Here is a 72,089-nt window from a genome sequence, read left to right as displayed (position 1 = left end):
TTTTATGGTGTGGCTAGTGGTGCAATTATATAATATTTCAGCCTAACTTTAGGTCACCTGGTCAAGTCTAGCTATATCTTAATTGTTGGCTTTGTAGTCTTTACAGGCTTGGGTCATGACTTGTGGTGGAGTTAGGTAACATTTGAGCCTAACGTTGGGTCACATGGTCAAGTCTAACCTTATTGTAATTGTTGGACGTGTGGTCTATATAGGCTTGGCTTATAACGTTGTCACTATTTCTCATCTTAACAAAAGAGGTACATAATAGAGCAAATTGCGGTCTACAATGCATATAGTTGTTTCTTAAAAAAATCATGTTCATGGGCTTGAGGCTCTATTAAGCCAGACTTGGCTCAACTTAAAAAGTGATTGCTTGGTCAATGGGATTCATAGTTTTTAAAGTTGGGCTAGGCTAAGTCACAATTACAATGTTTGTTTTTTTGAATAATTTATTCACCTAGGCTAAGCTTAAGGAAATAAGTAGGTCTTACCATACAGATACTTGGAAGAATAAGAGTATCGGAATGAGCTATAAGAAGAAAGGTGGAGTAATTGTTAGAAGGTTGTTAGTTTGTTGCAAGGGCTTTTAGTTAGTAATTACAACTGTAACAACTCATTAGAGTTTAGTGAGGAGAATATAAAGCATCTAAAATGTACATACGAGTCTTGTGCATAGAATAACAAGATTCTTAGCTCCTCTATCTCATTCTTCTAGTACTCTTATTCTTCAATGTATGGCTTTGCATAATAAGTCATGACCTAGCTTGCCTAATCACAATGGCTAGTCATAGCTAATGGAGTTTTGTTTTGGGGTCAAATTTTCTTTTGTAACAATTTTATATCCAATTAGTTATACTTTTAGTTAATTGGTTAAAGAAAGAATGCTAGTAGTGGCTGGAGCAATTGATTTTATTTATCAATTGGTAATTTTTTTTTATTTAATTTACTTTTAAGAGGACTCCAAATGACTGCGAGAGGAGAGGGAGAAAGGAGACCAAAGGTTTTTTTTTGAAGATACAAATAGCTTCATCTTGACCCACTAGTTGATGATGTAGATTATAGAGGTGGCTTGAATGAGTTCTAAAAGTGTTTGTTAATAGCTTCTTATGGTGTGGGTGGTGGTGGAGTTAGATGTTGGTTGAGCCTAATCTTGGGTCTTATGGTCAAGTCTACCCACATCTTAATTTTTTTGGCCTTGTAGTCCATACGGGCTTGGATCATGACAAATAGTGGAGTTAGATATTGGTTGAGCTTAATTTGGGTCTCATGGTTATGTCTACCCGCATCATAATTTTATGGCCCTGTAGTCTTTATGGGCTTGAGTCATGACAAATGGTGGAGTTAGATATTGGTTGCTTTTAACTTTGGCTCCCATGGTCAAGTATAACCTCATCTTAATTGGTAGGGGTGTAGTTTATATGGGCTTAAGCCATAACATTGTCACTACTTTCCCATCTTAACAAGTGAGGTACATAATGGAGCACATTGTGATCTATAATGTATGTACTTGTTTCTTAAAAGAATCATGTTCATGGGCTAGAGGCTCAATTAAGTGTGGCTTGACTCAACTTTAAGAACAGGTGCTTTGTCAATGTTATTCATAGTTCATTAAAGTTAGGCTAGGCGAAGTCATGATTACATGCATTTTGTGTTTTTTTTTTTTTAAATAATTTATTAACATGGACTAAGCTTGGACAAATAATTAGGCCTTATCATACATGAAAGAATTGAGAATACTAAAAAGAGCTATGAGAAGAAAGGCAAGACAAATAGTTAGAAATAGGAGCGGAACTAGAAATTAAACTTTGGAGGGCAAAGAATAAATATTAAAAAGAAAATAATTGAAATTTTGATAAAAATATAGGCATAAAAATAAAAATATAAAATATTAAGAGATTAAAATTCGATATTATAAAAAATCTAAATGAAATTGAGTATATTGAAGGGGCAAACAATAATTTTTTTAAAAAAATTGCACTAAAATTTATAGGTAAAATTTAATTTTAAAATTTGGGAGGGGGAAGGGGGACAAAATTAAAAACTATACTAAAATTTATAGGTAAAATTATAATTTTAAAAATAGCCCCCACCATTGCACATATTTTTGCCCTTTGTTAGAAAGATGGTAGTAGGTTATTAGTTTGCTGGAAGTTTTTAATTAGCAAATGCAACTGTCACTTTTCATTCTTTTGGTACTCTTATTCTTCAATAAATGCCTTGACATAAAAGGTCATGACATGTCCCGCTTAATGACAAGGTCTACTAAAAGCTAATAGAGCGGTTTTGGGGTCAAATGTTGAAGTAGGTATTTTGAGAGAAAAAATCTTTATTTCTATGCATGAAAAAACTCTGAACACTTCCTCCTATTTATATAATAATTTTAGAACTAAAAAAAGAAACCTAGATACATTAGAAAACTAATTACAGAAGGAAGAAGGCAATTATAATTACATACAAACTCTACAATAATTGAGACACTCCTACAGGGAATAAAACACTGGATTCCAACACTCTCCCTTAAGTTGGTTCATATATGTTACACATGCTTAACTTGCAGATCAAAGTATGGAATGATTTGCTACTTAATCCTTTAGTAAACACATCAGCCACTTGTTCCTTTGAAGTAACATGAGAGACACATAAAGATCCATCCACTATTTTCTACTTTATAAAGTGTGGATCAATCTCTATATGCTTGGTCTGATCATGTTGAACTGGAATAGGAACTATACTGATAACAACTTTGTTGTCATAAAAAAAAGACAATCTGTTTATTTCTAATAATCTCATTTCTTTCATCAATTTCTGCAACCACAGTAACTCACAAATATCCTGTGTCATAGCTCTGTCTTCTGCTTCTGCACTGGATCTGGCTATTACATTCTGCTTCTTACTTCTCTAAGTGACTAAATTGCCACCAAGAAAGGTACAATACCCTAATATTAACCTCTTATCATAAAGAGATCCAACCCAATCTGCATCTGTAAAGGCTTTTATTTGGAGATGACCATGCTTTGAAAAAAGAAGTCCCTTTCCTGGTGTAGATTTTAAGTACCTTAAGATGCAAAAGATAGCCTATAAGTGAGGTTATCGAGGATCATGCATGTATTGGCTCACTAAGCTTACAGCATATGCTATGTCTGGTCTAGTATGAGAGAGATAAATCAATCTCCCAACTAACCTCTTATATCTCCCTGTGTCAACTGACTACCTAACTCCTGCTTGCAACTTATGATTAGCTTCAATAGAAGATTCTGCTGGTTTACATCTCAACATGCTGGTCTCATCTAAGAGATCCAATATGTACTTCATTTGAGAAATAAAAATCCCTTTGTCTGATTTGGCAACTTCTATTCCCTGGAAGTACCTTAATTTACCCAAGTATTTAATTTCAAATTCCTAGGCCAAGTGTTTCTTTAGATAAGCAATGTCTTCCTTATCATCTCCTGTTGCAACTATATCATCAATATAGACAATAAGTAGTGTGATCTTTCCTCTACGATGTTTCATAAATAGTGTGATTAGCATTGCTTTTATAGTACCCAAAGGAAATCATAGCCTTACTAAACCTGTCAAACCAAGCTCTTGGTGACTGCTTCAAGCCATATAAAGCCTTCTTCAATCTACATGCTTTTCTTTTAGTCTTTTCAACCTCAAATCTTCAAGGAATATCCATGTATACTTCCTCTTCTAAATTTCCCTGCAAAAAAGTATTTTTAACATCAAACTGCTGTAGGCCCCATTCAAGGTTTACGGCACATGACAGTAAGATCTTGACAGTATTCATCTTTGCAACAAGGGCAAAGGTTTCTTGATAATCTACCCCATATTTCTGAGTAAAGCCTTTTGCCACTAGTCTGGCTTTATATCCTTCAATGGAACCATCTGCTTTATGCATTACAGTAACCATTTGCATCTAACCAGTTTCTTTTCCAATGGAAGATCAACAAGATCCCATGTCTCATTTTTTGCTAAAGCCTTCATCTCATCTACCATGGCAGCCTTCCATTTTGGATTAAGGTATGCTTTTTTCCAATCCTGTGGGATAGAAACAGAAGAAACAGACAAGACAAAGGCTCTATAGAAAGGAGATAAAGAATCTTAAGAGACAAACTTGGATACAGGATGTTTGGTGCAAGCCCTAATCCATTTTCTGTGAGTAATGGGTATATCAAGATCATCAACAGAAGAATCAGATTGAGTATCAGAAAAAGGGGTCTTACCACATAATTCTTCAGGCTCAGGATGTGCAGGAGCTGAATCTAGGGATTCTGACTTATTAGGCGTATCATGCTCAATGACTTTATCTGTCTTATCACTACGAGTGTAAGTTCTTAAATCCATTCTATTCAGTCTCTCTGTAGGTTGAGGAGCAACTGGCCTATCCTCACTACTCGTCTTCTCACTACTTAAATTAGGTTTAAGTCTAAGAATGCCCCCCTGAAAAGGAGTAGGAGGGTGACATCTTCCTTATTATTCTCCTCCTGAAGAGGTAACTGGAAGTAGGGTTCAGATTCCCTAAAGGGGACATTCATGGTTACAAAATATTTTCTTAAAGAAGGATGATAACACTTATACCCTTTTTGAGCACTAGAATAACCTAAAAACACATTTTATTGCTCTGGGTTCTAATTTACGGACATGTGACCTATGAACAAAGCAAACACACCCAAACACTTTTGGAGGAACAGTATAAGAACTCTTACCTTTAAGAACTTTCAAAGGACTCTTAAAGTTTAGTGTGTGAAGGGAAGGGGTATTCGATTGATAAGATATGCTGCAGAAAGAATAGCATGCCCCCATTAACGCTTGGGAAGGTTCATTGTGAACATAAGGGGATCTAGCCACTTTAAGTAAATGCCTATTTTTTCTTTCAAATACGCCATTTTGTGCACTAGTATTCACACAACTAGTTTGATGTAGGATCCCATGTGAATCTAAATAAGATTGAAAAACTTTGTTCATATATTCTGTCCCATTATCAGTTCTTAAAATTTTAACCTATGCATTAAACTGAGTGCAAATCATTTTGTGAAAATTTTCAAAATATGAAAAGATTTCATTCTTAGTTCTCAACAAATAAACCCAAGTCAATCTAGTGCAACAATCAATGAAAGTAACAAATCATCTATAACCAGATAAAGAGACCGTTTGAGCAGGACTCCATACATTAGAATGAATAGTCATAAAAGGAATCAAAATTTTATTATTTATTGAAGGATAAGAATTCCTTATGTGTGTGGCAAGTTCACAAGTATCACAAACTAATAATTCTGATTTGCATTGTCTAAACAAAATGGGATATAACCTTTCTAAGGTTGAAAAAGAAGGATGTCCCAATCTTCTGTGCCATTGAATAATCTCCTGATCAGCTCCTGTTGAATTTCTTAGCAAAGCTTTAGGATTTGAGAAACTAACACTGTCATCCAGCAGATACAAGCCATCTTGCATTCTACCACTGCTAATCGTTCTCTCTATTATCAGTTCCTGAAGTATGCAATGGGTAGGAAAAAATTCAATTTTGCAATTAAGGGCTTTAGTAATAGAGCTAACAGATAAAAGGTTAATAGGAAAACTGAGTACATATAAAACTGAAGTGAGATTTATAGTGGGAGTACATTCAACAGAACTTGTTCTTAAGATATTGGCTAAGGATTCATCCGCTATGCGGACTTTATCTTCTGTGAACATGGGAAATAGGTTGTAAATTTATTTGAAGAGCATTTCATGTGCTTATTTGCTCCAGAATTTATAACCCAAGGAGATTTTTTAAAATTGGCAAGAAAAGCATTACCTGATTTAACAAAATTAGAAGAGGCAATTATGGCATTTTGAGATTTTAGCTGTGACAGCAAATGCCTTAGGAATTGTACTTCTTCATTGGGGAGGATCCCAGTGGTGACAGTAGGGGTAATGTCTTCAGAAAATTCTACTATCTCAGATATATTTGCTTGTGGTTTTGCTAAGCCTATCCATTTCCCTCCACGCCCTTTGGATGGGTGACCTGTAACTTTCAACAATGTTCCTTTGTATGCCGAGATTTCCCATAATAATCATAATGTAAATGATCCTTAGCTGATGGACCATTATGTGACCATTCACAAGAGGAAGTAGCTACTAACCCTGCCTTCTCAGTAGATATAGAGTGAATCATGACACTCCTTCGGCTTTCTTCCTATTGCACATATGAATAAGTCTACCTTAGGGAAGGCATAGGGTTCTTACCCAGCACTTGGACCTGAATCTGATCATATTCTATATTCAATCCAGCAAGAAAGTCATAGATTCGTTCCTTTTCAATCAACTTTTGGAATTTAACAGCATCAGCGGTACAGGTGGCTTAAAAATCTTGGTAATAGTCTAGTTTCTGCCACAGACCACTCAGTTCAACAAAGTATTGAGCAATGGTCATCTCTCCATGTTTTGTATTATGAATCTTGTTTCGTATCTCATAGATTTATGCGTCATTGCCCATTTGGGAACAAGTTTGAGACACAACATTCCAGATTGCAGTGGCACTATTCAAAAGCAAATATCTCCGGGCTATCTGTGATTGCATTATATTAATTAGCCAAGACATTACAAGGGAATTCTCTGATTCCCACTGGCTATGAGTAGAACCATCAGCTTCTGGTTTTGTATATTCCGGATAACAAATCCTAATAGTCCTCTAGTCTGAATAAATAACAAGTAGGATCTTGACCATGCAAGATAGTTAGTGCCATCAAGCTTTACAGGACTAATTTGTAGAGAAGGATTGCCACCAATTGGGCTCATCCTTATTTTAGTTAGGTCTTTTGTGACGCCCCTCACCCGTCTACAGTATAGCCGAGCGAGGAGTGCCATATTCAGTGCCGGAGCACCCTATCTTATCTTGTCATGTCTATTGTAAATTTTAATGTCATTTAAATCAGGTAATTTATGGGTAGAAATTTTTTTTATATATATCTTATTTTTGTGGAGACCCAGACAGAGCCTCCCCTGTTTTTTTAGCATATGGCGGGTTTCCACTAATCATCTGTTAACGTGTCTATATTCATTTCACACATTTTCATATCATATTCTCTTTTATCATATCATTCATAACTATTTATGAGATCTCAAAATGAAGTATAATCTATTGCATTCATATAGAAATTTATAGATAATAAATTACAAGTTTTCATTTTAATCTCAAAGTTTAATTACAAGTCCAAAATGAAATACATCATGACTAGACATAATGAATCAAAATACTAGTCTATACATAGGCCCTACCAAAATATAAAAGACCGGTGAGGTGACTCTGGTCGATGGCAGATTTGGTCGGAACTCTGTCCGAACACTACTATGGCGGCTGCTGCTGTGGCGACTGTTGATCTCCAGTACCTACGCGATGGAAAACTAACGCGCTAAGCATAACGCTTAATGGTGTATAATTTATAATAACAATAATTAAACAATTGAATTAATATCTGCAAATCATAATTTCTAGGTCTTTTACATTTTTATTGCACTTTGGAAACAATTAACATTATCGGGATCTTTTATGATTACTTATTGTATTTTAAATCTTAATTAATTTTTATCAGGGCCCAAGAAACCTATAACAAATTATAAAAGCTGGATGCACGGGAGTATATTGGTTAGACAGCCATATGTCAATCCAGTATACGTCTGTCGGGCACGAAGCCAGTTGTCGGGCACGAGACCCGCTGTCAGGCTTATAAAGCCAGAAATAAAGTAGTCACAATGGCCAGTAAGTAGTCATATAACCTGTAGAACAATCATACTAGACATATTGTCAGTTCATGATTTTCTCAGTAGGCAGTACTGCTATCTGTAGTCCCTAACTGGAATACTAATTTATCCAAACTAAATAAATAAGTCTAGGCATACTATGGGTAATTAAACATTTTTAATTATTTTAGTACTATTCACTGTTACTATTTTCTAGTACTATTCAGTGGTACCATTAATTTCATATTAATAGGACATTAGTCCCAATTTACATATTCATATTATTTTTAATATTTAATTAGCCTTATGAGTATTTTAATTACCATGTATAGCATTTTTCCCATGAACCTTTCTTTAGATTCATTTTAATGTGTTATCTTTATCTAGGAATTTGACTAGGTTAGAATGTCTATTTGATCACACTTCCTTCATAACAATTGCTCCTCTATTTTTAAACTTGAATTTCAGTTTTTGAATCACTGAATTTGGGGTTATAGAACTCAAGTTATGGTCAAAATACAATAACTGGTCCCTTTGCTCTAAGCTGTTTAGAATTTACAATTCCTGGTCAATAAACTTTGACCAGTCATTTGATCATTTTATGGTCATTTTTAGACTTAGGTTCTTTCAGAAGATATGTTCCTCTATGTCTTAGGGACTCCAAGGTACAATTTCATAATTTTTCAAGCTTGGTATAGTGAGTTATAGTCAATGTGTTAACTTGGACTTTCAATCCTATAAAGGCAATAACCAAACTTTAGGGCAGTATATTTGACCCTCTTTTTATGATCTTTACACTTAGAATTTGGCAAAGGTGTCTAAATCAATGTTGTAGCCCTAAGTATCATGTTTCCAGATCATACAGGCACATCTCAAATGGAATTTCCTAGTGGGATTTATGGCCAATTGAACACATGGGTATCAAATGGCATTCTGGGTTCAACTTAACATTTTCCAGATTTTAATTTCTAATTTTGGCTAATATTTTCCCTAGGATGCAATGGTTTCTAGAGTTTGGTCAAAACATAAAAATTGTTGTGCTATGTCTTATAAAACTTTTAGCACTAGTTTTACTCAATTTATAGCTTTAGAGATCAAGTTATGACATTTTTTCCAAAACTGGTCAAGCCTACCTAAGGAACAGTATTTTGGTCAATTTCTAGGTTGGCAGTTTTAGTGACCCAACTTGTGCTAACAATTTGACTTGGTTAAAAGCAAAACTGAGTCAAGTGGTCTTCATGAAAAGTGTAGCCCTATGTCTAAGCTTTCCATTTATGTAATTTTTAGGTCATTTGGACCAGTATAGAGAGAGTTATGACCAAATGAACACGTAGGTCATTTTTTGGGTTTCAGTGTTTAGTCATCCGGGTTTGGGCAGAGAATTGGTCATGATTTTGGCAAAATTTGGGCATGGTGTCAACACGAAAAATGAGCTATTTTGAGTCTATTTTCACCTCTAATTAGCCTCATACCAATTGGAGTCACACATTTTTAGTTATGGGTCAATAAACCCACTGGATTCATTGAGTCCAAACCTGCAGAAAATTGAGCACTCCCAATATCTCAATTCCTTCAACTTCCTTACTTCAATTTGCATGCAACACACTTTTATAAGCAACAATCTCCACTCAATATGTCAATTTCAACTTTTACACCAAGTCCTTAAGCATTTACACAAATTCTAGTTTTCAAAGTTTTAAATTTTCACAAACACTACACAATCAAACACCCAAACATTTCAACTCATCACACATTCTCATTGAACTATTTTTCATCACTTAAAAGCAACAAATTTCAAGTTTCATGGCTGCCAAATATTCAAGGGTTCTTTCCTCAAGATTTTCTTTTTATTTCATGCACATTTTCACTTGATTTAGCATGATATTCATGTTTAAAGAAGAGATTAAAAGTTTAAAGCACTAACCTTTTTGGGTGTCTTGTAAAACTTCAATTTTCTTGTTTCTTTTTTGTATCTATAGCTTCCTTAGGGTGTGAGGAGTATTTTTTGTGAAGCGGGTTATGGGTTTTGGTATGTGTAAGCTTGATAACAATGGAGGAAATGGGGAGGAGGTGTGTCGGCTCCAAGGGGAAAGAGAGAGAAGAAGTGGAGGTGAAAGATGGAAGTGGGTGGGAGCTTGTCTTGTAGTATGTATTTATATTTTTATATGTGTACTTCATTTGTTTTAAATTTTCATAAGCTGTTCTTTTCTTTTCTTTTCTTTTCTTTTCTTTTCTTTTTTAATTCAATTTATAAAGTTTTAATTCATACTAATTATTTTAATTCTCTAAATTTTTAATTTGACATTTAGGTCAAAATTCACCTTTGAGGGTGAAATGACAAAAATGCCCTTAGTAGTGCATATTGAGTTATTTTTATTATTTTTATACCAATTTATAAATTCTCTAAATTTTCATTTATTTTTCTCTACATTTTTTCTATATTTTCTTAACATTTATTTCTTCAATTTATGCCTCCTCACTATAGTCAGGTGTAGTTTCAGACATTTTGGCTGTCTGAACAGACATCATTCGTCGGAACAGTAAAATGTACGGACTACCTATGGTGAGGGCGTTACAATTCTTCCCCTCTAATAGAAATTTTATCCTCGAAATTTACCTGATGTGAAGAGCTGAGGGAACTGCTGCCTCATCTTCTCCTCACTCTCCCATGTCACTTTTTTCGTATTGTGGTGTCTCCACAAGACTTTCACCAGTGGGATCCTCTTGTTTCTGAGTTCTTTCACTTCCCGTGCCAAGATTCTGACTAGTTCTTCTTCATATGTCAAATCAGGTTGCACAATTATCTCCTCTGCTGAAATGACATGTGAAGGATCTGATCGGTATCTCCTGAGCATCGACACATGGAATACACTGTGAATCTTGTCCAGCTTAGGTGGTAAAGCTAGCTTGTAGGCTACTGGACCCACACGCTCAATGACATCGTATGGACCAATAAACCTAGGGCTCAACTTACCCTTCTTACCAAATCTCAGCACTTTCTTCCAAGGTGATACCTTAAGAAACACCTTATCGCTAATCTCATACTCTATATCCTTTCTCCTCAAATCGACATATGACTTCTGTCTGTCTGAGGTGACTTTCAAATTGTCTCTGATGAGTTTCACTTTTTTCTCAGTCTGTCTCACCAAATCTGGGCCCACTACTTTCTCTTTACCCATTTCTGTCCAGAGTAAGGGACTCTTACATCTCCTCCCATACAATGCTTCATATGGAGCCATTTTTATGCTGGCTTGGTAGCTGTTGTTGTAAGCAAACTCTACCAAAGGAAGGTACTTCTCCCAACTTCCTTCAAAATCAATGATGCAGCTTCTCAACATATCCTCCAATACCTATCATGTGATTCATGTCATTTTTAGTAGTCTTTTAACATCTATAATAATTTACTAGGTTCTAAGGGTTACCTGAATCATCCGTTCTAACTATCCATCCATCTGTGGATGAAAAGCCGTACTAAAGTGTAGTCGAGTGCTTAAAGATTCCTGTAGCCTCTTCCAAAACCTTGAAGTAAATCTCGGGTCTCGGTTAGATATGATCGATGTTGGCACTCCATGTAGCCAGACTATCTCATCTATGTAAATTTCTGCTAATATCTCTATTGAGTAGTCGGTTCTAACTGGTAGGAAATGAGCTGACTTGGTCAATCTATCCACAATCACCCATATAGTATCATGCTTCCTCTGTGTCAATGGTAGCCCAGTCACAAAATCCATGGTGACGCGGTCCCATTTCCATTCTGGTATGGATATAGGTTGCAACAACCCTGATGGAACCTGATGCTCAGCCTTAACTTGCTGGCATGTCAAACATCTAGTCACAAAATCACCAATCTCTTTCTTCATTCCAGGCCACCAATAATGTTTTTTCAAGTTTTGGTACATCTTGGTACTTCCTGGGTGCATAGCATGGAAACTACTGTGCGTGTCCTTCAAGATATTCTTCTTCAATTCCTCATCTGTTGGTACACATATTCTACCTTTATAGTACAAGCATCCATCTCCTTTCAACTTATAGTCAGTCTCCTTTCCCTCTTGAGTTCTGCCCATAACAGTTAGCAACTTTTCATCCCTTAACTGTGCTTCTTGTATTTGCTGTAGCAAGTTTGGCTTTACAAGCAACTCAACCACAAGTACCCCATCTTGTGCTAAAGATAACCGAGCATTCAATGCTCTCAAAGCCATCATGGATTTCCTGCTTAGGGCGTCAACCACTACATTTGCCTTCCCAGGATGGTAGTCGATCACACAGTCATAGTCTTTAAGGAATTCAATCCATCTCCTCTGTCTCAGATTGAGTTCCTTCTAAGTTGGCAAGTACTTTAGACTCTTGTGATTAGTGTAGATGTAACACTTCTCATCATATACGTAATGCCTCCATATCTTCAATGCAAATATTATTGCCGCCAATTCCAGATCATGAGTTGGGTAGTTCTTTTCATGTAGCCTTAGCTGTCTAGAAGCATAGGCAACTACTTTCCCTTCCTGCATCAGAACACACCCAAGCCCATTGTGAGAGGCATCACTATAGATCACATAGTCTTTCTCGGACTCTGGCTGTGTCAACACTGGAGCTTCTGTAAGCATAGCCTTCAGCTTCTCAAAGCTGGTTTGACATTTATCATTCCAGTCAAACTTTGCATTCTTATGCAGTAACTTAGTCAGTGGGACTGCTATAAGGGAAAATCTCTTCACAAATCTCTTGTAGTATCCAGCTAACATCAAAAGCTTCTGACTTTTGTTACATTTCTTGGAGGCTTCCATTCAACTATTGCTTCAATCTTCCTTGGATCTACCCTGATTCCATCTGTTGACACAATGTGTCCAAGGAAGGATATCTCATCCAACCAGAAGTCACACTTGGACAACTTGGCATATAACTGCTTTTCCTTCAGTGTCTGTAGTACTACTCTCAGGTGTTCATCATGCTCCTCCGGTTCTTAGAATACACCAAGATATCATCTATAAAGACCACAACAAACCGATCCAAGTAAGGATGAAGGATACGATTCATTAGGTCTATGAAAGCTGCTGGTGCATTTGTCAGCCCAAATGGCATCACTAGGAACTCATAGTGTCCATACCAAGTTCTGAAAGCAGTTTTAGGAACATCTGTCTTCTTCACTCTCAACTGGTGATAGCCTGATCTGAGATCTATCTTGGAGAATACTCTAGCTCCCCTCAACTGATCAAACAGGTCATCTACCCTAGGTAAAGGGTATTTGTTTTTCACAGTCACCTTATTTAGCTGCTGGTAGTCTAAACATATTCGAAGGGTACCGTCCTTCTTCTTCATAAATAGCACTGGTGCTCCCCAGGGTGATACACTAGGGTGTATGAAGCCCTTGTCTAGTAGCTCCTGTAACTGAACTTTCAACTCTCTCAGTTCAGTAGGTGCCATCCTATATGGAGTAATGGACATCGGTGCAGTACCCGGCATAACATCTATGGCAAACTCCACTTCTCTATCGGGTGATAAACCCGATAATTCTTCCGGAAACACATCCGGAAAATCACATACAGTGGGGATCTCCTGCATGCTTGGGCGAGTCTTCCTGATGTCAACCACATGTGCTAAGAAAGCCTGATAGCCCTTTCTTATCAATCTCCTGGCTGTTGTGGCTGATATGATGGTAGAAAGACAACCCGTTCCTTCACCCACAACTGTAATCTCATCCCCATCTACTGTCTATAGTGACATCCTCTTTAGCCAAAAATCTACCATCTACAGATGACGTGATAACCAGTCCATTCCCAATATAACATCGAACTCATGGAATGGTAGCTCAATCAAGTCAGCTGAAAACTCATACCCTTGTATTTTCAAAGGACAACCCTTGTAGATCTTTTCACTATGACTTTATGGCCTAAAGGGTTTGTAACTTGTATGTCCTCCTCTAGCTCCTCTACTTGTACCCCTCTATAAACTGGTGGTGTGATACACACATATGAATGTGTGGAACCCGGATCAATCAATACACATACTAACATATCATAAAAAGAAAATGTACCTCTAATGACATCAGTTGGTTCTAGCTCATCTCGAGCTCTCATAGCATAAGCACGTGGTGCTACCCTAATCTCCTGCCTCTGCACTGTCTCTGCAGTAGGCCTCTGTGATGTACCAGCTGTATTAGGCCTCGCAGGTCTCCTACCCCTCTGTGCTGCTGGGGCAGACCTCTCTATCTAAGGTGGAGCAGTGGGAGCACTAGTGTTCCTCTGTGGACAATCCTTCAGGAAGTGATCCATAGACCCACATCTGAAACATCCATCTGTCAACAATCTGCACTCTCCTCTGTGGGGTCTACCACAATGTACACAAGCAGGTGGTGGGGCTGATCCCCGTGTAGCTGCACCAGGTGAACTACCCACTGATGCACCAGACTGTCCTCCTCCTCTCCTTGGAGCAAACTGAGACTTCTGCTTCTTGCCCCAACCCTGAGTCTGACCTTGAAACTCCTTGGGCCTCTTACTACCTGTGTCTGCTGAACCGGACTGACTAGATCCATAACCCCTCTTGCGTTGCCTATCCTTTCTAGACTGCTCTTTATTTTTCACTCTCTCCACATTAAGGGCTGATGCTACCAACCGAGAGAAATCTGTGAAGTGGTGAGATGTCACTATTAACCTGATGTTGTCATTCAGTCCGTCCTCAAATCTTCTGTATTTATCAACCTCTGTCGGCATCAACTCCAATGCATATCCGCTAAATCTCATGAATTCCTGCTCATAGTTAGAGACTGTCAGCTGTCTCTGTCTCAGTGCTAGGAATTGTCTCCTTCTGGCCTCCAAGTACACATGACTGATGTATTTCTTTCTGAATTCAGCCAGAAAGAACTCCCAGGTGATCTGTGCAGGCTGTACCACTCTAAATACTGTCACTCACCATCTATATGCATTCTTCTGTAGCAGTGACAGAGAACACTCCAATTGCTGCTCTAGGGTGCAGTGCAACTGCTGCAATACCCTCTCTGTCCTCTCCAGCCAATACTCTGCTACGGCTGGATCATCATCCCTCTTACCTTTGAAGTCAACTTCCCCATACTTCCGTAGTCTCTCTAGTGGAGATTTGTGTACAGGTTGCGGCTGTGGGGGTGGAGGTGGCTGTACAGGTGGTGGTGGTGGTGGTGGTGACTGTGGCTGTGGAGGTGGAGGTGGAGGTGGCTGTGGCTGTGGAATGGCTCCGGTGACCTGACGAAATAGCTATGTCATCTATTCATAGAAGGCCTACTGTGCCCTACTCACAGTACCTCGAGATGACTCTGCTCTACTACCACTTCTACCCCGACTAGGAGCAGGTGCGTGACTCTCTACTTCCTCCCCTATCAGTCCTAGAGGTCCGTGCTCTGAAGGATCAGATGCCATCGATCCTATAAAACAGACAAAGAATAGATCTATATTAGTGTCATCTCAACTCTATTTAAAGGCCCAAGCATGTGATGCAATCTATTTATTTCTAACTATCTAGGTCTAGGACCACCTAAACCTCTGCTTTGATACCACTAAATGTGACGCCCTTCACCCATATACAATGTAGCTGAGCGAGGAGCGCCACATTCGGTGCCGGAGCACCTTATCTTGTCTTGTCATCTCTATTGTAAATTTTAATATCATTTAAATAAGGTAATTTACGTGTAGAATTTATTTTTATATCTTATTTCTGTGGAGACCCGGACAGAGCCTCCCCTATTTTATTAGCATCCGGCGGGTTTCCACTAATCATCTGTTAACATGTCCATATTCATTTTACACATTTTCATATCACATTCTCTTTTATCATATCATTCACAACTATTTATGAGATCTCAAAATGAAGTATAATCTATTGCATTCATATAGAAATTTATAGATAATAAATTTTAAGTTTTCATTTCAATCTCAAAGTTTAATTACAAGTCCAAAATGAAATACATCATGACTAGACATAATGAACCAAAATACTATTCTATACATGGGCCCTACCAAAATACAAAAGACTGGTGAAGTGACTCTGGTCGATGGCAGATCTGGTCGAAACTCTGTCCGAACACTACTATGGCGGCTGCTGCTGTGGCGACTGCTGATCTCCTATACCTATGCGATGGAAAACCAATGCGCTAAGCATAACGCTTAGTGGTGCATAATTTATAATAACAATAATTAAACAATTGAATTAATATCTGCAAATCATAATTTCTGGGTCTTTTACATTTTTATTGCACTTTGGAAACAATTAACATTATCGGGATCTTTTATGATTACTTATTGTATTTTAAGTTTTAATTAATTTTTATCAGTGCCCAAGAAACCTATAACAAATTATAAAAGCTGGATGCACAAGAGTATATTGGTTAGACAGCCATATATCTATCCAGTATACGTCTGTCAGGCACGAGGCCAGCTGTCGGGCACGAGACCCACTGTCAGGCTTGTAAAGCCAGAAATAAAGTAGGCACAATGGCCAGTGAGTAGCCATATAGCCTGTAGAACAATCATACCAGACATATATTGTCAGTTCATGATTTTCTCAGTAGGCAGTACTGCTATCTGTAGTCCCTAATTGGTATATCAATTTATCCAAACTAAATAAATAAGTCTAGGTATACTATGGGCAATTAAATATTTTTAATTATTTTAGTACTATTCACTATTACTATTTTCTGGTACTGTTCAGTGGTACCATTAATTTCATATTAATAGGACATTAGTCCTAATTTACATATTAATATCATTTTTAATATTTAATTAGCCTTATGAGTATTTTAATTATCATGTATAGTATTTTTTCTATGAACCTTTTTTTAGGTTCATTTTGATGTGTTATCTCTATCTAGGAATTTGACTAGGTTAGAATATCTATTTGGTCACACTTCCTACATAACAATTGCTCCTCTATGTTTAAACTTGAATTTCAGTTTTTGAATCACTGAATTTGGGGCTATAGAACTCAAGTTATGGTCAAAATACCATAACTGGTCCTTTTACCTCTAAGCTGTCCAGAATTTACAATTCCTGTCAATAAACTTTGACTAGTCATTTGATCATTTTATGGTCATTTTTAGACTTAGGTTCCTTCACAAGATATGTTCCTTTATGTCTTAGAGACTCCAAGGTACAATTTCATAATTTTTCAAGCTTGGTATAGTGAGTTATAGTCAATATATTAACCTGGACTTTCAATCCAATAAAGGCAATAACCAAACTTCAGGGCAGTATGTTTGACCCTCTTTTTAGGGTCTTTACACTTAGAATTTGGCAAAGGTGTCTAAATCAATATTGTAGCCCTAAGTATCATGTTTCCAGATCATATTGGCATATCTCAAATGGAATTTCCTAGTGGGATTTATGGCCAAATGAACACACGGGTATCAAATGGCATTCTGGGTTCAACTTAACATTTTTCAGATTTCAATTCCTAAATTTGGCTAATATTTTCCCTAGGATGCAATGGTTTCTAGAGCTTGGTCAAAACATAAAAATTGTTGTGCTATGTCTTATAAAACTTTTGGCACTAGTTTCACTCAATTTGCAGCTTTGGAGATCAAGTTATAGCATTTTTGCCAAAACTGGTCAAGCATACCAAACGAACAAAATTTTAGACAATTTCTGGGTTGGCAGTTTTAGTGACCGAACTTGTGCTAACAATTTGACTTGGTTAAAGGCAAAACTGGGTCAAGTGGTCTTCATGAAAAGTGTAGCCCTATGTCTAAGCTTTCCATTGATATAAATTTTAGGTCATTTGGACAGTATAGAGAGAGTTATGACCAATGAACACTGTTCATTCGGTCATTTTCTGGGTTTCAGTGTTTAGTCATCCGGGTTTGGGCAGAGAATTGGTCATGATTTTGGCAAAATTTGGGCATGATTTCTACATGAAAAATGGGCTATTTTGAGTCTATTTTTACCTCCAATTAGCCTCATACCAATTGGAGTCACACATTTTTCAGTTATGGGTCAATAAACCCACTGGACTCATTGAGTCTAAACCTGCAGAAAATTGAACACTCCCAATATCTCAATTCCTTCAACTTTCTTACTTCAATTTGCATGCAATACACTTCTATAAGCAACAATCTCAACTCAATAGGTCAATTTCAACATTTACACCAAGTCCTCAAGCATTTACACAAACCTTAGTTTTCAAAGTTTTAAATTTTCACAAACACTACACAATCAAACACTCAAACATTTCAACTCATCACACATTTTTATGGAACTATTTTTCATCACTTAAAAGCAACAAATTTCAAGATCTATGGCTGCCAAAAATTCAAGGGTTCTTTCCTCGAGATTTTCTTTTTATTTTCTTCCACATTTTCACTTGATTTAGCATGATATTCATGTTTAAAGAAGAGATTAAAAGTTTAAAGCACTAACCTTTTTGAGTGTCTTGCAAAACTTCAATTTTCTTGTTTCTTTTTTGTATCTATAGCTTCCTTAGGGTGTGGGAAGTATTTTTTGTGAAGTGGGCTTTGGCTTTTGATGTGTGGAAGCTTGGGAAATCAAGCTTGGAAGCTTGACAACAATGGAGGAAATGGGGAGGAGGTGTGCCAGCTCCAAGGGGAAAGAGAGAGAAGAAGTGGAGGTGGAAGATGGAAGTGGGTGGGAGCTTGTCTTGTAGTGTGTATTTATATTTTTATATGTGTACTTAATTTGTTTTAAATTTTAATAAGCTTTTCTTTTCCTTTTCTTTTCTTTTCTTTTCTTTTCTTCTTCTTTCTTTTCTAATTCAATTTATAAAGTTTTAATTCATTCTAATTATTTTAATTCTCTAAATTTTTAATTTGACATTTAGATCAAAATTCACCTTTGGGGTGAAATGACCAAAATGCCCTTAGTAATGCATATTGGGTTATTTTTATTATTTTTATACCAATTTATAAATTCTTTAAATTTTAATTTATTTTTCTCTATATTTTTCCTCTATTTTCTTAACATTTATTTCTTCAATTTATGCCTCCTCACTATAGTCTAGTTTTAGTTCCAAACATTTTGACTGTCTGAATAGACATTAATCGTCGGAATAGTAAAATGTACAGACTACCTATGGCGAGGGCGTTACATCTTTTCCCTCAACTATTTGTTAAACAAGCAGCCAAGAAAGAAAAATAGTAACAATCTGCAAATATAGCAGCGACAGTTGAAGAGGAAAAAAAAAAAGGGATCTAGGGATCGAAGGGGCAAACCAAAGGTTGAAAATAGGTGGGTAGAGGCACAGGACCATGGGAAGACCGCCAAAGGAGGAGACGACCTGAAACTGGGTTTAAGAGTAGGCCCATGCATCAGCACGTGTGAACGGTGGCGAGAATTCAAACGGCACGTGCGACCACAAACGGGCCAGACGGAGCTGATTTTCTGGGGACAGACCGATCAGTGGCTGTCCTTCCTTCCGGGATGGGCGGTGATAGTTAACTCCCTCTGTGATTGCGTCGAGAAGCCTACCCCTACCAAACCCTAACTTTGGTTGCAGTAGTGTTTTATGCCAAAAATAAATGGTTGTGCTCTGATACCATATTGAAGTAGGTATTTTGAGAGAAAAAGTTTGTATTTCTATGTGTGAAAAAACTCTGAACACTGTCTCCTATTTATACAATAATTTTAGAACTAAAAAAAGAAAACAAGATACATTATAAGACTAATTACAGAAGGAAGAGGGCAATTACAATTACATACAAACTCTACAATCATTGAGACACTCATACAGGGAATAAAACACAGCATTCCAACATCAAATTTTCTAATGTCATATAGCAAGTGGTTAGGTTTGATGGCCTCACTAATTAGACGTTGGGTATTTATCACCTTCTATGATATTTTTTTTAGTTTGCTTTTTATAAGACTCTAAATGACTCTATGAATGGAGAGAAATGATACTTGAATCCTAATCTAATACAAATATATCTACTAAAGATAAGCATTCCATCTTATTAGAGTCTGAATCGCAAGAAAAATCCATGAAAACATTAGGAGAGGAGAGCAAAGGTTTGATTTGAAGATTCGTATAACTTCGTCTTGGTCATCATTCAAACTCAAGGGAATAAAACTTTAATACTTCTTTATTTGATGTAGCTAGGAATTTACATTCAATATCACCTGACACAAATCAACCAAAATAACAACTTCCCTAATATTTATTTGACTCATAAGCACATCAGTTTTTATTAGCTTTGTTTTTGTTTTGGGGGACAATATTAAAAAATATACTAAAATATATAGGTAAAATTATAATTTTAAAAATAGCTCCCACCCTCGCACCTATTTCAGCCCTTGGTTAAAAAAAGGGTAGTAGGTTATTAGCTGCTGCAAGGGTTTTTAATTAGCAAATACAACAATCACTTTTCATTCTTTTGGTACTCTTATTCTTTAGTGAATGCCTTGACATTAGGTCATGACATGACCTGTCTTGCCTAATGACAAGGTCTACTCAAAGCTGATGGAGTGTTTTTGGGGTCAAATTTTCTAATGTCGAATAGTAAGCAAGTAGTAGGTTTGATAGTTTTATTGACTAGACGTCGTGTATTTATCACCTTATATGATTTTTTTTTTTAGTTTTTTTACTTTTTATAAGACTTTAAATGGCAAACATATCCAATACAAATATATCCACTAAGAAAAAGCATTCCATCTTATTAGAGATTTTGAGTCGCGGGAAAAATCCACGAAAACATTGGGAGAGGAGAGCAAAGCTTTGATTTGAAGATACATATAACTTCATCTTGGTCATCATTCAAACTTAAAGGAATAAAACTTTAATACTTTTTAATTTGATGTAGCTATGAATTTTCATTCAATCTCACCTAACACAAATCAACTAAAATAACAACTCCCCTAATATTTTTTTGACTCATGAGCTCATCAGTTTGTAATTGCTTTGTTTTTGTTGATTCTTATCTTATGCGTGTGTTGATACTTGTAGAGATAGCAAGAGATTTAGTTAATGCATTGAATTTCTTAACTATTTTTTTTTTCTTTTTGTTCTAAGAATTTAGTATTGTAAGATTTACAAGTTTAGATATTGAGGCCGATTTGTTGTATAGCTAATTGTGAAAAATGATTTATATGGTTGACCCTTCTAGTTTGAGATTAAGGTTTAGATGTTTATTCTAAGAATTTAATTGCTATTACTTCATTTCAGATTTTGCTTATGGATATTAGATGGCATGACATGTTACAAACGTGGCTTTTGTAGTACATTCAGATTGGCATATTGGCGGTAAAGCTCCAAGAAACTTGTGAAAATGAATAGTAAAAGGAGATAAAAACCTTTATTATTATAGATCATGTTCTGTTTACTTGTATCTAGCAGCTGAAGCAAGTCATGTAACAACCTCAACATGTTTTTGATTTCATCAATAAGCATTGAGGGTGCTGGTTGTGTTGTTAAAGATCAATATTGAATTTTGCACTGGATTAAACTATTGAATGCTAGCAAGAACAAAAAATTCAGAGTATGTTTCTAGTATATATTATGATTTGCATTACTTCTCATTTCTTAATGTCTACAGAATCAGACTCTTCAGGGGCAGCTTGTTTTGTGTAGACAAGAATAAGGAAGTCCAATGGAAATTGCTGTTGTTGCACCCTTCCTCTGGATAGCTGCAAGATTAGTTTGGGGAATTTTCTTGTAGTGGATCATGATCTTCTTTCCAGTAATGAAATTTTTTTGGTTCAAGGAAGAGAGAACTGTTGGAGAATTCTTATATTTAATTTAATCGTCACCAATGTCTACTCAGATGACAGTAAAAGAACTATGAAGGTATAAAAACAAAACTATTTTTCAACTTTTTGAAGTACCAAAAAAAAGAAAAAATTGCTAAACAGATGGGTACAATTTGAAAAAAATAAAAGATGGGTACATACGTGGAAAATCATTCACCAATCAAAGTTCCACGTTAGAAACGTAATTGTCAGAGTGGATGAGAAGTCAATTGCCTCCCATCATTATAGCACTAATCGCATTTGCTAAGCTAAGCTTTTTCTTTCTTTTTTCCAATATTGCTACTTCCCCTTCTTGTCTTATCATCTTCTTCCTCTTTGCAAGCAACTTTCTCTCCCGCTTTCATCTTAAAGAATCTTATACACTGTATACTCCATTTAAATGGTGCATTTTTTGGATCTGTAAAAGCCATTGAGCTGGTGCTTACCGGTGCTCTTGTGTTTTACTTTCATCATATATGTATGTATAATTTTATTGGAGGTTTAGGTTTGAATCTGTGATTTGTTTGATAAAAATGGTGTTACAAGTTTGAAGTTTCAAAATTACTTGGTATTTTATCTTCTTGTCATGTTGAGTTTGTAGGTTCGCTTATTGGTTGACCCGTGCAATTGTTGTCCTCTTAATCGATTCAGTTTTAGGTTTTCGTTGGACCTGCTTCTCTCTGTTGGGGAAGGAAACTACTTTTTCAGCTCTAGCTAATGTTTAGATCTCTTTGCTTGTTGTTTGGTTACTGAGGAAAAAAAAAAAATTTTTAAAATTTTTTTTCAGTGAATATATCAGCTACTTCCTTACGTTTCAGTTTTAAATCAACAAGCTGGATTAAATTATTTTTATTTCATTTGTATTTTTATAATAGAAATATATATATATATATATATATATATATAGAGAGAGAGAGAGAGAGAGAGAGAGAGAGAGAGAGGGGGGGGGGGGTACTTTATGGTCCCAGCTTCTTCATTAGGGTTCCGTTGAACTCTATTTTCCTCTCTTTTTGAGTGTTTCTGTGTTTCTCTTTCTCTGCTTTTCCAGCTTTTGTTATTCTGATAACTAAATCTCTTCTTTTTCAGGTGTTGTGCCTGGAGTTTTCTGGAACTTTGTTTCCATTTCTTGGTGAGGTTTTAAAATTTTTCCTCTCATGTTGGTAACATGCTTGTGCACTTATATAATTAAGACATGCTTTTCAATAATTTCCTGGGCTTAGTTGCCTAATTTTCAAGGTTTCAAATGTTTCATCGCATGTGATATTGTTTTATTATGACTATTTTTATTTCTTGAATAATTGAATTATTGTTTGCTATGCCAATTTTCGATATTTGGTGGATCATGTTTTCTGGATGTGCACTTGCTTGTCATAATTTACACCCTTGAGTGTCTGATTATTTTCTCAAGATAAAATGTTATTTCATGAACAAAGTAGGCAAGGAGTTGTTGGCATCAGCTCCCTCCTGCAGTTTGTGGTCATCATCTTCTAGCTCTTAGTCGCGCATAGCTGGCATGTGTATGTCTGGGTATTATTCCTCCTATTGATTATAGTGTTGATTCTTGGAAGTATCCTAGAAGTAGCAGTAGCAAAATGGCCCTCCCTTTCAAAGATCAGAATAGTGTAATCAATGGAGCCCCTGCATCCAAATGGCAATCTCTTCTCATTCCATATCCCAAATTTTGTTGCTGGCAGTCTCCTTGTTTTAAGTGTCTTTGTATCTTAGTGTTCATGGTGATGTACTAAGTTTCTCCTATGCTTTTACTTTGTTGCTTCTCATTTTGAGAGTTTCTCCTATTCCATATCCCAAATTTTGAGAGTTATGCTTCTCATTCTTTTGTTGCTTATCAAAAAAAAAAAAAAAAAAAAGTAGGCAAGGAGTTTGAAGCATTAGTATTTCTTTGATAGAAATCTAGAGAATGGTTAAAACTGAAAATAAATTATGAAAACAACTAAAAATTGAAGGAAACACAATTTTGTTATCATTAGACTTTTTAATAAGGTAAAAAGGGGGTTTCTTGGGGATCTTTCAATGGTCTATAATATTCAAGCATGGCTGTTATATTTTTTTATCTAGTTATGAGAGTTACATTGCTTGTGATAATTCTTGTTGTAACATACATAAGCTAGAGTTTTGTTTTTTCTTGTATTATGTCTTGAATTGAATCTTTGAAAAAGCAATAGGAGGACTCATTGACATGCTAATATAGTTTTGTGTGTGATCTTTCATGAACTCTAGTTACGACAAATATATGTACCAAAATTTTGTTCAAAAATTAAATTTGAATAAAGCAACTCTAGCACTCATGGTGACACTAATGGATTTTGTATGTTGTATTTGACAAAATCTAGATACAAGATCTACGTATTAAAACTCTATTCAACATTTGAGCTATAAACATTTGATCTATAACCTATCTAAAATCTGACCTAAAAAGTCAGTTTTCCAAACATTGAAAAATAGAACTGAAAAAGAATGGTCTCATTTATGTACCATTGGACAAAACTAGATCAACCACCCAAATTCTCAATTTTCTTTTCCTGATGTCTGTCTAAGTCATTCATGTAGAATCCCTAACCCTAATTTTGTTTTTCTTTTTGGCCTTTTAGCAGCATTTTGTTTTTATTAGGTTTTGAGAACCCCTGAAAAGTGTTTTTCACTAATATCTTATGCTACTTTATGGAGTTACTCAATTTCTATATCCACAATATCTCAAAATTTCTTCCCTTTTTTTTTTTTATAAATATTTGCTTTATTGGGAAAGAACAAATTATGTTATACTTTTTTGGTTTTTTTTTTTTAGGGTAAAATGTTGAACTTTACATCAGCAAAGTGTAAACTAGCTAGGACTAAAATCATAAATCTTTTTATGTAGTGTAGTCTATATAGGTGCAAATGATTTGCAACTTGTAGAAAGAGATGATTCTCATATATTTCAATTAATCTGTACATGGGTATTTATATACAATTGATTCCTATAATTGTGTTATACTAATTAGGAAGAAATCCTAAATAAGAAATCCTAAATAGGAATACAGAATACAGAATATACACAGAAATAATATAATGATTAACTTTCCATAACACTCCCCCTCAAGTTGGAGCATAGATGTTAATCATGCCCAACTTGTTACAAATGTAGTCAATCCTAGCTCCATTCAGAGCTTTTGTGAAAATATCTCCTAACTGCTCTCCAGTTTTGATATGTCCTGTTGAGATGATCTGTTGTTGAATCTTTTCACGAACAAAGTGACAATCAATCTCAAAATGTTTGGTCCGCTCATGAAATACCGGATTAGAAGCAATATGGAGAGCAGCTTGATTATCACACCACAATTTCGCAGTGGGGTCTTAAAACTGTCTCATCTAGTAATTGAAATATCCACATTACCTCACATACCGATTGTGCCATGGCTCAGTATTCGGATTCAAGACTAGATCGAGAAACTACACTGCTTCTTGCTTTTCCAAGACACCAAATTTCCTCCAACAAAAACGCAATATCCGTTGACCTCCTATCAACCTTAGATCCAATCGGCATCGAAAAACATTCAACATTTAAATGCCCATGATTACCATATAACAAACCTCTTCCTGGAGCTCCCTTCAGATAGCACAAGATTTGTCCCAAGGCTTCCCAATGAGCAACAGTTGGGGAAGACATAAATTGACTTACCACACTAACGGCATAAGCAATGTCGGAGTGATAAGGTAGTTCAATTTTCCTACCAATCTCCTGTATCTCTCTGGATCTTCAAACAACTCACTATCCCCTGCTAACAGTTGTAAATTTGGAGTCATTGGTGCACTAAAAGGCTTAGCACTTAATTTTCCTGTCTCTGTCAATAGATCAAGGACATATTTTCTTTGAGACAAGAAAATACCCTTCTTACTTCTCATAACTTCAATACCCAAAAAATACTTTAATAATCCCAAGTCTTTGGTCTGAAACTGGGTTTGAATGAAGGTTTTAAGAGATGAAATACCTGCAGAGTCACTCCCAGTGATGATAATGTCATCCACATAGACTACCAGGAGAATTAGACCAGCCTCAGATTGCTTATAAAATACTGAGTGATCACACTTACTCTTTTGCATACCAAATTCTGTCTTGCTTTCAATCTCCCAAACCAGGCCCTAGGACTTTGTTTCAAGCCATAAAGAGACTTCCGAAGCCTACAAACTTTACCCAACTCCCCCTGAGCAACAAACCCAGGTGGTTGCTCCATATACACCTCCTCCTGAAGATAACCATGAAGAAGTTGTGTCCTCAGTTTCAGTCTTTATCAGTACTAGAATGTGAGTCGTGTCAGTTTGCAAAACATCATCGTTTGCCTTCTGTGTCTAGAGTCAATAAACGGGCTTTATCCCCTTTTGAGTTAGTTCATTCTGATGTTTGGGGTCCTTGTTCTGTTACTTTTAAAACTGAATTTTGTTATTTTGTTACTTTTGTTGATGATTACTCTCGTGTTACCTGGTTATATTTAATGAAGAATCGTTCTGAGTTGTTTTCTATCTTTTGTGCCTTTTGTAATGAAATCAAAACTCAATTTAATATTTTTGTGCGCATATTAAGAAGTGACAATGCTAAAGAATATTTTTCAGCACAATTTCAGTCTTATATGACACAAAATGGCATTCTTCATCAGTCTTCCTGTGTGGATACCCCATCCCAAAATGGCGTGGCCGAAAGAAAAAATCGGCATCTTCTTGAGGTAACTCGTGCTCTTCTTTTCGGATGAAAGTTCCTAAACACTTTTGGGCGGATGCGCTTTCTACGGCATGTTTTTGATCAATCGTATGCCTTCTTCCTTAATGGGGATATTCCTTATCGCTTTGTTCCCTACAAAATCTTTGTTTCCGTTGAACCCGTATTTTTGGTTGTACTTGTTTTGTACGTGATGTTCGTCATGAGTTACTAAATTGGATCCAAAGTCTCTCAAATGTGTCTTCCTTGGGTACTCCGGATCCAAAAAGGGTACCGTTGTTTCTCTCCTACTCTTAATCGTTATCTTGTTTCGCAGATGTCACATTTTTGAGTCCACTCCATTTTTTCTCAATCATCCGTGTATGAGAGTCGGGGAGGAAGATGATATCTTAATATATCTTGTCAACCAATGTCTAGTCCTCTCTCACACCTATTTCTTCCGTCTCTAGACCTACTCGGCCTCCGTTGTTCATGTTTATTCCAGAGATTGGAGATTCCCGACTCGGATCCTCCACCACTACTTCGTTGGGAGATCCTGCACTCATACGATCATGATTACGATCTAGACTTACCCATTGCTCTTCGTAAAGGTAAACGTTCATGTACTTACCCTATCTCTTCTTTTGTTTCTTATAATCAATTGTCTTCTTGTTCTCGGTGTTTTGTTACTTCTTTAGGCTCTGATACCATGTAGAAAGAGATGATTCTCATATATTTCAATTAATCTGTACATGGGTATTTATATACAATTGATTCCTATAATTGTGTTATACTAATTAGGAAGAAATCCTAAATAAGAAATCCTAAATAGGAATACAGAATACAGAATATACACAGAAATAATATAATGATTAACTTTCCATAACACAACTAAAAGTATTTTTTTCATTGTTCAACCCAATTTATTGGAAGCCCTTACTTTTAAGCATCATCAATTGTGTTTGGCACTTGCACACAAGTGATGGCATGCTTTTTATTTCGGACACAAGTCCATGTAACTTCAACCTCTATCATTTTTTGCCAGTATGAGTTCTGATTTTTACTTTGAATTTTGAACTTCTGCAGACAACTCATAAACAATAATTACATGCATCAAGCATTTGAAAAATAAATATTATAACAATTTATACCTTATGTTCATTTGAGCTACTCCTTAGTGTTGAGTTTGAATTAATGCTCCATATGTTGTTGAAGTGTCAAAAAAAAAAAATGATGCTACAGCATGTAGGTCCTTCTACTAAAAAAAATGCATGCAAATAATTAAGATTTGCTAACAGTGGACTACTTAACAATAGTTACATGCATTATGAGTCCTATAAAAACTAATGCAACCTGTGGTTTTGGAGATAAATCAAGGCCATCACTTACATCAGATTTTGAACCAATATTTTTCTTCCTTACACTTCAGTTCACATGGACTGAATTCTAACTCAGCACAAGAGATTAGCACAACCAAGAACATTAGGGATGATATTGTTACAGTCTTGATTCTTAAGGTGCTGATTGCATTAAATTGTTGTTCATAAACAGCATTATGTAAGTGTATAAAGATAAGAAAATATAGAATAAAGCTTTTTCTGCTGCATGAAGATTCAAAACATTGACCTTTAAACTTTGATATAGATCTCTCATTATATTGTTATACATATATGCACATTTTTTGCATAGCTTATTGGCCTCCCATTGTCCTGACCTAACTATATGCTTCTAAATGTGCACTCATTCTCGTTTGAATGTGCATGCACATTTGCCTGTATAGATATATGTGCTCACACTTTGTTGTTACATGTAAGTGTATTGGCACAATAATTTGTATTATTAAGTATAACTAGTCTAATGGTGATTCCATATTTGCCGGTTTGGCATTTCACGATAACATAGCAAGTTGGTTACATATTATTTTTTAAGCCATAAATTTGCCCAGCTTTTCATGTGCGATAATACTTTATTTTAATTGCTAGAATTAGCATATTTAGTATTGACGCTGCCATTGATTCTCGGGTTGGCGAATATACTCGAGGTGGCTTGCAAGCAAGAAGAGAAGTGAGGTCGGTAACCTAAATGTGGCCATTCTGACGCTTAAGCTAGCGATTGCTTAAGACCTCAGAATAATGACTGACAAAGAATAAGAAAAATGAATTGCATACCTTGTAGGTGTTCAGGACCTATTTATAAGGCAAAGAAAAGTGCCTTTGCGCAATCTATGTGATTTTGCTAATTCATATCCAGCTATACCCTTCCATATGTTACAGAAATGCAACATACTACACCAATGATATTCTCGGGGTCAATCTAGATTCTGACGGCCTTTGTCAGAACTCTAAGTTCAATTTATTCGAACTCAATCCGAACTAGATTTCTCACAGTGTTGTCCGAACTTCTTATGTTCAGTGTTGTTCACACTCCTTGCGTTCGGTCTGCTCAAGTAATAAATCCAAACCTCTTATGATTGGATCGGATCTAGGGGATCCAAATCCTTTAAAATTGATTTGGATTTTGGGCTGTACTATATCAAGTATTTATTAATATTTAATTTTTTTTTACCATCATCCATTTTGGTGGTTCTTAGACTAATAGTATAGTTTCTATATATCCTTGAACTTACCTATTATTACCTTTAAGTATGCTAAGTTGAACATAGCTAATTTTCCTTTTCCTTGTTACTTTAGCTAACTAAATTCAACTAGATTTTAATTTATGTTTTCAAACTTGTTAGGATAAGTTGCTTAAATTTTTTTATTTCTTTAAATGATATCCTCGTGTAATCCTACTAAAGCTCAAGTTCCTTTTGTTATTGAATATGCTTCTTCTTTCTTACCATTATATCAATCACATATATAGTTGAACTATCTTAAAACCCTTCTTTCAATTGTAATTGATGGATGGCAACTCTATACCTTCTCTTTTATTGTTTTGCACATATTTTAACATCCCAACTTTTAGACATGGACTCATGAGTATCCAATGTTAATATAGCCAACGCTATAACAAAGAATGATGGTAAATATTTTACACGTGCAATTTTTTTTTAAAATCTTTTTTTTATGCGATATAAGTTTCATGTTCATATGGCACACCCATGGTGTTTCTTTGGTCATTTTAATCTTCTACAATTTTGTGTCAAACTTTTTTTTTTTTACTTGTTGGATTCTCTCCAAGATTTAGTTTTGCATGGTTTATAGTCTTTCAAATGCCTCCATCCATGTCGCCAATGAGTGCTACCATAAAGTAAGCAAGCTACATACTTGCCATGTGGTTTTACTCCACTATCCCTATTCCTTCACTTGAAACCAAATTTGGTGCTAGTTAGTTTGAATATGATCCATTCCTTTCACTCCAAAAGTCCTCACAACAATCACCATTCTCTCATTTGCGTCTTGGATCATATGATATTTTTGATAGATACTTTTTTCTTAGCAGTGCACACAACAAAACAATAGTTTGTAAGAGTCAAATATGCCTCTTCTTGTGCTCTATTTGGTGATGAACAATATCAATATAACAGGAGGCAAGGTCAATCAATGGAATTATAATATTAATACTTTAACTAATTCCAATGATTTAATAAAAGGAATAAATTTTAAAGTGTAATAGGTGTTGGAATTGATGAGATTTTCTTTAATTTATGGAATATGCTTATGAGAAAATCATATGATTGATTAGCTTAATTAATGCTTATATTAAGGACTGATTTAAGGAATGCTATGTGTCTTGTAACGCCCTCACCATAGGTAGTCCGTACATTTTACTATTCCAATGACTAATGTCCGTTCGGACAGTCAAAATTGCTGGAACTACACCTAAACTATAGTGATGAGGCATAAATTGAAGAAATAAATGTTAAGAAAATATAGGAAAATTTTGGAGAAAAATAAATTAAAGTTTCGAGGATTTATAAATTGGTACAAAAATAATAAAAATAACCCGATATGCATTATGAAGGGCATTTTGGTCATTTTACTCTTAGAGGTGAATTTTGACCTAAATGTCAAAATAAAATTTAGAAAATAAAAATAATTAACACAAATTAATATTATGAGTTGAATTAGGAAAGAAGAAGAAAAGAAAAGAAAGGAAAATAAAAAAACTTATGGCATTTGAAAAAAAAAATCTATATATATATATATATATATATATATATATATATATATATATATATATATATATAGCCATAAGTGACAAAAGCCACCAAACACCATCTTCTTCTCCACTCTTTCTCTCTCTCCCCCTCAAGTTGTCGCCCACCCTTGGTCCCTCATTTTCACCATTGTCATTCAAGCTCTAAGCTTGATTTCTCCCTCATTTCCTCACCAAAACCCATAACACTCTTCATTAAAAAGTGTATCCCTATGTCTAAGCTTTCCATTGATGAAATTTTAAGTCATTTGGACCAGTATAGAGAGAGTTATGACCAAATGAATACGTACTGTTCATTTGGTCATTTTCTGGGTTGGCAGTTTTAGTGACCCAACTTGTGCCAACAATTTGAATTGGTTAAAGGCAAAACTGGGTCAAGTGGTCTTCATGAAAAGTGTAGCCCTATGTCTAAGCTTTTCATTGATGAAATTTTAGGCCATTTGGACTAGTATAGATAGAGTTATGACCAAATGATTCATTTGGTCATTTTCTGAGTTGGCAGTGTTTGGTCATCCGGGTTTGGGCAGAGAATTGGTCATGATTTTGACAGAATTTGGGCAGGGTTTCTTCTTGAAAAATGAAGGTTTGGATGTCCCAAAACACCTCCAATTGGCCTCATACCAATTGGAGTCACACATTGTCAGTTAGGGTTCAACAAACACACTAGACTCATTGAGTCCCAACCTGCAGAAAATTTGACACTCCCAAAATTCAATCTCCTCCTTCTCTAAACTCCAAATAAGCATACATGTCACATCTATTGTCATCAATCTCAACACAATTAGGTCAAATTCAAAAATGTCACAAAATCCCCACTTTCAAGTGTACAACCCTAATTTCAAACATCAAATTCACATATATAACCATGAAATCAATTCCCACATATAATACCTTGTTAATTAACTTCCCTAACTAAACTAAAACCAACAAAATCCATCATTTTCATGGTTCCTCTAAGGCTGCTGAATTCAAAGGTTTCTTTCCCAAATTTTTCTTTTTAATTTCATGTAAATCTTCACTTGGTTTAGCATGATTTTCATGCTTAAAGAAGAGATCAAGAGTTTTGAGCACTAACCTTTTTTTGTAACTTATTAAACTTCAATTTCCTTGCTTCTTTTTGGTATCTATAGCTTTCTTAGGGTATGGGGAGTATTTTTTGTGAAGTGGGCTATGGGTTTTGGGTGGATTAAGCTTGAGAAATCAAGCTTGGAAGCTTGACAAAAATGGTGAAAAGGTGGGGGGAAAGTGTGTGCCGGCCATGGGAGAGAAAAAGAGAGAGAAGAGGTGGAGAAGAAGCTTGTGGTTGGTGGCTTTTGTCTCTATTGTCTTATATATTTATTTATTTTTGTGTACTTTAATTCTTTTAAATGCCATAAGCTCTTCTTTTCTCTTCTTTTCTTTTCTTTTCTTTTCTTTTCTTTCTCATTCTTTTCCTAATTTATTTCATAAATTTTAATTTATGTTAATTATTTTATTTTCTAAATTTTTAATTTGACATTTGGGTCAAAATTCACCTCTGGGGGTGAAATGACCAAAATGCCCTTCATAATGCATATTGGGTTATTTTTATTATTTTTGTACCAATTTATAAATCCTTTAAACTTTGATTTATTTTTCTCTAAATTTTTCCTATATTTTCTTAACATTTATTTCTTCAATTTATGCCTCCTCACTATAGTTTAGGTGTAGTTCCAAACATTTTGACTGTCCGAACAGACATTAGTTGTCGGAACAGTAAAATGTACGGACTACCTACGGTGAGGGCATTACAGTATGGGAATTCTTTAGAATTTTTTTCTTGTAAATGATTTATTCCAAATGAACTCATTATGATTCACAAAAAAATGATGTTGTGATGTTGAAGTTAAAAACTTCGGTGGTTTTTGGTATTTAGGTATTATAGATCCCTTTAATTTTTCCATATCCCATTTTGAATTGCTTTCTTAGGAGTTGTTGATTGCTTTTCTAACAACTTTTATGAATTGTGACCTATGCATATAAACAATATTCTCTAAATCAATGCCCATTTGAATGTGAGTTTAGGACATCATTTAATATCTTATGTTGCATTAGTTTTAAGAGTTCCTTGCAAGTTTTTGTGAGTGCATTGAGAATTCTATCCCCATTTTTTTTCAAGAGAGAGAACATAAATGAAATTATAAGATAAGAGCAACTCATGATTTGATATCCTAATACACTATGTTTCAATTGTATATTATTATATCTTATATGTCATAATACGTTGTTTTCTCTTGCTTTTTTGTATTAATTTGTAATACTGCTACTTTGCATGTTTGAGATTTCTCGCATAATTCTTCCCTAGAATTGTTTTTGCACTGCTTATTTTTTAGTGGAAATTTCTAATATCATCTAGTTTTGTTTGTTGTCTTCATCTTTTTATTTAAGTATAATATGAATTGCAACCAAGTAGTAAATGTTTTCTAAATTTTAGATCTTTGCTAATAATATTATATTGGTTTAAAACATGATGGCTTGATTAAATTGCTCACTTGCGTTCCTATTAGCTAACATTGTTTCATGTCATCTAGGAGATTGTCACTTGCTTCAAAATAGACATGTTGATGATCATATTTGTTGTTTATTAGATAATTTCCCACGCTATGTGAACACAACAAATGAAGTGATGTTCTTAGCTTGAGTTTTTTTGGAAAGTTATTAACTTGCAAAATTAGATGTTATGAAAGAATTGTTTGCTGCAACAAGATCTGGAGTTAGATATTAGCCTAAAAACTAAAGTTATTAAAGGCTTAAGGAGAACTAAGGCGCCAAGGGATCCTGGAGCCTAGGCGCAAGGTGAAGGCACGCGCATGAGCTAGGTAAGGAAAAAAAAATCAAAGTAAAATAAATGTGAATATTCCATCAAACTTCAAATAACATAAAGCTAAAATTAATAATAACTAATAAACATTCAAGTAATAATATATTAAAACTTGAATAGTCTTTTAATATTTCATAACTAAAGTTAAGCAATTATAAAATAGCTACTCTTCAATCTTCATCAAGAGTAGCATCATAATTTTCTTCATCTTTTTCTACACATTCATTCTCTTAGTACTCATCTTCAACTTAGTCACTAGCTATACTAATTTTGAAAACTTTTATATTGATAAATTTGGAGTTAAGTGGTTGTGCTTTTTGTCAAAGAAAATACTCGCCGAATGTGGAAATAAAAAAGGCGTGCATTTCTAGCCTCATGCCTAGGCACATAAGGTGAGGGCCTAGTGCATATCACCCACCTTTCTCTTGAAGAGGAGCTAGGGCTGGAGCCTCGTGAGCCTGAAACCTAAGGCTCGCCTTTAATAACTAAGCTAACAACTAGGATGAGGTTTGGTTTAACCTCATGGCCTTGAATTCAACTATTGATTGTTAGTTTTAATTTGTCAAATCCCTTGCGTATGGATCAAATCTATAATATTTTTATTATTCTTAATGATTGCTGGTAATAAATTGCTAAGGCCACTTATGTAGATCAAATGAAAAATATATCTAATGGAAAGTTTGGGGAATCGTTAAAATTCTTGACATCATTGTCAAGGCTAATATGGTTTAGAACCCTGACCCACTAGCTGATGTAGATTCTAGAGATGGCTTGAATGAGTTCTAAAGGTTTCTATTAGTGGCTTTTTATGATGTGGCTAGTGGTGGAGTTACATACTGGTTGAGTTTAACTTTACTTCACTTTGTCAAGTCTAGCTACGGGCGTGGGTCATGACTTATGGTGGAGTTAGATATTGTTCTAGCCTAACTTTGAGTGACATGGTCAAGTCTAGCGTCATTATAATTGTTGGGTGTGTATTCTATATGGGCTTTGTCATGACATTGTCACTATTTTCTAACAAAGAGGTAATATAATGTATCACCTTGTGATCTACAATGTATGTAGTTGTTTCTAAAAAATAATCATGTTCATGGGCTTTAGGGTCTATTAAGCTTGACTTGACTCAACTCTAAAAATGGTTTCTTGGTCCATCGGATTCATAGTTCGTTAAAGTTGGGCTAGGCTGAGTCATGATTACATGCATTTTATGTTTATATATATATATATATATATATATATATATATATATAATTTCACTCACATTGGCTAAGCTTGGGCGAATAAGTAGGTCTTGTCATTCAAATACGTGAAAGAACAAGAGTACCAGAAGTAGCTATAAGAAGAAAGGTGGTTGGAATAGTTAGAAAGTTGTTAGTTTGCTGCAAGGGTTTTTAGTTAGTAATTACAGCTATAACGACTCATTACAGCTTAATGAGGAGAACATAAAGCATCTAAAATGTACAGATTGTGACGGCTCTTACCCGTATACTATATAGCCGAGTAAAAAGTGCCACATTCGGTGCCGGAGCACCCTATCTTGTTTTATCATATCTATTGTAAATTTTTGATGTCATTTAAAACATGTATTCAATGTGTGAAAATTTTTTTTTTTATATCTTATTTCTGTGGAGACCCGGATAGAGCATCCCCTGTTTTATTAGCATCTGGCGGGTTTTCACTAATCACCTGTTACATGTCCATATCATATTCTCTTTTATCATATCATTCACAACTATTTATGAGATCTCAAAATGAAGTATCATCTATTGCATTCATATGGAAATTCATAGATAATAAATTACAAGTTTTCATTTCAATCTCAAGTTTAATTTCAAGTCCAAAATGAAATACATCATAAACTAGTAATTACATCATGACTAAACATAATAAACCAAAATACTAGTCTATATATGGGCCCTACCAAAATATAACTGTAGAGGTGACTAGTAAACACTGGCAGATCTGATTGATCTCTATGTGAGCACTACTACTGCTGGCCATTCTGGATCGATCTCCAGTACGCTACTGAAAACTAACGCGCTAAGCATAACGCTTAGTGGTGCATAATTTATAATAACAATAATTTAATAATTTAAATAATAATTGTAAATTCATAATTTCTGTGTCTTTTACATTTTTATTTCACTTTGGGAACAATTTAATTTATCAGGATCTTTTCTATTTACTTATTGTATATTCAATCTTAATTAATGATTTTCAATGCCCAAGAAACCTATAACAAATTATAAAAGCTGGATGCATTGGTATATACTGGTTAGACAGCCATATGTCTATCCAAAGATATCGTCTGTCGAGCACGAGGTCACCGTCGCACGAGACCATTATCGGAGCTTGTAAAGCCAGAAATAAAGTAGGCACAATGGCCAGTAAGTAGGCATATAGCCTGTAGAACAATCATACCAGACATATATTGTCAGTTCATGATTTTCTCGATAGGCAGTACTGCTATCTGTAGTCCCTAATTGGTATACCAATTTATCTAACTAAATAAATAAGTCTAGGTATACTATGGGCAATTAAATATTTTTAATTAATTTAGCACTATTCACTGTTACTATTTTCTAGTACTGTTCATTGGTACCATTAATTTCATATTAATAAGACATTAGTCCTAATTTACATATTCATATCATTTTTAATATTTAAATTTTCCTTATGAGCGTTTTAATTATCATATATAGCATTTTTTCCATGAACCTTTCTTTAGGTTCATTTTGATGTGTTATCTTTATCTAGGAATTTGACTAGGTTAGGATGTCTATTTGGTCACACTTCCTTCATAATAAATGCTCCTCTATGTTTAAACTTGAATTTCAGTTTTTGAATCACTGAATTTGGGGTTATAGAACTCAAGTTATGGTCAAAATACCATAATTGGTCCCTTTGCCTCTAAGCTGTCCAGAATTTATAATTTCTGGTCAATAAACTTTGACCAGTCATTTGATCATTTTATGTTCATTTTTAGACTTAGGTTCCTTCACAAGATATGTTCCTCTATGTCTTAGGGACTCCCAGGTACAATTTCATAATTTTTCAAGCTTGGTATAGTGAGTTATAGTCAGTGTATTAACCTGGACTCTCAGGCTATAAAGGCAATAACCAACTTCAGGGCAGTATGTTTGACCCTCTTTTTAGGGTCTTTACACTTAGAATTTGGCAAAGGAGTCTAATCAATGTTGTAGCCCTAAGTATCATGTTTCCGGATCATACTGGCACATCTCAAATGGAATTTCCTAGTGGGAGTTATAACCAAATGAACACACGGTATCAAATGACATTCTGGGTTCAACTTAACATTTTCCAGATTTCAATTTCTAATTTTGGCTAATATTTTCCCTATGATGCAATGGTTTCTAGAGCTTGGTCAAAACATAAAAATTGTTGTGCTATGTCTTATAAAACTTTTGGCACTAGTTTCACTCAATTTGCAGCTTTGGAGACCAAGTTATGGCATTTTTGCTAAAACTGGTCAAGCATACCAAAGGAACAGTATTTTGGACAATTTCTGGGTTGGCAGTTTTAGTGACTCAACTTGTGCTAACAATTTGATTTGGTTAAAAGCAAAACTGGGTCAAGTGGTCTTCATGAAAAGTGTAGCTCTATGTCTAAGCTTTCCATTGATGTAATTTTAGGTCATTTGGACACGTACTGTTTATTTGGTGATTTTCTGGGTTTCAATGTTTGGTCATCCAGGTTTGGGCAGAGAATTGGTCATGATTTTGGCAAAATTTGGGCATGGTGTCTACATGAAAAATGGGCTATTTTGAGTCTATTTTCACTTCCAATTGGCCTCATACCAATTGGAGTCACACATTTTCAGGGTCAATAAACCCACTGGACTCATTGAGTCCAAACCTGCAGAAAATTGAACACTCCCAATATCTCAATTCCTTCAACTTCCTTACTTCAATTTGCATGCAATACACTTCTATAAGCAACAATTTTAACTCAATAGGTCAATTTCAACATGTACACCAAGTCCTCAAGCATTTACACAAACCCTAATTTTCAAAGTTTTAAATTTTCACAAACACTACACAATCAAACACCCAAATATTTCAACTTATCACACATTCTCATGGAACTAGTTTTCATCACTTAAAAGCAATAAACTTCAAGTTCCATGGCTGCAAAAAATTCAAGGGTTCTTTCCTCTAGATTTTCTTTTTGTTTTAATGATATTTATGCTTGGCTAAACATGCTTTTCATGTTTAATAAAGAGAAGAAGAGAGATTAGTGCACTAACCTTACTTGAGCTTCCCTAACTTCAAATTTCTTGCTTCTTATGGGTATCTATAGTTTTCTTATGGAGTGGGGAGTATTTTTTGTGAAGGGTGCTAAAGGTTTTGATGGGTAGAAGCTTGGGAAATCAAACTTGAAAGCTTGAATATCAATGGAGGAAATGGGGGACAGGGGTGCTAGAGGAAGAGAGAGAGAAAGAGTGGAGAAGAAGATGGAGTTGGTGGCTTTTGTCTTCTAATGGGTATATATATATATATATTCTATTGTGTACTTTAAATTTTAAAATTTTCATAAGCTTTTTTTCTTTTCTTTTCTTTTCCTTTCTTTTCTTTTCTTTTCTTTTCTCTTCTCATTTTCTAAATTCAAATTCATAAATTTAATTTATGTTAATTATTTTATTTCCTAATTTTAATTTGACATTTAGGTCAAAATTCACCTCTAGGGGTGAAATGACCAAAATACCCTTCATGGTGCTCATTGGGTTATTTTTATTATTTTATAAAAATTAATAAATTCTCTAAATTTTATTTTATTTTCTCAAAATTTTTCCTACATTTTTTTAATATTTATTTCATTAATTTATGCCTCCTCACTATAGTTTAAGTGTAGTTCCAGACACCCTGATTGTCCGAACAGACATTAGTCATCGGAACAGTAAAATGTACGGACTACCTTTAGTGAAAGTGTTACACAGATGATTGCATTGAATTTCTCTATCTTATTCTTCTACTACACTCTTATTGTACAATGTTTACCTTGGCATAGATTTTTTTTATGTATCTAAAATGTACAGATGAGTGCATTGAATTTTTCTATCCTATTTTTCTTGTACGCTCCAAAGTTTTTTTTTTTTGGGTCAATTTTTTTTTGTGACAATTTTATATCCAATTAATTATACTTTCAATTAAGGGGTAAAGAAAGGATACTAATATTGGTTGTAACACTGATTTTATGTACTATGCAGATAATTAGGTCTGACAATATTTTTCTATTGACTAGACACCAGGTATTTATCACCTTCTATGATTATTTTTTTATTTTATTCACTTTTTAGAGCACTCTAATGACTGTGAGAGTGGAGGGAGAAAGGAGAGCAATGGTTTGATTTGAAGATACATATAACTTCATTTTGACCCACTAGCTGATGTAGATTCTATAGGTGACTTGAATGAGTTCTAAAGGTGTTTGTCATTAGCTTCTTACGGTGGGCCTGGTGGCGGAGTTAGATATTGGTTGAGCCTCACTTTCGGTCTCATTGTTAAGTCTACCCTCATATTAATTTGTTGGCCTTGTAGTTTATACGGACTTGGTTAATGACACAGTGGGGTTAGATAGCAATGGAGTTTAACTTTGGATCACATGGTCAAATCTAGCCTCATCTTAATTGATATGTAGTCTATATGGACTTGGGTCGTGACATTGTCACTATTTTCCTATCTTGGCAAAAGAGGTACATAATGGAGTACATTGTGACCTATAATGTATGTAGTCATTTTTTCAAAATAATCATGTTCATGGGCTTGAGGCTCTATTAAGCCTGACTTGACTCGACTTTAAAAACAGGTCCTTGGTCAATGTGATTCACAGTTTGTTAAAGTTAGGCTAGGCTGAGTCGTGATTACATGCATTTTATATATTTTTTTAATAATTTTATTCACACGGGCTAAGCTTGGGCAAATAAGTAGGCCTTATCATTCATGGTACCATAAGGTGCTGTGAGAAAAAAAGTGGGTCAAATAGTTAGAAAGATGGTAGTAGGCTATTAGTTTGCTGCAAGGGTTTTTAGTAACAGCTCATTAGAGCTTATTGAGGAGAATATAAAGCATGTAAAATGTACATGCTTTTTTTTTTTTTTTTTTTTTTTGCCAACTGTCTTTTGCATTGAATAACAAGATTTTTTAGCTTTGTCTTTCTTTTGGTACTCTTATTCTTTAATGTATGCCTTGGCATAAAAGGCCGTGACTTGTCCCACCTAATGACAATGTCTGCTCAAAGCTAATGGAATTATTTTGAGGTCAAAGTTTGTTTCATAAAATCTTTATATCCAATTAATTATACTTTTAATTAAGGGGTTAAAGAAAGAATACTAATATTGGTTGTAGCACTGATGTCATATACTATGAAGGTAGTTAGGTTTGACAATACTTTTATATTTGATGTGGCTATGAATTTTCATTCAATCTCACCCGACACAAATCAACTAAAATAACCACTGTCCTAATCTTTGTTCGAGTCATGAGCACGTCAGTTTGTATTACCTTGGTTTTTCTTGCTTCTCATCTTATGCGTGTGTTGATACATATATTAGATTGTAAGAGATGTATATATATATATATATATAAAATTTTAGATTTTGCATATGGATATTGGACAGCATGACATGTTAAAAACGTGGCTTTTATAGTACATTCAGATTGGCATATTGGTGGTAAAGCTCTGAGAACATTGTGAAAATAGAGGAGACAAAACATTGTGGCATATTTATCATGTTCTGTTTACTTGTATTCAGCAGCTGAAGCAAGTCCTATTATAACAAGCTCAACATGTTTTTGATTTCATCTATAAGTATTGAAGGCTAATGGGTTTATAAAATTCATGTGAAAATGCTGGATTGGTGTTAAAAGACGAATACTGAATTTTGTACTGGAGGACTAGAATATGGAATAACATCAAGAACACAGAGTTAAGGGTATTTTTCTAGTATATATTATGATTGGCGTTACTTCTTATTTCTCAATATCTATACAATCAGACTCTTCAGGTTCAGGGGCAGCTTGTTTTGTGTAGACCAGCTGTTGTTGCACTCTTCCCCTGGAGAGCTTTATGATTAGGTGGATAAATAGATCACAATAAGGTGGCAAAGTTGGGGCTCACGCCAATCTAATGTATAATCTTAATTGGTGTTCTTCTTTGTCCCCTAAGTTTGGAGAATTTTCTTGCAATGGGTCATGATCTCCTTTCCAGCAATGAAATTTTTATTTTTCAAGGAAAAATTAAACTGTTGGAAAGTTCTTATATTTAATTTAATCTTCTCCAAGTTCTGCGAGATGACAGTAAGAGAACTATGAATGTATACGACAAACCTAATTTTCAATTTTCAAATGTACCAAATAGAAAAAAAAATTGCCAAACAGAAGGGTACTTGCTTTAGGCTCATATATTCAAAGAGTAAGAAGGATGGGTACAATGTGAAATAACAGAAGAATGGGTACACAGGTGGAAGAACATGCACCAATCAAAGTTCCACGGTGGAAACGTAATTGTCAGTGCGGAAGAGAAATCAATTCCCTCCATCATTATACCACTAATCGCTTTTGCTAATCTTTTTCTTTCTTTTGCCCCATTTGGCCGTTTCACCTTATCTTATCATCCTCTTCCTTGCAAAGAAAGCACCTTTCTTTATTGCTTTCAACTCGAAGAATCTTATACACTGTATCCTCCATTTCAATTGTGCATTTTTTGGATCTATAAAAGCCGTTGAGCTGGTGCTTACCGGTGCTCGTGTTTTATTTTCACCATTTATGTATGTATTCTTTTATCGGCGGTTTAGTTGTGAATCTTTTTAGAAAAAAAAAGGGTATGTATCTGTGATTTCTTTGATAAAAATCGTTTCAAAGGTTTGAATTTCAAAATTACTTGGTATTTTATCTTCTGGGCATGTTGAGTTTGTAAATATTATTGAGATTTTGATCATGCTTCGCTTATTGATTGACGCGTGCGATTGTTCTTTTGTCTTATTCGATTCAGTTCTTTTGTCGTTTGGTCACTGAGAAAAAAACAAATTTTTTGAAAGATTTTTTTTTTCAGTGAAAAATTTTAGCTACTCGTTCACGTTTTAGTTTTAAAATCAACAAGCGGGATTAAATTATTTTATTTCATCGGTTTTTATTATAATAAAATTTGCTGGACTATATATATATATATATATATATATATATATATATAAAAGAGAGAGAAAAGATATGGCACTTTATGGTCCCAAATTTATTGAACTTCTTCAGTTGAAGGGTTCATTAGGGTTCCGTTGAATTCTATTTTCCCCTCTGTTTGAGTGTGTGTTTCACTTGGGATACTGAACATGCTCTACCTTTTTCTTTTCCAAATTTTCTTTTGCTCCTTTTAGGTTGTTGCAATTTCTGTGTTTTTCTTTCTTCAGTTTTTTTCAGCTTTTGTTGGTCTGACAACCGAATCAATGTCTCCTTTTCTCAGGTGTTGTGCCTGGAATTTTCTGGAACTTTGTTTTTCCATTTTCTGGTGAGGTTTTAAAATTCCTCTCATGTTGTTAACATGCTTGTGCACTTATATAATTAAGACCATTTGCTTTTCAATAATTTTCTAGGTTTAGTTGCCTAATTTTTCAAGGTTTTAGATGTTTCATTGTATGTAATATTGTTTTATTATGAATATTTTTATTTTTTGAGTAATTGAATTATTGTTTGCTATGCCAATTTTCGATATTTTGTGGATAATGTTTTCTGGATGTCCACTTTCTTGTCATAAGTGGCAAGGGGTGCACCCTTGAGTGTCAATCTCTTGCCTGCAGACATAAGGTTGAGTGGCTTGTGCTTCCACTTATCACAATCCAACAAGCAATAGAACAAGTTTCACTTTCTTGCTTAAAGAAATTAATACTTTTTAAATGGTCACCTGGGTATACTTGAATATTGGCAATGAGTTTATCACTGTTGTGCTTAGATGGTGTTGCAATTTCTGCTGCTTAGGACGGTTAGAATATGAATGAATGAGATAATTTTGCTTCAATTCTTATCATCATGTGCTGGTAGAAAGATATCTAAGTTGTTTCAATGAGTTATTGATATGGTTTCAGGTTGCTTTGAAAGATTCTAGTTATGAAGATTTCCTAGTTATTGGGTCATCTCCTTTTCATGGTAAGCAGATTAAAATTTCTCAAATGTTTGTCATCTAAATAGTTTTTATCTGCATTTTATCTTATTATACCCTTTTTGGCAGGTTGCCTTAGCTTTGGCATAATTGGTTGACGATGAGAGAGAGCACACTTGTTAGCATTCATGCTGTGGGCATGGCTGTCTACAGGTGTGCTTTCTATCGTCGTCATACAATATGCTCAAAGAAGGTTTTATGTTTATTGGCACATGGCTGAGAAAATGATCCTAACATCTTGCTATAGCTGGAACTCAGGTTTTGATTTTCTCTGATTCAGACTTTATGGTACCTTTAGCTGACTACATTATGCATTACTCATGTTATTATTAGCTTTTGATGCTTACTTTGATAGGAGACTAATATCTTGCAGTAAAATGATTTCGTTTGCTTGTTGATTGAGAAGTGAACAGTTGTTTTAAATTAGTAGCAGATGTAAGACAACAGTGAAGAGAGATCATCCTATTGCTGATGTGGGCTGTAAATGCTGTAAGTAGGTCTTTTTTTCTTGCTTGTTTGAAACATTGTATGGGCGATCAATTTGTTTCCCTTTGGATCTCATGTACTACTAATTCATTTACCTTTCTCCTCCTCCTCCCGCCCCACCCCTTCCCCAAAATTAATAATAATAATAATAATAATAATAATAATCATTGGTGCATAGTTAGGCACTTTGGCTACTTCATAGAAGATAAAAGTGCAAGCTTCAACTCATATTGAGTGGTATTAGTATCACCTGTATTTGAGCATTTGTTTGTATAGTGAAAGTTAAGACAATTTATTCTCAACTATATTTTCTACAATGTGTGACCTTGAACTTTTACTTATGGGTGTTTCAGTTTTCAGTTTGTGTCTGCCTTAGAACCCAAACTGAACCGAACTTTCGGTAGGGTTGTATTCCAATTCTTTGATATTTTGGTTTTGATTTGATTTGATTTTTGGTGCTTCGATTCCAGTTGGGTTCAGTTTCAGTTCTTGAAATAATTTATGCAATTGGTGTCATGGAAAGTTGTACTTGAATTACCATGAATTACTGTTTACACTTTAAAGTTAGCTACTAATATGCAGTATATTGTATAATATACATTTTAGCTATTTTTTAATTATATAGTCATTAATTAGAAAGTATTATACAATATACTAACACACTTATAATTAAGGACTATAACGTGATTTAATGTATACTTAGAAAATGTAGAGATACGAATGATAATTTTAGGTTGTATAATCAAGATTCGAATCAAGAATCAAGTCAAATTTTAATATTCGAAAAAAATTCTTTAAATTAATTAAAAATGACATATATTCTAAAAAATAAGTAAAAAATGTCAGAATAACATATTTTCATAAATATAGAATTATCATTTAGCTAATTAGAAGTATACTTTATAGTAGAACAATATATTCTTATTATGTTATATAGTTTTATGTTATGAATTATGAACTTGTAGACAATGATTATCATTGTGCATGTGTTGAAACTCTCATTTAAATTTGATAAAATAATTAAATAATAAAAAAGGATAGTGAATTAAATTAAAAGGTTAGGATATATTAATATAAAATGTCATAATTTGACAACTATAATTAGTGAAGTAAATTAACAAAAAAAATAAATTAAAAGAAAAGGGAGGGGTAAAAAATGGCCAATGGAAGGAGAAGATTTTATGTGCATTTCTCATAGTATAAATAAAGTGAAATCTTAAATTTTGAAGCTATAGGGTCTAATAACCTTTTAGAAAAAGAATTGATCGAATTAGTTAATTAGTATCGGTTCACTTGATTCATTATGTACATTTGCGATTCATCCCATAGATTTGAATTATTGTGATGGGGAATCGAATTGAATTGTATGAATCAAATTGAGAATTATAAGATTCTAACAATAGTGATATATATACACATGTATAAAATCAGTTCTTCATTTTAGTACGATTTTGGTTTGGTTATTAGTGAATAACCAAGTACTAAACCAAAATAGAAAAATAATAAGATTCAGTACAGTTCTTCTATTCGGGACCCTTGAGAATCGTGCACTACTTTTGACAATCAAATGTACTTGTCAAGTATCATATTTGGGAATTTGTTAAAGTCTGGTCTTAAGTTATACATTGCACTCATATTAGTTTTAGTTGCAATATTTGATAAGATACTTAAGCTGAAATAGTTTAATTAGTTGGAAATTTGTCATAAAGTAGGACATATACTTTTTTCCCCTTAAGTTCTACAATAGATCATATGGTGAATATTTGATGCATGACTAAAGTAAGTAGACTGAGAAGAACGAAAAGAAGAAAAAAAAAAAAAAAAGAGAGAGAGAGAGAGAAGAGAATACACAGAGGAAGAAAAAGGAAATCAATTATCTGTATTGAAACCAAAATATACTAATTAGTATCAAACACTGGATAAAACCTCTTTGAAGTAACAAACTATTCAGCTTAAGAAGTTGGATTTCTTTGAAAGTAAATGAAACAATTGTTAGTTTACTAAGTGGTAAACAGTTAAAAGGAACGTGGAATTTTTGACCTGTCGACTTAAATCTTTGGAAGTAACTTAGTAAGGAGTCTGTGGGGTTAGTAAGGTAAACTTCAACGGTGGATGTGAGATGATTTCTAAAGCAATATTCAATTACTTGTCTACATTAAATTTATATTGAAATGATAAGGATGATACTTTATATTCTAGTAAATTTCCCATAAACTTGAATGAATTGAGCCAAAAAAAAAAAAATAGTGCACATCTTAGGTAAACATATATAAATCAAGAAATTCTAGTAAATTCGAACACTGAAATAATTTTGTACTAAACAATCAGCATGCCACTTCTTGGAGTAAATACTGATATATGACAAGTAAAGCAACTGGCCTACTGGTACTAATATAATAGACAAATATCAAGCAATTGATGAGTTTTAGAGTTCAATTTAAAGGAGGGAGCGAGGTTAGGTTTAAGAGTTTGAAGTAGAGCTGATTTGAGTGGGAAAAAGAAGAAATAGGCCGCTGTATTTGAAGTTGTGAACAGTATCTGTGGTTTTGTAGTATTGGAGAGAAAATCAAAGAGAAAAGAGAAGAGGAAAAAAAGAAAAAAAAATAAGCCCACAAGCCTTCCAAATTTAGATACTCAAAATTCCTTTACTAAAAGCTAAGAAAATAATTAACTAGTTGTTCAACAATGACTGCTACTTAGTAGGAAAATACTAATAACTAAATCGGAAGCAAACAACCTTTTCAATAAATTAAAAAAAAAAAATCCTATTGAGAATAAATATTCATAAATAGTACCAAATCCAAATTTCCTAAACAAGATCCTAAACAGGAAGCCACATAATAGTCTTAAATAGAAAAAATTTACAAGAAAATTAAAATTTTCAAAATAAGAAAATTTCATCTAAACTTGTTTTTCATGAACTGCATTAAACAGGTATTGTGTGAACAAAATAAAGCCCTAATTATCAATAAACAATTTGTGTTGTATTTATTATTTATATATTACATAAAAACTTAAAAATTCAAAAATTTGTGGCTGAAATTAAACTTATAAGAAAGGCAATCATACCTCTTTACTTGGAGAGAACTTTATCTCAAGATTTACCAGTAATACCATATGATGTGATGACAAATTTACAATCTCTTGCAATCATCATCAATGGTTTGAAATCAAAAGGGACCTAAATATTACTTCTTATTGAAACCAGCATTCCAAAGTTTGAACTATGTCCAGGTGCAGTGTCATACCCAAATTACTTCAAAAATTAAGGAAATTCACACATTTAAATGCCATATGTATAGTTGGCCATTTTGGCATCACCTATATCTCATGTTAGTGTAGTGAAGGATTCTTGGTATACCTTTTAGTATGACAAAAACTGGATTATGAGATTTGAGTTAATTTTTTTTGCCACATTCATTAATAGGGTAAACATTTGGATTATGAAAATTCATGTTTCATATTCACCTCACATGAATAGTGCAATCGAAGATCCTCAGTGTATTTATTGTTCAATGGATTCATAATCAATTTCAACTAGCATCTTTGACTTAATGGATTATAGCATTGCAATTTTAGATCTTGAATCTTGACAAGGCAAAAGTAAGGTTACAGGTGTGGGTGTCTATTTAAATTGTGTTAGTTATTTTAGTAAAATTGGGTTATGGGAGTTCTCTAATTAACATGTGCAGCCTTACCTTATCACATTGTTAAGAGATTGATATGGTGAAGCTTGGTGCTTGAGCTATAAGAATCCTTATGCGACCTAGGAGTGGGATAGGTAATTTACCGATTGATTGTTCTTACTCTTTGTTGACCTGAAGAAGGGGAGCTTTTAAAATATGATGCATATTGAACCTTGATATGGTGAAGATTTGTTCATTTAGGTCCTTAAACTATGTAAGGTGTGATACCTAATTCACCTATAGATTGTCTTTAGTCTTTGTTGAACCCAAGGATGGGAGTTTTTGAGAAAAATGAGAGGAAAAAGGTTGGATCTTATATCCATGAGTGGAAAGTATAATGAATACAAAATCATTTCCAAGCTGCTACCAACATAAATTGAACAAATAGTAGTAAAATGTCCTTTTACATGTGCATAATGAGTAACATTTGCAATGTTGCGTCCTTTATCATGTGAATTTCTTCTGTCTTTTGCAAATGGGGCATGTAGCCTTCTATACTCTGGTATTTTCTAGTGGCTTGTTTTCTGTCTTTTTTCATCGTTGTTTAAAAAAAATGGTATCACTAGAGTAGAATTACAAAAGAAGTGAAATTTAGAATGAGTTTGTAGACCAATTTTTGCTTTCGTGCATAAACTCCCCAAAGTGAAATGCAACTTATCCTTAAAACAGCCTCTCTTGCTTCTCAAATAAGTTATTTTGTAGTGGGAGTTTATGCATGCGAGGACAAATTATCTATATGTATCAAGAGATATTTTTCAAGAAAAAAATGATAGACATTTTTCATTTGGAAGTGATAAATAAATTGAATTTTTATCATAACTGGAATGAGAGTCAACCTAAATCTTCCTTTTCCCCCTTGCATGGCAAATTAAGTGTGTTGTTATTGAATGTTCAGCACTAGCTTACAGTCGTATGGGAGGCAAAGAAGTTACAAAAATTTCTTTTATAAAATTTTGAAGTAAAAGACATGAATGACTTTATTAATATTCATCTTCTGTTTTGTTCATGTTTTCTATGCCACTTCACTTTTCTTTGTGTATGCACCTTCACACTCATATTTTTAATCCAAAAAGTTTGTACAACATAATTTGATGCTATTTTATGCTGAGGAATTTTTTTGTTTCCATGGAGTTCTAACAAGCATTTTGTTTGTCTTAAAGTTTTGAAGAAGTTTATATATAGTATTCTATAGGGAGAAGTTAGAAATTTAGCACAGAATTCATCTTGTATTGATGGGCATACAAAGAGATCAAATTTAGCACATAACAAATGTTTGGGCAAAATTGCAATTTAATCCAATAGTTTCAATTTTGGCAATATAAACCAAATTGAAACATTTTGTCGCAATTTTATCTAATAAACAAAATCTGGTCATAATTGAATTATATATATATATATATATATATATATATATATATATATATATATATATATATATATATATATATATATATTTCATTAATTAATGAAGTAAGTTTTTTTGAAAAAAAATTTCCTCTCTCTTAACCTCTACACAAACTGTTAACCTTGGTAAGCTTCAAACTCACCCAAAATTGCTAAATAGAGAGAGAAAGTTAGATCCAAAGTTGTTGCCCTTCATTTCTCCCTTTCTAGTCTCTAGCGAAGTTTGAGGAAGGTTCCCTTGACGTCACGAGATGCCAGCGACATTCCATTGTCCTTAGCTTCGCCGAAAACAATGAGCAACATATCAAAGAAGTTTGGTGCAAAAACAACTCCTTTTTGATTTGCACAAACCAAAGCTCTCATTGGTGTGTTTTCTCTGCTTCTCTTTAGGTTTTGAGTTCCGTTTTGATGGGAGCTACGGGGATACAGAAGCATTTGACTAAGTTTCAGATTGGTAGGAGTTTGCTTATGAGAGAGAAGAGAAATTGAAGAGGAAAAGATATGAGAAAAGAAATTTTAAAAATTATTTTTATATGTAAATGGAATAAAAAAAAATATTTTATTTCAATTTTGACAATTTTTTTTACTAGATAAAATTTGGCATAAATTGCTGAAATTGAAACTATTACATTAAATTACTTTTTTTTGTCAAATGTTTGGATTTTTTTTTTTAAATAATTGTATTTTACGAGATATGTTAGATCTTGTCATTATGTAGTTTAAAATAATAACCATTGAGCTAGCAATGCCATGGTACCTTATAAGGCTTATATGGGAGGTGTAGGTGTGAGGTATTGTTCTTCTTTATGTTGAGATGATATTGGTGAGTGGAAGTTTATAGTATTGTTCTTAAGCTCGGATCAAACCGACTGGTTCATCCCAAAAACTCGAGAATTAAGCTTATGGTTGGTCCAGGTTATCCCTAAAAATTGAAATTTGTGAAACTTGGTGATTCGACTGGGAAACTAATGACTCAATTACAGGGTCACATCGGTAGAGTAGATTTTTTTTTTTTAATCGATTTTTGCACAAAACATTGTTGTTTTACATATGTGGTAATTTTTGGTTAGTGAGAGGGGCAACCCTCAATAGGGCAAAAATACAAAATTACTGTACTTTATGCTTTTCGACGTCTCGGACAAAACAGTGACATCCATTTTCTCCAAAAAGTAATTCTAAACTCTTGTTTTTGGATAATGCAAGTTTATCATTACTATTTTGGACAGTCGATTTGAGGGAACAAGTGTAAACTAAAAATTAAGTAATATTAATAGGAGCTTTAAAGTTATTTAAGTATTGGTTAAATATCAAAAGAATGCATATTTGGTATATATATGAGCTAATATACTAAAATTAATTTATAAAATATTATATTTGTTAATTTAATATTTATTTATTTATATGCTAATATAGCATTAGTATATTAATATTAATTGATAAAAGATTATTAATTACAGAACATAAGTTTAATATTTATTGAATATTATATAATAAAATATTCATTTAATATAAAATTATTAATAAAAAAATGTTTAGCATACTAATATCAATCTATAAAAGATTATTAATTCCTTAACATAAATTTAAAATTAATTTATTGAAAAGCATTTAGCATAAAAAGTGTATCGCTTCAACTCTAGTTAAATCTTAAACTCTTAACTAATTGTTTTAACTGATTCTCATTAATGGCCGGGTCTAAAAACCTTGGTTAATAGGTTTTTGAAATTGTATAGTCTTTTGGAGAATGAAGAACGGACTTAGAGAATGTTTGGTTTAACTTATGAAAATCAACTTATAAACGCTAGCTGCTTATAAACTAATTGGAGCTTATAAGCATTTAAATTTAAATAGTTACGTGTTTGGTTAAACTGCTTATAAATGACTAATAAGTAGTTAATTTATTTGGTAAAAAATAACTTATAAATACATTTATTATTAAAATTATTAAAAATGATATTAAATGAGATTTATAGTGAAATTTTCAAAATTAAATAAGAATAATTTAGTAAAATATTTTATTAAACTAGCTTATAAGTATCAAAATAAAAAGTTGAGTCCTCTAACTTATTTTTTTTAGCTTAAAAAATTATTATAAATAAACATGTCAATATATTCTTAGAGCTGGATAAAGTTTGATAATTATTCCTGAATTTATCTAGTTATAATATTACAGTCTCTCAACTTAAAAATGTAACATAAAATCCCATTAACTTTCAAATTTTGGACAGTAAAATCCCTCTAACCTCCAATTATCAATTTTTCAGTTAGACGCTGACTTAGACAGTTCCAGCATGGAGCTTAGTCAGTATTTCTTTTTTCTCTCTCAAGCCATGTGTAAATTGAATCATTTTTCTTTTTATAGACAGAATAATTTTTCATGTGTAAAGAGAATAATTTTACGCTTTGTATAAGAGATGAGAGAGAAATATTGACTAAGTGTCATGCGGGAGCTATTTACATCAGTTTTCAACTGAAAAATCAGTAATTGAAAGTCAGAGGGATTTTACTATGCTAAATTTGAAAGTTTAGGGGGTTTTATGTTACATTTTAAAGTTGCAGAACTGTAGTGTTATAACTATATAAATTTAGGGACAATTGTTGAAATTTATCCTCTTAGAGCTTATAAGCTGGTTTGACAAGCTTATAAGTTAAGATAAACATCATCTTAAAATAGTTTCAGTCTGAAGCGTTGGGCAAAGATAAGGAATTTAGAATTGAGACTAAAAATGAGTTTTGTCAATGGAATGCGATTCTCTTCTCAAAAAGCTAACTATTATGAGTTTGTCTGGACATTCGAGCAATAGTATTATTGTTGTAGTTTAATAATCTCCCTAGACCTGTATTGTTTGATTTAGATGTATTGTAATTGTTAGCATAATTACAGCAATTAGCATGATTATAAGAGATTTGTATAGCATAATTACAACAATTATGCTAACAGTAGTGATGATTAATGTTGAGATGAGGGGATTGGTTGCATGCTTATATATGTGCCGTCTATAATTTATGGAATTATCCCAAATGATATGATTGTCCGTTGCTTGGTATATGTATGTACGTTTTGGCGCAGCATGCATTTTGGGGGAAGGGAATTGGTGGAGTCGTCGAGCAAGTGCTATCCCCTTTCTGTCTTTCAGCTACTCTAGTCTTTGCCTTAGATTCGTGCTTCTGCATTTTTGAGAGAAAAGTGAGTACTTTCAATCTTTGTATTTTTTGCAAGTGGGATTGCATGCAAAAGGGTTGTCATGAGCAAAAAAGCATCTGGTGTGCTTGTTTTGGCTAGTATACATCATGTCTTTGATTCTGTGCTTGATTACAGTTTACTTGACACCGATGATTTGATTTATTTAAGTTTGAATTGCACAACTCTGTAATGGAGAATTCGGGGTTGGGTGTTGATTATTGTGACATTCAGAGAGGATTCTTTGAAGGGACTGACAATCAAAGGAAATGCTAGTCTTTAGGGTTAATTTTATCATGAACACTTGACAAATAATTAAATTTTAATTGTCTATAACGAGTAATTACAATCAATTGCTGACAAATTTATTGAAAAACTTGTATGGCAAAATATACCGAATGGCTGCAGTTGAGAGAGGAGTGAATTGTGAATGTACCTTTCTTTCTTCTATCTCTTAATTTGGAGCAAATTAATTTATCATTTTAATTACATTTAATTATGCCCCTTTTTCCTTCTTAATCAAAGATTGGGCTTTAATTATGAATGTCAAGGATCACTCGAACAAAAAACAAAACAATGAATGAACGCTTAACCCTGCCTACCGGGGTTAGTTTGATTCTTTCAAAAGAGCTGAGAGATTGTCAGGTGCGCTGTATAATTAGCCAACTGAAAGAGCCTACCATCATCTAAAAGAAACAGCCCCACACTCCGAGGGCCTATGTGGCTATGGGGGTATTTGGTTTACTTATTGAGTACAGTTGATAGCTGATAGACACCCAAACAGGTAAATTGTGGTGTTTGGCAAGTTTAAAAAAATAGAGCTGATAGCTGATGGGCAACTGATATGATACTCATCAGCTGCAGTTTGTATCAGCTCTATTTTTAGAGCTGTTTCTCATCAGCTGATAGCTGATATGGTTTTATTTTTTATTTTGACCATATTATCCTTTTTTATTTAACTTGAAAATTAATATTATTAATATTTTTATTTTTTTATTTGTAATTTTAATATTTTAATTAACGTATTTCAACTTTGTTAAAATATTTTTTATTAATAACATAAAATATAAAATATTTATTTATATCCAAAAACTTAAAATTAATTATAAATTTTTCTATTAACAATAATAATTATTTTATTATTTTATCTATATTTTTAAAATTACTTAATTATTTTAAAAATAATTATTTTCTTATTTCAATAATAAAATAAATTATATAATATAAAAAATTAATAATTATATATTTATTTAAATAATATAATATATTAATTTAATAATTACATATTTAATTTAATAATAAAATAAATAATATAATGTAATAAATTTATAATTTTATATTTATTTAAAAAAATAAATTATATGATATATACCCTTATTAGTCATTTCACATATTAACAGCAACAGCTAAATATAATTTTATCAAACACTTAATATAAAACATCTATCATCAGCTATCCGTTATCAGCTAACAGTAACAGCTAACAGCTATCAGTTGTATTTAATAGTTAATCCAAACAGGCTCTATGTCTGTGTTTCCATGTACGTTGCAAAATTCATTTATGGGCTTGGGTTTGCTCGACTTCCCCTCTTTTTACGCTTAGGTCCAATGAGGCTAATGATACATTTTCTTCATTTTCTTTTCAATATTTTCTTTAGAGTAATGATTGAAAAAAAAAAATCGTATTTTTCAATTTAATTCAATTAATCTCAAGTTTAGCATATTTATTGTAATTTTTTTCAACTTATTAAAATTAGGATTTCAATTTTAATAGTTGTAGTTAATTTTTATCACAGGGAGAGAGATTAATAATTTTATCTAATTTTGCTAAAATTGCAATCAAATTTAATTATTTTAAAATTTCATCTAAATTAATAAAATTAATATGATTTAATTAAATTAAAATTAATTTTATTATGATTAGGCCACTTTCTTTGGGTATAACAAGCAATGCATTTCCCATCAACAAATGCCTTCGTTAGTTCTTTATAGCCCATTAACTTTCGAGTCACCACAGACCCATGACATGACAATATAAACGAAAATTATGTCCTACAATTATTTATATTCCATGTAAAATACTCGATAAATTATGGGGTTATTGGAATACTTTAGTGGATTTCTAATTCATTTTTCTCTGCATGAACCACATCAGAAGGCCATACTGCTGTAACAGAGGCAGTGATACATTATATAGAAAACTGGTAAAACGAATGGGCTTTGGCAATGCATGGAGTGAGAGGCTTGCAAAATGTAATGGACTAACAAAACCATTAATTAACAAGATTTAGTGAAAAATTTTAGGGTACGCAATGACTGCCACTCTCAATGATGAAGCTCGTTTCTAAGATTACCAAGAGAAAATAGACGCGAGGGATCGCAACAGGTTTCACCATTTTGAAAATGGGACTTGTTCTTGTGGAGAAAACTGGTGAAATAAGACTTCAAATCTTTCATCAAATGTTCCTATTCATTGCATTGATGATGAAGTTGAAGGAGAAAAGGTTCAAGGAACTCTCTAGGCAAAGATTCAACTTTACAAAAGAAACATCATGCTGTTATCAAGAATTTTATGCAAAGATTGAAGATCAATTTTAATTTAAAATAATTTAAGGGTAATTTCTTATATAAAATGAATTTTTATAATTTTGTAAAATATACAATGAAAATGTAATAATTATTCATAACAATAAAATAAATCTGATCACTGAGTGGCATGGGTTAGCTTGGCCTGCCCGAGCCGGAAAGGCTCCGTACATGCATTGTCTGTCCACCTTATATAAATAAAAAATATTTCTAAAATTTAAAAAATATTTTTAAATATATAATATTTGTCTATGAAATTATTAAATTGCAATTATTTTTTTATTAATGACAGGAGAAAAATTAAAAATTTACCTTTAGAGGGTCAAAAATAAATATTACAAGAAAATTAAATAAAATTTTGTTAAAAATATGACTAAATAAAAATAGAAAATATTAAGTGATTAAAGTTAAATAACATAAAAAATTATGAATAAAATCAACAAAGATAGAAATATTGAAGGGAAAATAATGGTTCTTTTAAAAAAATACATAAAATATTATAGATAAAATTTTAATTTTTAAAATTTTAAAAGACAAATAGCTTTTTTTTTTTGAAAAAATACATCAAAATTAAGGATAGAATTTTAATTTTCAAGACTTCTGGTGCGCCATAGACTCCTCCAAGGCCATAGCTGTATATATTTATATTAATTTTGTCCTAAATTTTATTTTATTAAATAAAATTTTATTGCGTATAAAAAAAAAGATAATTGACTTTTAAAACCATCACTTTTAAATCAAACCTATTCTCCATCTTTTATATTATATTCCACCTATATTTATATATAGTATTCCAGAAATTTAAATTCTTATATTATAAGATAGGTTCATAATTTTAGAAATGATTTTAATATTATTAATTTTAAATATTATATTATCATTAAAATCGAATTTCAATCAATTTTTAGACTAAAAGTTCAATAAAAGGAAAAAAACAACATTTATTATTAATATAAATTTTTAGGTAAAAATGAAAAGGACAATAATATATGTTTTTTACTTGAATAATGATAGCTTAAAAGCAAAGCAAGTTGGAAAAAACATTGAAATAATGCCTGATAATTCTGAAATTTTTAATAATCCTAAAAATGAAAGTTATATTCTAAATTTTAAGTGTGGAAAATGGGTAAATTATATAAGTAATTCACTTTTCACAATTTAGAAAAATCTATATTTATGTGAAAATAAAAAATATTAAAATTTAGTGCCTTGGTCACACCTAATAATTTTCTTGAAAAACGTAATCATGAACTTGGAAAACAAACTATTATCAACCTGTTTGAAAATTATAAATTTATAAGAATTTAATTTAATTGATTTATTATTATTATTATTATTTTTTAGGTTTGAAAATATAATTTAATTTTTTTACTTAAAAATCATTTTAAAAAAGAAATCGGTAATTATGTGGAAATTTAATTTAATTTAAATTTTTTCTTGCGTATGATTTATTTCATCAAAAAGCCTATATGGACACCTTTTGATTTTGTTGTAACAATAACTTAAATAAGAAAAATAAAATTTCAATAATTTTGAATTTAGATTATAACTATTATTGAAGATAACATATTTACTTATTTTCATAATTAATGGTAAATATGTTTGATTTTCATTCTTTTAATTCATGTTGCAATCATTTTTTTTTACTTAAAACTATTATTAATTTATTAGTATAGATCTTAATTAGAAAGTATAGAATCACATTGTATTGAGATGGAGCATATTAGGGATGAGGATTAAGATATTATCTATAAAATTAATTTAAAATTAATGTTTTATATACTATAGTTTAGTATAATATAAGTATTCTTAATAAATAAATTTTTTTCATATTTTTTTAATTTTTAAACATTGTTTATAAATTAAGAATTTAATCTTATTAATTAAATTAATTTAAAAATTAAAATACAATAATAAAGCAATTTTACATGTTAATTTGAGGTTGTATAATTAATATTTAAAAAATGGACAAATTAAAAGAATGACCTTCTTAAAAGTTCTACTACTATATTGTTTTATCTAATATTATCTTTAATTTAAGTGAAAAAACATTTATCCTTTATTCCATTAAGAGAAATTTATTACTTGAATCCTAAGTTTTGATCAATATTAGATTTTGATCTATATATTTTAGAAAATGAATGATTTAGTCTATGTGTTTGATAATTGCTAAAATTATTAGAATTTTTTTTTCTTGTTAATTTTATTCTTATTAATTTTTTTTAATTCTTTTTATAAAATAGAAAATATTAATTTATTTGATAGTAATTAATTTTAATTGAAAGAAAATAAAAATAAGATACTAAAATTATTTAATTTCTAAAATATAAAAATTAAATCATAATATTAATCAAATTTCATGGTTAAAGAGTACCTTAATTAAATAAAAAAAAGATATTTATAAGTAAGAGACTAACGATTCGTTTGACGTCACTGTTGAAATTGCTATTAAGAAAATTAATTTTTTATATATATTAATTAGAGATTATTAAAAAAATAATTTAAAATTAAATTTAATAAATTTTAATTATAAAAATATTAAAATAATAAAATATTTTTTTTTCAAAATAATATTTTTATTCAAAAAAATAATTTCAATTCTCCGGATGTAATGTGAAATAAACATCAAGTCATTAAATTTTTAAAATATAAAAACTGAACTATAATATTAGTTAAAATTTAAATATCAAATAATAAATTTTCAAATTTTATTTCAAAGAAATTTCTTAATAAAAATAAATAAATAAAAAATAAAGCAACACCAAGAGAGACGAGATCAGACAAATTGAAGGCTCAGAATAAAATAAAAAGGGCTGGAATTAGGCGCTGAGCTGCAAAATTTGAAAAAATTAAGAAGCGTAGCTTGTTACTATACTTTGGGTTGACAAAGGTTTCGAAACGTGAACGACCAACAGATTAATTGCAACACTCAACAAATATTTGTTTTCAAATCTACATTGATGTGATTGTCCTCTTGTATTAAAAAAGAAATGTCCTCCTGTACAAACACCACCTGTTTTCTGTGGCTCCACTTCCACTGGACCTTTGCCCACTCCTCCTTACAAATCACCAACCTTTATCCCATCCAATAAGCAACCAAATATAACTAAAAAGCCAAGCCATCTCCTTCTTTCCCACTCTCTCCTCCAACAAACCGAACTCAAATAAATCCCCACAAGCTAATTAACAAACCCACTATGCACAAACCAAAAAGTTAGAAGCTTTTCCTATAAACAGAGTGGAGCTCCTTCTTGAAGCTTTGATTCCCTGCCTATTATTGCTGGGAACTGAAGGGAACATATACGCTGCAAGCTACTCCCAAGATTCATTAAAGATTAAATAATGGATCAGTAAATCCATTCTCTCTCTCTCTCTCTCTCTCTCTCTCTCTCTCGCTAATTTCCATTTCCACCATTTCTTGCTTTTATATGTATTTTCTTTCTCTCTGTTTCCGTTCAGCTTGCTTTGCTAGCTTATTTTAGTCATGTTAACCCAGTTTCAATCTTTTTCTCCAGATCTCCAAAAGACCCCTACTACAGCGAGAATACCACCGGAAGGGTTACCTCCACTTCTTCCTCCTCTGCTTCCACCACTACCAGCGTCCACGTGACCGCCCTCGATGGCCTCGTCAACGTCAACTCCCTTTTCACAATCGCTGTATTCGTGGGCCTCTCTCTCACCACCCCAGGCCAGCGCAGCCTCGAGAATCGCTCTGCCTGCGACGCGGGCATCGATGTGGCGAAAAAACTCCTTGTCTTTGAGGTTGTGTCTTTCAGCTTCTTCCTCTTTTCCTCCCTAATTGCTCAAGGCCTGAAACTTGCTATTAACTTGTTGAATAGCAAAGACGTGGATGAGGCTTTCAGAGCCCACATCAATCTAAAGGTATTGAGATTTGGGATGATGGGTTCTGCGGTGGGGTCGGTGATGGGTTGCATCTTCTTGGTGCTTTCAATGGTGAATGTGATTCAGATTCGGTTGGGGATGTTGTCATGTGGAAGCAAGAGTGCGGTTCACGCGGTTACAGCATTGGTCCTTCTGGTTTCTTCGGCTCTCTTGATTTATATTTCCACTGCCTTTTATGCTTTTCTGCACTGATTCTTTCTACATATATATGGGTTCTCAAGCATGAACTTAAACCATGTGTATAAGGTTGTGGAAATTGCATTATGGTATGATCTGTTGGAGGATATACTGCACAATTTGGATTGTTGGGTAAGCTCATTGTGGTGGCATTTTGGGTCTAATGCTTCGCTGATAATCTTTTGGTTAAGAATTGATCTATGCTTCTCTTCTATATTATTTTTCCCGCAAAAATTTGGGTGTGATTTGCCAATGAGTTGGTGTATGTTGTTTGACTCCGGAAATTGATATATGTGACTTGGGGGTTTTGTTAGGTAAATTTGGATGCTTGGATAGTTAAATATGGCTTATCTAAATACAAAGTTTTGAACTTTGTATGATAGCTTGAGGGGATAATTAGTTCGAAGCATTTCATTCTTTGTCATTGGTTGTTTTGTGTATGGTAGGAAATGCTATATCTAAATTTGCGTACTCACCCGGCTAAGTTTGTGCAATTTCAGCTGATTTGTATACTGTTTAGTTCTGTTTGTTTGAGTCTCACCAAATCATATTAGGGCTGCTTGCTAGATTTTGTCCAATTGATGGAATATGGTCTAGATATTTGGCTGACAAAAAAAGAACTAGCAAAATTGACTGCATATTAAATTTTATACTGTTGGGTAAATTGGTCTGCTAGATTGTTCAAAACTTCAAATAATTTCTATCAACAGTTTGGAACTTTTAACATGTTCATTAAGAATCATGGCTTTTGCTACACCACCCCACTAAATTTCTCAGCTTTTAAGTTTGGACTGATTTTATATAAATTTTCAATAAGTTAATTAAGTTCCCCTGTTAAATCTCTATATATGACAAGTGTTGCATATGCAGGTAATGCATGCGTGCCTGTATGATTATTATCTTGCAGTTTGCAGGATGATAACGCTCATTTTGGACTATGTAATTTTGTTAGCATTAGGCAAGTTTAGTAGGACGATGCTTTTCTTTCCACAAGCTGTGCAATTTCCTTGACTTTGATCTGTATTTTTTGGTAAGAATTTCCCCAATGCAGTTGTCTTGTTTTTCGCATGTTGGCAAAAAATAATAAGAAAAAAAAGTTTCCCTTTTCCTTCATAAAGAGCTGATCAATGAGTTTACTAAAAGCTTTTTTTTTACTGCTGTTGAATGGAGCAAGTAAAAGGAGTGCTCAAGGTTGGAGAAGACAAATTCGTGTGTGAAAAATGTGAAGGTTCATACATTGTCTAATCTTGCACTTGCTTTCAATCATGTGAGAAACAACTGTTTTAGGAATATAATTACAGGAAGCTATTTCATATGGGAAATTCTTATTTGTACCTGGTCTATATCCACATATCCACATATTAAATAGATGAAACTCTCGTGTTTATATCTTGGATGAGTTTTTCCCATTTCTTACAAGGGATGATATCTTGTTTAGTGTGAGGCTTTTGCTACTTTTTTTATTTTTTATTTTTCATCAGAAGATATACTTTCATTCATGATCAGAAACTACAGCATAGTGCTCACGAATTTCCGAGGCTTTTGCTACTTGCGAAATTTTCCTTGACATTGTTATCTATGATGACTTGTAAGCGGGCTGTAAACGCTGTGTTCTCTGTCAACGCCCTTTTGTTTCTATCCAAACCATTGAAAAAATGGCAATTTCCATAGACTTTATCAATGAAATATTGTATAATATTTGTGGCTTTGGCTTTTGCTTTTGCTTTTACTTTCCAGGTTTTCAACTTTTCCACTTTGGTTCGGCTTTTGGACGTGGAGCGGCTGCCAGTCATATGTCATAAACAGGAACAATTGAAACTAATTTTCTTGTTTATTTAAGAGCCATTTTTCCTACTCTCCAACTTCAGAAAACGAAACCTTTCGTGGGCTTACAGTTGGTATTATATGTAATTTTTAGGTCTGTTGAGGGAAACATGGGCCCCTCTCTCTCTCTCTCTATATATATATATATAGAGAGAGAGAGTTTACCATTAGTAATTTTTTATATTAAGCCTTGACGGAGTTTGAACTTGTAGACTCATGGTTTTAATATTTTAATATATCAAAATATTTAATGAAATATAACAGAATTTAAACTTAAAACTTGTTACATGGTAATTTTAAAATTTTTGGTGTCTGGGTTGCCCTAAAAGACTTGATTATTCCTTTCTAAACTGTTTTCTCCAACAATTACTGGGGTTTAGTGATTGATGTTGCAAGCTTGCAACTGCTTTTAATTGTTCAACTATTCTTTCCTGAATATGAACATTCAGGAGAAAAAGGTTCCCCCAATAACAAAACGTATCGTATGGAGATTATTCATTTGAAAGACCTGCAAATTTGCACCACGGGAAATAGTTGCTTCCAGAATAAAATTCCAATTTTTCATTTATGCGTTCATTATAGGCTAATTAGCATCTCGTGTTTCTTTCGGTCCTTCCCCTTTTGTAATGCTTAAAAACGAAAGGTAGTCAATGTCCCGACTGCATATGCAGGAAGAGCTGCAGAAAATATCAGTCATGGAACGGTATTTTCTTACTTATCGATCTTTGTTTCATTATTGTCCATAATTAAGTAGAAATTTCTCTGATTTCTTTGACCCTCGTCTGCTTTTCAGGTTAAATACGCATAAAGTGCTGGACACAATAGACATCCATCAGAAAGCACTAGACGACCTTGTCAACGTGAACTCGCTCTTCACAATAGCCGTGTTTGTTGGCTTATCCTTAGCTCATCCGGGCGAGCACAGCCTGGAGGACCGTGCCGAGTGCGACCCAGACAGGAGGCTAGCCAAACGGCTTGTAGTGAGCGAGGTGCTGTCATTTGCTTTCTTCCTGCTATCCAGCCTTGTAGCCAAGACTCTTAAGGTTCATCTCAACATATACAGGGAAAAAGATTTCAGGAAAATAAAATTCAAGATTATCAGAGGAGGGATGCTGTTGATGTCAGCCTGGGGGTCGATTCTTGGTTGCGTTTTCTTGACAGCGTCGATGGTGGATGTAATACAAATTCGAGTAGGGAAGATTTCGTGTGGGAGTGTGTATGCGTTCAGGGCAGCAGGATCGCTGATCGCCATTGTTCTGCTTGCTTTGGGCATCTACGTGCCTTTTATGATGCATGCTATTTATGTCTCCATGAAAAATATTGAGTAATGCCCATATCTAGAATTTAGGCTTACACTCCTGAATCTCGAAGCATGATTCAGGACATATAATATATTTATAGTGTAGAATTATCGGCTGGATTGCTGGGCTGGAATAAGCCAAGAGGGTTGTGATATAAGCTTTAGTTTGTTTTTGTTGTACGTGCACGTGTATAGCATGTGCTGAACCTGGGTATAAATACCCTGTAATCTCTGTTTCGATATATATGGTAGTTACCATTTTTCTCAGGTTCACTAAGCTTGATTTGTTCATATAGCTGTTCCAATACAATTAGGGTCTGGAGATTGGGACTCTTGCGCAAGGATTTATATGAATTTTTGATTTCAAAATATTCATAAATCTTGTATAAAACCTCAAACTCTAGAACCATGGCTAACGAGAGATTTGAAGGATAAGAACCAAGAAGTCGTTTGTATTTTATTCTTTTTTAGTAAACAGTAAACAAGTCGTAGTTCACTTTATTTTTGCCCTTTTGGTTACAGGCGACAAATCGTTTGTAAATGATGGACAAGACGACGACATAGTACAAACAGGCTGAAACGAACCAGTTATCCACAACTGGCAGATCAAGAACGACATTCGCTTAACTGATATAGATAACCATAGCAATTAAACTCGGAAAGAAGAGAAATTAACCGGAAAAGACATTGAACTTCCAAATTCAAGTCTCAATTTATTGGCTGCAAATAACAAAATTGGTTAATTATTGTTAGATTGTTAGCTAGCTTCTGTTTCAGTATAGTGAATTAGTCCAGCTCATATTCTTTTCCCGCTTCTTTCATTTTGTATGTACAAAAGTCTTATTTCAGTTTCATCACTGTTAAGTTTATATTTTCATATTAATTCAGTTTTAGCAATATAGTATCAGAACATTTTTTTTTCTTGAAGCAGTTATTTTTCATGCCTCTTGCTTTTCCTTGATTTTCTATTTTCTTGGAAAATTTCGATTTATTATGGCTTTGAATCAAAGTAATGATCACCTGCAAAATCCTTCTGATCCATATTTTCTACGTCTTAATGAGAATCCAGTGCTAGTATTGGTTTCTCCAGTCGTTACAGAATCAAATTATCTATAATGCCCTAAAAATTTTTAAAAAATAATTAATTTATTAATTACATTATTTTAAAATTTATTTTATTATTTAAAGATATTTTTTATGAAATTATTTTAAAGTTTTAAATTTAAGTTTTGAATTTTAATTTTGAATGTATTTAACTTAGAATTTTTTTTATAATATTATTTTATACTAATATAATATTATTTTATACTAATAGCATAAATGATAAATATATTGTTATACTTTAAAAATAAAAATAGTATCTTAACTATATGAAATTGATTTTAATTAAAATTATACTATTTAAGTATTAAATATATTTTATATTATTATTTTGATGTATTATTTATTATTATTATTATTATTAAAATTTAATTTAATTGTAGTATAGTATTTTGAAGTACATTGAAAAGAATTTTAAACCTTATTGAGAGAATAAAAAAAATTAAGAATTTAAAAGTAAAAGGTTAAAAAAATTAAATTTTAAAACGTGTTAGTAGACGGCCCTACTCTCTCTCTCTCTCTCTCTCTCTCTCTCTCTCTCTCTTCTTTCTTTCTTCCTTCTTTCTTTTCTTGTTTTCTTTTTTGGGTCATAACTTTCTTCTCTGATCACCTTTTCCAGTATTCTTGATATCAAAACACTCATCTCCTCATGGGCATTGCGTAGATACCAAGTTTGCGTGGTATCATTTTCCGGCTTGCACGAATCGAGCTTTGAAAATTTTAGGGTATTTTCACTTCTAAATAAATTTCTCTTAAACCAGAATTTTTCTCAAAAATCAGAGTATATCAGCGTGTTATACAGTTGAAGAGCTTCAAAACGATACCAATTCGAGAATTTTTCGATACCAAAATATTTTCGAGGCCCACAAACTTGTTGGTGAGATTTCGAGCTTTTAAAGCCATCTTTTGGGTTAAATAAATTTTTTTTCCTAACTCTTTATGTTGTGGGCCTTTTATATAAACTTTCATTTTAGAGAAATTGTACTGGCGATCGGGATTGTAATTTTGATCCTGACGCATGGGTTTCATGATCCACCTTAGAAGTAGGTCGACATTATAGTCATTCCTACCATTTTCAGATACTTAAGACGCGTTCAAAGTGCCAAAAATAGTGTAGGTAACCCCAAATGCAAATTCACTTTTTTTTGCCTTAAGTTGAGCTATAGTTCAATGATTAATAAAATATTCGTGCGCGTATGAGATGCAGTGATTTTAATTGTAATATTAAGATAATGTTATTATGGATCTCCAGGAATATTTATAAAATTTTTGAAAGCAAATTGGATATTTTTAAATAATAGTGAATTTTAGGCTCTTGAGTTGAAATTGAGCAATAACACTAGTTAATTGGTTTTGGCAAGCCTCGAATAGGCATTGTATTGTGTTGTGTTATGGACTTAAGGCCTTTGGGTTGTTGAAACATAATTGTGTTTTCTTGCAGGGAGGTTAGGTCCTAGATATAGGGAAAACTCTAGCAAATTTTTGGCTTGAACCTAGGAAGTTTTTGTTTCTTTAATTAATTACTATTGATATATTCTTGATAGTTCTTTGGTATATTTGCTTAGTTAATGTAAATAAATTATTTTCTTCTTTTCCATAGAACCAATAAGCATTGGGTTGCACTGTGAGTTAGATATTGATTATTTTTTATAATTTCAGTATTATTTATATTCTTGGCATGCACATGTATTGTGTGTGTGTATACTTAGTTAAATAAATTAGAAGTATTCTTGTTGGTGAATATTTAATTATTGTTAATTATCTATGATTACCGCCCTGAGGATAATTTGGAGTTATGTATGTGTTATATATATGTGTGTGTGTGTATGTGTGTGTGGTATATGATGAATATGGATTGGATGGGTAGTCACAGCTTGAGCTAGTCTTGCCAAAACTCGGTCCTTATGGATATAGAAAGTCGAGGTTAGGCAAAGCTTTGAGTTGATCTTGCTAGCCCTCGCACTTGCATTTAAGAGAAAGTCCGGCTTTAGTTTAGCTCGCTGGCATGTCTTAGATTAAAAGAGCTGTATAAGGAATTAACTTCCAAAGTTATATGTGAAAATGCTATTCTGAGTGCCTGTGTAGCTCCAAATTATTTTTTTGTGCGAGAATTGAGTGAATCATTTGATATAAGTGTTCGGTGTGCATTTCATACTCAGGAATGCATCAGTTTAGATAGTTATGAAAATTATAATTATAATCAATATGTAAATTCTCTGAGTTGAACACTTACCCCTATTCAATTATTTTTTCTGAAGTGACAAGTGCATGTTATTTTAGAGTTAACATGCTTTTTTTTTCACAGAGAACTTGAAATGGTTAATGTATTAATTGTTAATTTTATTATTCAAATCTATAACTTTGTAGTGACTATAATGATATTTTTGTAATGTAAAACTAATGCATTTGATTTCAGGTGCTTGTGTGTTGTTGGATTTCGGCAGAGCTGAGCTCTCCATTTTGATATTGGATATTTTGTGAGGGTGAGCTGAGCTCCCTAATTATTGTTTTGTTTGTGATATAGGTTGGGTGAGTTTTCTCGCCGATTGTCTTTTTTATAACCGGACTTTATAAATTTGTTTTCTTAATGTTGGGCCTTCCTTTTTGGGCTTTGTTATTGGGTTGTAGACCTTAGGCTTACTATGAGTTTCAGGGGTTTTATGTCTACCCAAGTCTTAGTGTCAATCCAGCCTAGAAATTAGGTTGTGACATTATCATTCTTGGGCTAGAATAATAAGAATGTCCTTATTTTCAAAGAACAAACTTTCATTAGTGATGGATTTCTGTTTGCACTTGCCAGAACTGATCCAATGTACTCCACTTGGGTGAGATGCAATACTATAGTGCTTTCAGGGATCACCAGGCCTTTGTCACCTTTAATTGCTCAGAGTATCCTCTAGATTGATAAATATGTTGATGTTTGAAATGACAAAGGATAGGATTTCACAAGGGGATGTTATCCAGATCTTAGATCTGCAAGAAGAAATCTATAGCTTCAAGCAAGGTGAACTTTCTGTGACTAATTATTTTACTCAACTCAAGATTTTTTCGGATGAGTTAATCAATTTTAGGCCAATTCCTTCTTGTTCATGTCCTACTCCTTATTCATGTGGTGCTATTGAAGTAGTTCGGAAATATTAGAGAAATGATTGTGTAATTCATTTCTTGAAAGGGTTAAATGAGTGATTCTCACATGTGAAGTCACAAATTATGATGATGGAACCTTTGCCTTATATAAACAAAGTCTTTTCTCTTGTTACTCAACAAAAAAAAAAAAAAATGCTAGGTAATACTGTTGAATTAAAGGTGTTTGCGAATAGGGCCGTGAAAGCTGAGAATGTGAATAGTTATGGTTCATATGGTAGGGGGTAGTTTGGAACCAACAGTTCATTTGATGGTCAATTTGGATCAATACTTCATTTACTAGTAGAGGATAATATGTTGGTCCAATTGAGGTTTGTACTTAATGTGGAAGGCAGAGGCATACAGTGGATTCTTGTTCTAGGAAACATGGTTTTCCTCAAGTGTTTAAGTTCGGGAAATATAGTTCATCTGCAGATAATGTTACTGTTGCATCTGTTACGCCAGTTATTGTTGAATCATCTTTTTTAGAAGCCAATGAGGGTTCCACCATAGGTTTCACTCCAGAGCAATATCAGAAGTTATTGTCTTCAATGCAAGATCAAGCTTTGACAATTACTCCATCCATTCATTCAACTAATCATGCCACTATGCATCCTAACACTTCCTTTGTCCCACCATTTTTCCTCACTCCCAATCATTCAGGTAACCGTTTAGCATTACTTAGTAAATCTATATTGTATTCATGGATTTTAGATACTGGAGCAACTAACCGCATATGTTTTTCATTGTCAACCTTTACTTCTTTTAGACAAATTAAACCCATTTCTATCAGACTACCTAATGGTGATTAGGTTTTAGCTCACATTTCTGGCACTATTCCTTTTTCTAAATCTTTTATCTTGTGATGTTCTTTATGTTCCTACTTTTACTTTCAATCTCATTTCAGTTACTAAGCTTACTTCTATGTTACATTATTGTCTCATTTTTCCAAAATTCTCATCGTTTCATTTAGGATTTGAATAGCTGGAAGATGATTGGTTTAGCTGAGGTTAAAGAAGGCATATATGTCTTACTGAAGCCTATTCTACAACTAACTAAACTTCTTCTACCAATGTGACTTCTTCATCTTCTTTAGCTTTTTTACCCTCCGGTTAATGGCATTATAAACTTGGCCATCCATCTAGTTCCAGACTTATTGTCATCAATTAAATTTGTCTTTCTGTTTCTTGCAATAGTCAATCTCACACGTGACATGTCATTTTGCAAAACAATAGAACCCTTTTCTTCAAGTGAAGCTCATATTGTAAAACCTTTTCAGCTTGTTCATGTAAACATTTGGGGACCATATTCAATTCCTTTAATACATGGTCACACACACACACACACACACACACACACATATATATATATATATATATATATATATTCATTTATTTGTGAAAATTCGTTTTATGGCCAGCCATTTGTGAAAATGTTTGAGTATCAGTTCACTTGAATTTTCTATGCATTTATATTGGAAAAGAAAAGACATAGGCTAGTGAAAATTTGCCGAGTACTGTCAATTCGTTTGATGGCCAGCCATTTGTGAAAATTTTTGAGTATCAGTTCCCTTGAATTTTCTATGCATTTATATTGGAAAAGAAAAGACATAGATTTGTGGAAATTTGCCGAATACTGTCAATTCGTTTGATGGCGGGCGACTTGTGAAAGTTTGTGTGATGTCTATTTGTTTCATTTTTCTAACTTGCATTTGATCCAAAAAGACTCCAGAGATAAAGAGTTACGGATTAGGGCTCATTATTTTTTTAGCCCTAGTTGTATTTATTAATTTATTATTTTTCATTAAATTATATTTTTGTGAAAATTATGTATTATTTTATTAATATAAAATATTAATTTAATTATAAATTTAAATGTTATGTAATATAATAAAAAAATATATAATGAGTTTTAACAATATAAATTAATGAAAATATTTAAAAATTAAAATAAATTAATAATAAAATAAGTTAACTCATTGAATTGAATTCATTTAAATTTTGTTATTTTATTTTTTTTTTCAAAAAAAAATTTAATTTATCTATATTTTATTTTTTTTTATAATTTAAAATAATGTTAACTTGCATTATAAGATTACATAACTAGACTAATGTGAAAGAAAATTATTTATAAAATTAAAAAATATAATTTTTAAAATATATTTTGTAGTTTAGTGTATTATCATTATAAACTTTTTATTTTCATTACATTGTTATCTCGAAATTTTATTAATACAAATAATTTTAAAATCTATTTAATAAGTATTTTTATTTTTTTAAATTATATATTATATTATATTATATATAATACACATATATTACTGAATTTAATTATGTAATTTTAATTATTTCATAATAATTATATAATTAATACTCTCAAATAGTGAAATTGTTTTTTTTTGCCTCCTTTTTCTTTTTGTAACTTCCTTTAGTTTTAATTATTTTAAAATTTTAAAATATAACAACTTAAAATTCATATTAAGAGGAGTATAACTTTTCACATAAATACATGTAAAAATATAATTTTTTTATAATCTTTTTGTCAAAATCAACAATTTAATCAAGATTGACTAATAAATTAAAAATAAAAAATATTTTCATATATATAAGGATATTAACAAATTATAATTAATCTACACATAAGTTAAGTAAACCTAAGAAAATTAAAATCTCGTATTATCATATGGAAAATACATTTTTTTAATGTAAAAATAATATTGTCATCTCAAATATTGTTGTAACATCCCGTGCAGAAAGTGAGAGTCTCGGCTGGAGTGGTCCTCTGGGAGGGCAATGCTTACTGGTGCCCTTGATCAAATGGGGGGCAGAAATGAACCGAATCATACATTAAAATAGGGGAAACTAATAACCAGATACGCCTTTTGGTGAAATGACAGTTTAAAGAACTCTGGAGTTAAGAATGCTCGCTTGAGAGAAATCCTAAGATAGATGACCTATGAGACAAAACTGTTAAGCTCAGGATAGAGTGGGCCAAAGCAGACAATTCATCTAGTAGTTGCAGCATGGGCGTTACAATTAAATTAATAAAATTTTATTCTTAAAAAATTAATATTTTTATTCAAATAATCCAAAACCAACTCTCGCTCCACCTAAAAACACACACACACATATATATTTATAGTATTACTATGTGATTAACATGTAGCATTCTTTATTATATTTAAGTTATAACTTATTTAATAATTACTTTATTTATATTATAATAATTAATAATTATTATAAGGTAACTTATATTTCATGTATTTATATCTATATTATATATAGATAGATTTATTCTATTATAAAATTTTTATTAAAAATTTTGAGAGATAAAAGTAATAAAATAAAATTTAAAATAATTAATAAAATTTAAAATATTATATTATTTTTATATATTAAAATTAAAAAAAATATATATGTGAATTAAAATTATTAATAATCACGTGAATTAGTATGGACAATTTCTTAGTACCCCATATTTCTCAAACAAACTCTGGAGAAGCTCTACTTGCCAAGAATTAATTCATAGGAGAAGCGTTACAACGTAACCTTCTTGGTTTTATATGGTAACTGCCAATTAAAAAATATTTATTAAATAAAGTAAATAATAATTGACAGTTTCTATTTTAAAGTTGACTAAATATTAATTATAATTGATATTAAATTATAACTTATATATAAATTTTGCACTTACACATTATATCTATTAATGAAATATATTACATTGTGACTTTTTTTTCTCAAAAAATAATTTGAATTATTATTTAAAATAATATTATAAAAAAAATATATTGTTAGAGTTCATCCAAATACATAAGTTATACTCTCGATGTATCTTTTTTTAATTAATTATTGATAAAAATAAAATTTTGATTTAAATGACCTCTTATATTTTACCTATAAATAATTGATACCTTATGTCATTTGGAATATGCCAAAAAAAAAGTCATTAGAAAAATTTTTTCTTTCTCATATTTTGTTCTTAAATTCTTTCTCTAATTTTCTTTACTTTTATTCAAATCTATAAGTCTCAATTACCAAAAATTATTTATATTTCAACTAATTCCTAATTCTCTGTAATATTATAAAGAGTTCGTTAAATCTTAAAAGATAGTGACTTATGCCAGAATTATTTTAAGAATAGCATAATGTTGCCCTGGACTAATATTTTGACTATCCATTATTTTATTATTATTTTTTTCAACAGAATTATTTTCCTATTTTAGTTAAGTAATTATATTTTTATGCAGAAATTATCTCTCAACTATATTTTTGTACAGTCGTAGAATCTCAACAATAGATGGTAAATATGATTATATTAAAATTTTAGTTACAAGTAAAATTGACTGAAAAAATAAATTACACTATCAAAATTATGGATATATTTATATAAAATTTATTAGATTAAATAGAAATATATTTATTTAAAAATTTATTTTTATAAAATTTTCATAAATTTATGTAAAGTTATAATAATTTTTGTGAAAAAATTGTTTTTATAAAAAGTATATCATGTTAATAGAAAAATAGTTATAACACTTTAAAAAATGTAAAGATATAGCACTTTTAAAAAATATATATATAAAAAAATATTTTTAATTAATAATAATGTTATACATTTTTATTATTATTAAATTTAAATAATTCAATTCATTATTAGTAATATAAAATAATTTTTTATCATATTAATTACAAAAAATTATATTTATATATTTTTGTATGACGTCCCTTACCCGTCTACTGTATAGCCGAGCAAGAAGTGCCACATTCGGTGCTGGAGCACCCTATCTTGTCTTGTCATGTCTATTGTAAATTTTAATGTCATTCAAATCAGGTAATTTATGTGTAGAATTTTTTTTTTTAATATCTTATTTCTGTGGAGACCCGGACAGATCCTCCTCTGTTTTATTAGCATCTGACGGTTTCCACTATCACCTATTAACATATTCATAGTCATCTCACATATTTCCATATCATATTCTCTTTTATCATATCATTCACAACTATTTATGAGATTTCAAAATGAACTGTCATCTATTGCATTCATATGGAAATTCATAGATAATAAATTATAAGTTTTCATTTCAAGTCCAAAATGAAATACATCATAAACTAGTAATTACATCATGCCTAAACATAATGAACCAAAATACTAGTCTATACATGGGCCCTACCAAAATACAAAAGACTGGTGAGGTGACTCTGGACAATGGCGGATCCGGACGTAGCTCACAAGTGCACTACCGTGGTGTCTTCTTTGTGATTGCCGCTACTGGACCGATCTCCAAAGGCCTATGCGATGGAAAACCAACGCGCTAAGCATAACGCTTAGTAGTGCATAATTTATAATAACAATAATTTAATAATTTGAAATAATATATGCAACTCATAATTTCTTGATCTTTTATATTTTTATTGCTCTTTGGAAACAATTAATATTATCGGGATCTTTTTTTATTACTTATTTATTTTAAGTCTTAATTAATTTTTATCAGTGCCCAAGAAACCTATAACAAATTTATAAAGGCTGGATGCACGGGTGTATACTGGTTAGACAGCCATATGTCTATCCAGAATATGTCCGCTGTGCACGAGGCCACCGTCGCACGAGACCCCTGTCACAGCTTGTAAAGCCGTAAATAAAGTAGGCACAATGACCGATGAAGTAGGCATATAGCTCGTAGAACAATCATACCGCATATATATTGTCGTTCATGATTTTCTCGGAGGCGTGATCTTGCTATCTGTAGTCCCTAATTGATATACCAATTTATCCAAACTAAATAAATAAGTCTAGGCATACTATAGGCAATTAAATATTTTTAATTAATTTAGCACTGTTCACTATTACTATTTTTTAGTATTGTTCATTGGTACCATTAATTTCATATTAATAGGACATTAGTCCCAATTTACATATTCATATCATTTTTAATATTTAATTCTCCTTATGAGTATTTTAATTATCATATATAGCATTTTTCCCATGAACCTTTCTTTAGGTTCATGTTGATGTGTTATTTTTATCTAGGAATTTGACTAGGTTGGGATGTCTATTTAGTCACAATTCCTTCATAACAATTGCTCCTCTATATTTAAACTTGAATTTCAGTTTTGGAATCACTGAGTTTGAGGTTATAGAACTCAAGTTATGGTCAAAATACCAAAGGAATAGTATTTTGGGACATTTTCTGGGTTGGCAGTTTCAGTGGCCCAACTTGTGCTAACAATTTGAATTCCTTAAAGGCAAAACTAGGTTAAGTGGTCTTCATAAAAAGTGTAGCCCTATGTCTAAACTTTACATGGGTGAAATTTTAGGTCATTTGGACTGGTATAGAGAGAGTTATGACCAAATGAATATGTAGTATTCATTTGGTCATTTTCTGGGTTGGCAGTTTCAGTAACCCAATTTGTGCTAATAATTTGAATTGGTTAAAGGCAAAACTGGGTTAAGTGGTCCTCATGAAAAGTGTAGCTCTATGTCTAAACTTTCCATGGGTGAAATTTTAGGTCATTTGGACCAGTATAGAGAGAGTTATGACCAAATGAACACGTACTGTTCATTTGGTTATTTTCTGGGTTGGGTTGCAGGGAAATCCGAATTTGGGCAATATTTAGGTCAAGTTTTGGATAGAATTTGGGTATGGTTTCTTCATGGAAAATGGGCTATTTTGGGTCTAGTTTCACCTCCAATTGGCCTCATACCAATTGGGGTCACACAATTTTATTTATGGCCTAAAATGTACACTGCCCTCAACAAACACAACCTACAAAAAATTAACACTTCCAAACTCAATCTCCTCCAACTTCCTTACTTCAATTTGCATGCAATACACTTCTATAAGCAACAATCTCATCCCAATAGATCAATTTCAACATTTTACACAAAGTCCTCAACATTTACACAAATCCTAGTTTTCAAAGTTTCAAATTTACACAAACACTACACAATCAAACACCCAAACATTTCAACTAATTACACATTCTCATGGAACCATTTTTCATCACTTAAAAGCAATAAACTTCAAGTTCCATGGCTGCCAAAAATTCAAGGGTTCTT

At 32.5% G+C, this 72,089-nt stretch overlaps 2 protein-coding genes and 1 long non-coding RNA gene across 7 annotated transcripts; all 3 read left to right on the top strand.

Moving 5' to 3' along the window:
* The first annotated feature begins 21,712 nt into the window (after positions 1 to 21,712).
* Positions 21,713 to 43,148, top strand: LOC110633352 (uncharacterized). 5 transcript variants are annotated; one of them, XR_009150029.1, is made up of 7 exons: positions 21,713 to 21,888; positions 22,497 to 22,539; positions 38,322 to 38,363; positions 41,567 to 41,611; positions 42,186 to 42,246; positions 42,329 to 42,517; positions 42,633 to 43,148. It is a non-coding gene; the product is annotated as an uncharacterized LOC110633352 (long non-coding RNA). The 5 variants fall into 5 exon arrangements; XR_009150028.1 differs by lacking the exon at positions 38,322 to 38,363; XR_009150030.1 differs by lacking the exon at positions 38,322 to 38,363 and having other exon boundaries at positions 21,716 to 21,848.
* A 13,435-nt stretch (positions 43,149 to 56,583) lies between these two features.
* Positions 56,584 to 58,001, top strand: LOC110633358 (uncharacterized). The gene is made up of 2 exons (XM_021781928.2): positions 56,584 to 56,952; positions 57,118 to 58,001. The coding sequence occupies exons 1-2, from the start codon at positions 56,945 to 56,947 to the stop codon at positions 57,695 to 57,697; spliced, it is 588 nt and encodes a 195-aa protein (XP_021637620.2). The 5' UTR covers positions 56,584 to 56,944; the 3' UTR covers positions 57,698 to 58,001.
* LOC110633357 (uncharacterized) lies at positions 57,696 to 61,097 on the top strand. Its single transcript, XM_021781927.2, has 3 exons — positions 57,696 to 57,814; positions 59,420 to 60,209; positions 60,300 to 61,097. Exons 2-3 carry the CDS (start codon positions 60,157 to 60,159, stop codon positions 60,832 to 60,834), a joined length of 588 nt encoding a protein of 195 aa, XP_021637619.2. The 5' UTR covers positions 57,696 to 57,814; positions 59,420 to 60,156; the 3' UTR covers positions 60,835 to 61,097.
* Positions 61,098 to 72,089: the final 10,992 nt, after the last annotated feature.

The sequence above is a fragment of the Hevea brasiliensis genome, chromosome 7 (assembly GCF_030052815.1).
Source record: "Hevea brasiliensis isolate MT/VB/25A 57/8 chromosome 7, ASM3005281v1, whole genome shotgun sequence".
NCBI classification, from domain to species: domain Eukaryota; kingdom Viridiplantae; phylum Streptophyta; class Magnoliopsida; order Malpighiales; family Euphorbiaceae; genus Hevea; species Hevea brasiliensis.
Note: the sequence above shows the minus strand (reverse complement) of the source record. Positions and strands in the feature narration are given on the sequence as shown.

Coding starts and splice junctions, on each gene's coding strand:
- LOC110633357 (XM_021781927.2), top strand. CDS start 60,157: ATGTCCCGACTGCATATGCAGGAAGAGCTGCAGAAAATATCAGTCATG. Junction 60,210..60,299: donor AAAATATCAGTCATGGAACG/GTATTTTCTTAC, acceptor TCTGCTTTTCAG/GTTAAATACGCATAAAGTGC.